We start from the raw sequence: 72,089 nt of genomic DNA, 5'->3' as shown, positions 1-72,089 counted from the left end.
AGATTAATGAACTGAATGTGCATTTAAAAATTAGAAATTCAACAAATAAACCTAAAATAAGACAAAAAAATGGATACATTAAAAGTTAGTAGGGAGATAAACTGGAAACAAAAAAATCATAGGAATGATAAATAAAACTATAAGCTGGTTCTTGGAAAATACTAATCTGATTAAAAAGAGAGCAGAAAATCAAATCAATAAAATAGTAAATGAGAAAGGTGAAATTGCAGCAATACCAGAAGAAATTTAAAAAATAATAATCAGAACATATTCTTCAGTTATATGCTAACAAAACTGAGGCCACAAATGAAATACAGGAATACCCTCAAAACTATAAAATACTCTATCAGAAAACAAGATAGAGATCTTAAATAACACAATCATAGAAAAGGAAATAGAAATAGCTGTAAAGCAACTATCAAAGAAAAAACTCCTAATCTGGATGGATTCACAGAAGTCTATCAAATTTTTAAAAAACAGTTAGTACCCACACTTCATAAATTATTCTCAAAAACTGATAAAGCACCCTAGTAGAATCCTTTTTATGAAAAATACATAATCCTAATACCTAAATCAGGGAAAGATAAAACAAAAAGAAAACTATGGTCAATATCATTAATGAACACCGATTCAGAAATTTTAAACTAAATATTGCTAGACTACAGAAATTTATCCAAGAAATCATTCATTATGACCAAGTGAGATTTATACCAGAGATGCATGGATGGTTCAACATTAAGAAAACAACTGACATGAGTAATCATAATAAAAACTAAAACTTCCAAAACCATGTGATCATCTCAATAGATACAGAAAAGGCCTTTGAAAAAGTATAGCACTATTTTATGCTAAAAACCTTATGAAATATAAGTGTAGAAGGGCCTTATTTTAATACCCTAAAAAGCATCTATCTAGAACCAAAATTAAGTATTATATGCAATGGCAATACACTAGAACTTTTTTCAATAAATATGGGAATTAACCAAAGATACTCACTCTCCCCACAATTATTTGATATAATTCTGGAAATGACAGCAACAGAAATAAGACAAAAGGAAGAAACTAAATCCATGAAGATAGGTAAAGAAAAGATGAAACTATTCCTAGTTGCTAATGCTATGATGATTCACTCGGAGAATCCTAGGGAATCATCAAAGATACTAACTGAGACAACAGGTTCAGAAAAGTTGCAGGCTACAAAATAAATCATCAAAAATAACAAATATTTATTTATAATAATAACTCAACGGCCTCTAAAATTCGTTCCAGCTCAAAATCTGTGATCCTGTGAGCTGTGAATTGAATCTATTTAGTCACTTAGGATGCTACGTAATTCAATTCAAGAAGCCTTCAGTAAATGCTGAGAAGGGCATTCAGTCCACCTCTCCCATTTTACAGGTGAAGAAACTGAGGATTAGGTTAAGTGACTTGCCCAAGTTCACACAGCTTGTACACAGCACAGCCAGAATGAGAATTCAGGATTTGGGACTTGAGACATTCAGTGCTCTTTTCCACCATACTGTGCTGCCTCGATGCAATAAGCTTTTATTAAGAGGCAGCTAGATAACTATTTTCACTTTTTTTCTGTTCTTTTCTTTCTCGTAGTTCTTCCCTTTTGTTCTGATTCTTCTTTCACAACATGACTAATGTGGAAATGTTTAATATGATTGTGTATGTACCATCTATATCAGATTGCTTGCTATCTTGGGGAGGGGAAAGGGGAAGGAAGGGGGGGAGGACTCAAAATGTTATAAAAGTGAATGTTGAAAAGTAAAAGAAAAATTAAAAATTAAAAAAAGGGGCAATTAGGTAGCACAGTTGGATAGGATGTTGGGTTTGGGAGTCAAGAAGAGTTCAAATCTAACTTACTAGCTGTGTGACTCTGGGCAAGTCATTTAACTTCTGAATGCTTTAGTTTCCTCAACTGTAAAATGGGGACAATAATAGTACCTATACCTCCCGAGTTTGTTATGAGGATCAAATGAAATCATATTTATCAATTTCTTAGCACAGTGCCTGGCACATAGCAGGTGCTTTAATAAATCCTGGTTTCCTTCCTCTGATTGACAAAGACAAAAATGTTAAGAAGTCTTTGCACTCAAAGAGTTTGCATTCTATTAGTTTTCCTGCAAATGGATATACAGCTCTCTTGGGAGATGTGGTAAGGAACAGTTGCAGAAGATAAATGCACCAGGTGCTTTGTCTGAAGAACTTAAGTATTGGATCTGCATCTTCACACCAGACTGAGGGTAGGCAAGTATCTCTAAATTCCAGTTTCCTCCTCAGTAAAATGGAGACAACAATACCTATGCTACCTATTTCATAAACAGCATCATGAACAAAGTAACCTGCCAACTGACAGTAGAAAGAAGGCTGGGCTTGGAATCAAAGGAACCTGTTTGAATCTGGACTCTTCCACTTCTTACCTTCATGACCTTGGCAAATTACTTCGCTCTGGGCCTCAGTTTCCTTAGCTGCAAAATGAGGAGGGATTGGACCAGGTGACCTCTAAGGCCCCTTCCAATCTAAAGCTGTGATTCTAACTGATACTACTCCACATAAACTAGCTCTGAAAAGGTCCCCATAGAAAGAAATTCTCAATTCCCATTAAATAATTGGGAATTGGTTCTTATGATACCAAACCAAAGGAAAAAAATCTGATTCTGTTCTTTGGGAGAAATCAGAACAAGAAATTTAAAGACTCCATTTTTCCATTCAAAATGGAGGAAGTGAGGCACTGAGATTCTCCAAGCTATGGCAGAAGGCATACATGTACACTGACAGAGAACATACACTCATCAAGCAGCTGACAGAGGAGGAGCCCAATTAGCCGGTCTACATGGGGATCAAACGCATGACTTTGGCCTTGTTGGCACAGTGCCCTGGCCAGCCAGCCCCAGAGGATGGTTTAACAAAGGACCCAGAGTCAGATTCTATCCTATCCCTGACCAGCTGTTTCCTATCTCATAGGCAAAAAGCTGGTACTATACTTCAAAATTCTGGCCTGACAAACATGTGATCTGTTAAATCAGAGGCTTTGGATGGGCTACTGAATACTAAACCAACAATCAGTATTAATCTTTTTCCGTTGGTGGATACCTAATGTATTTTTTACTGCCGACAGACAAAAACACCCTTTGGCCCCCTGGGGGAAAAATGATCTTCAGGAAGTGTCAGCACAGCTAATGGCAAAGGACCCCCGCCAGAAAACAGCCTCCAAGTGAGCTTGTCAGCATTCCCCACGTTAATAGGAACGCTGGCGTGTTGTGGTTTTCTGTGGAAGTCTGGGCTCAAAAACACACAGGGTAAAGCGCAGCAGAAGACACACTGACAAAACTAAAATTTCCCAAGCTAACTAGAAAGGATTGTGACCACATTTCACTTATTCTGCATCACCAGAGAGGGAACAAGCTGACCCCCAAAAGCTAATTTCCATTTAAATGAGGTTTCCCCTTTTTAATCCCCACACTTTGCTTTGGATGGAAATGTTTCTAAAATATATTACATACTGCTCTATCTTCTTAGGCAGACTTAACTTGCACCTTGACCTTTCTTAACCTTACCATTGACATTTCTGGCCTCAATTTCCTCATGTGTAAAATGGGTGGGTCGGCCTAGATAATCTCTAAGATCTCTTCCAGCTCCGAATCTGATATTATGGTTCAGAGTTAATATTAAGAACACCATATATTGTACATTTCAACAATATAAGTAGTTTTAAGGGCCAATGAAGTATAGAGAAGCATTTGCCCCTACACTAACGTCCAGACTGCAATTTTTAAGAGGCTTTTGTGTAGAGTTATTTGATTTCTCAGACTCTTCCTTCACTGTCCAGTCTCCTCTTAGTCATCTCTAATGAAGCCACAATGGGGCTTTAGTATTCGGTGTCAAAGAGAATGGTCTTTGAACTGAAAAGAATAGAAGGAACACAGCTAATAGGGACTTAAATACACAGGATAAGTAGGTCCCAGAGCACTAAAAGGACTGGTAGATGGGATTTCTGAGCCATCCTTTGGTCTTTGAAGAATTATGGAAAACAGAAGAGGTGCCACAAGACTGAAGAGGAACAAATGTCCCAATTTAAAAAAAAAAACCAAAAACCAGAAGAGAATGGAGTTCTCACACTAAAGGCCAGTGCATGTAACATCCACCATCCTGGTAAAATTCCAGAAGGTATGTCAAAAGGATGGTTGGCAAGCATCTAGAAAAGGAAGGGAGAATGAAGGGAACAATCATTTACTAAGTGCCTTAAGCATGGTGCTAAGCACTTTACAAATATCTTGTTTGACTCTCACAACAACCCTGAAAGGTAGGTGCTATTGTTATCCTCATTTTATAGTGGAGGAAACTGAGGCAGATAGTGGTTAAGTGACTTGCCCAAAGTCATACTGCTAGTAAGTGACTACATGATTTCTGGCCCAGCACTATACCCACTGTACCACCTAGAATACTTTTTTGACAGTTACTAGGCTAGTAGGCAAAAGGAGTTCTGTAGCTATAGTTTGCTTAGATTTTAGCAAAATGTTTGACCCAGTCTCTCATTCTATTGTCTGTTGGAGAAAAGATGTAGGCTAGAGATTTGCACAATTAAGTAGATTCAAAGCTAATCCAATAGCCCAGTTGTTGATGACCACTGAATTAACTGTTCAATGTCAATTTAGGAGGAGGTCTCTTGTGGAGAGCCCAAGGGTCTATGGTTGGCCCTGTGTTGTTTAGCATTCTCATCAATAATTTGGACATAAAGATCGCATGCATGTCAAATCACAGCTGTTGCAGGGATTCCCAGAAGATGGGCATATTAATGCATTATTGGTGGAGCTATGAATGAGTATGACCACCCTGGAAAACAATTTGTAATTATACCCCAACAAGTTACTAAACTATACATTACCCTCTGATCAAGCAATGCTACAACTAGATCTAAACACCAAAGATATGAAATAAAGGGAAGAAGTACCCACGTGTAAAAAATATCTATAGTCACTCTTTTTGGTAAAAAACTGGAAACCAAGGGGGTGCCCATAAATGGCTAAACAAATTATGGTATATCAATGTAATGGAGTACTGTCGTGCTGTAAGAAATATTAAAAGGGGGTCAGCTAGGTGGCATAGTGGATAGAGCACTAGCCCTGCAGTCAGGAGGTTCTGAGTTCAAATTTGGCCTCAGATATTTACTAGTTGTGTGACCCTGAGCAAGTTACTTTAAACCCAATTGCCTCAAAAAAAAATGTTAAAAGGGATGGTTTGGGAAAAACCTGGGAAGGCTTGTATGAATTAATTGTTGCAGACTAAAGTGATCAGAACCAGGAGAACAATTTATCCAGTAACAAAACAATCTCAAGACAAATGACTTCAAAAGACTCAAGAACTCTAATGAATGCAATGACCAATCAGAAAACTGATGATGAAGCCTGCTACCTACCTCCTGACAGAGAGCTGATAGATGCAAGATGGAAAATGAGACATACATTTTTAGACATAGGCAAGGTGAGGATTTGTTTTGATTGACTATGCATTTTTGTTACAATGATTTTATTTTTATTTTTCCATTGGAGAGGAGAGGTGTGAGGGAGAGAAAACAGATACTTTTTCAATTGAAAAATTAAATTAAATTTTTAAAAAACTTTTTAAGGAAAATGAAGTAATGCAGAATTTAAAAGACTGAGTTCAAATTCCAACTTCCCCAACCTTCCCAGCTTACTAGCTATATGATCTTGTGCTAAGTACTTAACCTCTATGAGTCTCAACTATAAAATGAAGAAAACAACTTGAATTATAGTTTGTGAGGAAAGTGGGATATAAATGTGTTGTTGTTGCTGTTGTTGTAATTTCAACGTAATTCTTGTCCACATTCACCCTCTTAAAGAAAAGAAAATGAAAGCATGGTTGCTAGGGCATGAGTCACAAAGATCATCAAAGCAGGGCCTGAAAAACAAGCCAAGAACCTTTTATCTTTTATCCCATGCTTGCAAAGGGGATATCACTGCAGGAGGCCTACTCTAGAAGGCCCTTTCTCCCCTTAAAATTCAAGAGCTAAAGGTTCTTCCTCATTTGGGATTCCAGGTCTACCCCTTACAAGCCCTGACTTATTTTAAAAGGCTTATAGAAACCAGCCACATTAAAAGTATGCCCCATCAGGCAAATTTCCAGTTCCCCACAATATTTCCATAAATTGACTGATCCCCTGCCTTGTCTAAAAATAGTCTCTGGGTAGATTTCCAGACAGAGCTTTGGCCCGTTCAAACCAAACATACCTCCAGAGGCTTACGTAGTTATTTTAAAACTGAAATTTCAAAGAACCATAGACTTTTAAAGCTGAAGGTCCATATGATATAGTACTGGACTTGGAACCAACAGGAAAGACCTTGAAATCAAATTCTGCCGGTGGCTACATGTGACTGTGGGCGAGTCCCTTAACCTTTAATCAATTAATCAGAAAGCATCTACTAAGCAAAGATTAAAGTGGGACAGTCCTAGCCCTCAGGGAGCTTGGATTCTAAGGAGGAGAAGGGGAATGCATAGGTATAATATATAATACAAAGTAAATTTGAAATAATTTCTGAGCAAAGACACCAGCAACTGGGGAGATGAGGACAAGCCTCATGGAGGATCTGTAATAAATCTGGAAAAAAATAGGCTGGAACCAGATTGTGAAGAGTTTTACATGCCAAGCAAGTATCTATATTTGACGCTGGAGGCAGTTTCTCAACTTACTTGAGCAGGGGAGTGATAGGTACAACCTGTGCTTTAGGGATCTCACTTTGGTCGCTCTGGAGGATGGATTAGAAGGTGGGAGAAACTGAAGACCAGGAAATGAATTAGAAGGTTATTGCAAGGCAGCAGTGATGAAGGACTGAACTAGCCATATAAATAGAGAGAAGGAGACAACAGTCAAAAGATGGGGCGGAATCTTTAAGACTTGGCCACTAATTGGAAATGGAAGGTGAGAATGAAAAGCTGAGGGTGATTCCTAGCAAGCTGGGTAATGGGAAGGATAGTAGCAGCCTCAGTAAAAATAGGGAAGATAAAAGAAGGGTTGGGTTGGGGGGGGGACAATAATTAATTCTGTTTCAGACATATTGAGGTTGAGATGCTTATAGAATGTCCAGGTGGAAACATCTAAGAGGCAGTAGCTGGCTGATGTGAGACTAAAGTTCAAGAGAGCATTAGGAATGGATATATCAACATGGTCATCAGCATACAGATGATAATTAAATCCAGGGGAACTAATAAGATCACTTCTCTGAGCTTCAGTTTCCTCATCTGTCAAATGAAGATAATTATACCTGTAGAATTTACCTTACTAGGTTGTTATGAGGATCATAAGATAATTTAAGCAAAGTGTTTTTTAAATCTTAAAGTGCAAAGCACAGCTATGCTGATAGCATCAGGCCCCATGATGTTACAGAATCTGCTCAATGAGATTTAAAATTGCTCAGAAGAGTTTGGCTTAACCATCCAGAGGGGGAAAACCAAGTGAATAAAGAATGCCTATTTTCCAGGCTGTTATATTCAATGAATGGGTAGTCCATAGAATTGTTCCATTAGCATGTACATCTATCTTAGACAGACACTACAGAAGGACAATGAACTAGGTATATAATTAAGTAGAAGGAAGAGGCTAGATTGAATTGCTTTTGGGAAATCTCATAGTCTTTCTAAGCCTTCAATGACCTTTCTGGCAGAAACAAAATCACATCTTTTTGGTAATAATATTCTTCCAGGGATGCTATGTGGCTACAATTATGGAATACCACAGTCTCCAAGGAACCGAAATTGCAAGTCACCCAAAGAGTACTGGAGAGAAGCATACTGGACATAAATAGGCCACAATCTATTACAAATGATGAATGGGTTACAAAACAGCCTATCTTCCAAGAGATTTAAGACTAGAAGAGGAAGTGCGCTGGTATAACAGAGACAGACTGTGTACTGCATTGGTACCCTACATAATTTCAAAAGAATCATGAAAAATGATGCCAGCAGGTTGGTTGGGCCCCCTAGGGATGATTTATGTGAGGACATGGACAAGAATCCATCCGGGTTAAGAAGCATAGGTACCATCTACCCACTGGAGGACATACCCACCTCAGTAAGGTCACAGATCTGATCCACTGAAGCATTAGCACTCTCCCTCCATATGTTCTCCAGTGTCTAAACACTATATAAATGCTGAGTTTTCCCTCCTACCATTGTTACTGTTTAAGTATCCCACATGGGTACTTACTATGTATCATGGAATCATGAAAAGAACACTAGACTAGGAGTACAGAAAAAATGGTTAAGGCTTGGCTCCAGGTTAGGTACTTACTACCTATATAACCATAGTCAAGTCACTTTACCTCTCTACAGTCAGTTTCCTCAGAAAATAAAAGTTGAACTAGAGAATTGATAAGATCCCTTACAGTTCTAAGTCCTATAATCCTTAGATAAGTCATAATGTCTCTAAGTCTCATTGTCTTCATCTGTAAAATGGGAGAAATTCTATAGGGCGTCCCAAAAGTCTTCGCGTGTGTTTACAATATCTGCCTCACAGAGTGGTTGGTTGTGAGGAAAGGATTTTTTAAAGCTTTAAAGCCTATGTAACTATGAGCTGTTATTACTGCAATGTAAATTCAAAATACAAATCAGAATATCAGATCATTTCCCTGTACATTTTCATTGCTGAGTTGGTTTTGTTGTTGTTGTTTTGTGAAGGGTAGACACTGTGAGAGAGAAAAGAAGGCACTCGGTACCTGAAGGAGAATGGGGAGTGGGGACAGCAAACATAAATAAGAGGCATGGAAATACTAGAGGAATGATAAGCCCTGTTTATCTTTAGATTGTAAGCTGCTTGTGAACAGCAGAGACCTGTTTTATTTATAGAATCACAAAATTTCAAAGTTGAAAGGAACCTCAGTTGCTGTCAGTCCAATTCAAACTGGAAAAAGAAATCAACACCATAAAGTGTCCAGATTGAGCTAGAAGATATCCTTGAGGGAGAAAATTCACTTCCTCATCAGTCAGTCCATTGGATGAATTTTTTCTTCTTACCTCAAGCCTAAATTTGCCAATTTCCAATTTCCACTCATTGCTCCAAATTCTGCCCTCAGGGGTCAAAGACAGGAAGACAAATCCCTCTTCCATTTGACAGTCTTTCAAGTAGCTGAAAACAGATGCCATGTTTCCCCATCTCTTTTCCCTCTCCCAATCTTTTCTTTTCTAGGCTAAATATTACCAGTTCCTTCAACCAGTTCTCATATGGCATGACCTAAAGGTCCTTCACCATTCTGTTTCCCTCCTCTTCTAGACACTCTCCAGCTTATCAGCCCTTACAAAAAATGTGGTTCCCAGAACTGGACACAATATTCGAAGTGTGTTCTGATCAGGGCACAGTAGAGAGGGATTACCACTCCTCTTGAGAGCTCTGTTTCTTAACATTGCCCAAAACCAAATTAGCCTCATTGATTGCCAAATCACACTGATGACTCATATTAAGATTCTGGTCTACAAAAAAACCCAAGGATTTTTTTTTGGGGGGGGAGCCCTGATTTCTAACTATGTTTGTCCTATCCTGTATTTGTAAAGTCATTTTTTAATCCATTTATACTTTTTCTCCTATTAGATTTCATTTTATTATATTTGGCCCAAAGTTCTAGCTTATACCTATCTTTTTAGATACTGAGTCTGTCATCCTTGTTACTTATCCCTACCAGTTTTACATCAACTGTAAATTTCATAAGGATGCCTCCTATGAAAATGGATAGTACCAGGCCAACCACAGATTCCTGAAGCACTACACTAGAGACATTCTAAGACATATTCATTCATTAATAACTACTCATTTAGTGCATCAGTTCAACCTGTTCCCAATATATCTAGCTATACTATCATCTAGCTCCCATCTCTCTAGCTTGTACACAAGAATGGCATGAGATATTGATTAAATACTTCGCTAAAGTCTAGGTAAATTCTATCCATAGCGTGCAGTTTGGTAACCCTATCATAAAAGGAAGTAAGTTTAGTTTGCCATGACCTGATCTGGACAAACTTACGCTAACTCTTTGGGATCACCACTTCCTTTTCTAGATATGCATTATCCATTTTTCTAAGGATGCTCTACAATTTTTCTAGGACTCAAAGTCAACTCAGTGACCTAGAGTTTGAAGATTCCATCCCATTTCTTTCTTTCTTTCTTTTCTTTTTTTTTTTTTTTAACAGTCCTTTCAGCCAGTGAAGCTGTAGTTCATTTGGGCCAGATGACTTGAATTCGTCAAGGGCAGCTGGGTGTTCTCTTATTATCTCCTTACTTATCTTGGATATCAACTTCCTACTAGACATTTTTATGTTCTTTTCTAGTCCAAAGGTCATTTGGAAACCAAAGACATATAATACAATTGTTATTCTCATTGGCAAGGAAAATAGAATGAAAATAAGGACTTAGCAGCTCTGCCTCCTCTCCACTTTACTCTGAAGAGTCATCCTATTCCTTCTCTGATTCTCATCTTTTCCTCAATATAATTTTAAAAGTTCTTTTTGTTTTCCTTAGCTTTCTTTGTCAGCCTTACCTTATTTGGAACCTTAGTGCCCTGAATGCTATTCTTACAAGCTACCTCTGCCTACGTGAAGGACCCCACAATTGTTCTGTCATGTCTCTTGCCCAGTCTTGTGATCTTTTCCCCAAACTCCTCATCTAGTTCTCCTTTCTATCCAGGTGGATCTGTTGTAGTTTTGATCACAAAAATCACTTCTCTTTCCCTCTCTGTTGATCTTCACCCAAATGCTCTCCACCATCAAACTCCTTCTCATTCCTGGATTTCCTCACAATTAGATCTTTATACAATGCAATCTTCCCACTACACTTCACACACACACACACACACACACACACACACACACACACACACACACACACACACACACACACACACACCCCTTTAGGGGGCACCTAGGTGACACAGTGGATAAAGCACTGGTCCTGAAGTCAGAAGGACCTGAGTTCAAATCCGTATTTAGACTAAACACTTGACATTTACTAGGTGTGTGACCCTGGGCAAGTCACTTAACCCCAATTGCCAAAAAAAAAAAAAGAAAGTAAAAATATACCCTTTATCTATCACAGAATCACAAGACTTTTGAAAGGGACCTTTTTTGTGAATAAGTTATATCCATCATAGCCATAATCAAGGCAGGAAAGACAAGGGCTCTGCTGCAAGACGAGGATTTTCCTAAGGTTGGGAATGATTTGTTTTGTTTTGTTTTTTTCCCATGGGGCAAGGGGAGAGTTTAAAAGACCACTAACATCATTTGTATTCTCCTACAGGAACAGGTAAAACTAATCCTAGGTATAGGTAGTTGGGAAGGGGTCCAAATTGGTGATAGGATGGTAAGAGTAGACACCTGATTTATCTGGGAAAGGTGTTAAGCAACTGCTGATGGGACTGACCTAGCCAGCAGGTCCAACAACAGTGACTCATCATGGACTGCCTCAAGCATATTCTGACCAAAGAACAGGAGTACCCAAACTGCTAAGTAGTACAGAGAACATCCATCTCCTGTGGCTAGGAGAATACTTCAAAAACAGCTAAGGACAGAAAAAGAAGAAAGCATCCAATATCCCCTCCTTTTCCCCCAACATAAACACACACACACAGAGTTGGGGCTGGACAGAACAGAGGTGAAAGAATGACAGCCTACCCTGAGTGCCAAAAGAGGGCAATACAGGGCCCAGACCCTTCAGGAACATGAACCTGACTACCCTTAGGGCAGGGGAAGTGTTTCTTCTGGTCCAGCCTTTGAGTAAGGTTTACTTGGGGGAGGGTCGGTAGCAAGACACTTCAGGTAGGTTAAGGAAGAAAAGAAGTCAGCCTCTCAATTGGAGTAGGAAGGGAAAACCTTTATTTTCCTTCTCAATTTTACCCTCAACTACTTCTCAAAATTTTCTGTCAGTTGGAGAAGGGGACAGTGAGTTACAGTGAGTTGATCTTGGAACCAGGGTATATTTGAAAGGCCTTGGGAGGCCTCCTTCCCTCTTCAGCTGCTTGACCTGAATGAAGAAACCAGGAGAACAACTTCACTAAACGGGCTAGATAAAGAGTCTGAAGACCTAGTTGGAATAGATGATCCCTAAAACTCCTTCCTGCTCTAGCACACAAGGCTTTGAATGTTTTTTCAGCATCCTCCTCAAAAGCATCTATGTTTGATAAGAAGGTTACCATTTTACCCCTCACTCACTCCCACTCCCAGTACTGAAGCTTTTTAGATACCATGTATTAAGAAACAACTAAAATTAGCTGCTAGTTATGAAGAATAGCTAGTAAATATAGGAAGCTATTCCATGACTAGTTGGAAGGTGGGGGGTAGGGATAAGAGACAGAGATTTCCCCAGTAGTTTTTTGTGATGTCCTTGGAATCTCTGCCCATGAGAGCACGTTTCTTGGGGTCTGTGTTTCCCTTTATGGGGAAGTAAGTGTCTGCTACCCCTCCTCACCTCAGAGATCCTTCTATGTCCATTCCCCTAGGAGCTGTTTTTTTCAGTACTTCCCTTAGGTGCAAAAACTCCTGGATATGATGTAGATACTCATACAAAGTCCAGTCATGGATCTCATCCTACCAATTCTCAGTGACACCTATGAGGTCCAATTTGCCTCCATCCAGCAGGCTATCTAGTTCCTCCTTCTTGTTTGGGCATTTATGAATAAGCATTTGTGGCTACATGTTTTGCCCTGGTTCCATCCTTGAATTTCTTCTCATGAAATTCTGGATGTCTCAAGTGATATTGTTCTTTCAATACTGTCACTACTCTCTGGCATCTTGTTCAATGTAGAGAAGGAAGGAAAGCATGGAAGAAGGAAGGGAGAGTGGGAAGGAAGGGAAGAAGGAAGGAAGACAGAGAGGGAAGGAAAGAGGGAGAGAGGGAAATAGGGGAGAAAGAAGGGAAAGAGGTAAGGATGGAGGGAGGGAGGGAGGGAGGAAGGAAGCATATATAGATGTTGAGTGAGGCCAGAGATATTCTGTGTCCTATACACCTTAACAGGAACTAAAGGTAAAAAAAAAAATCAAATATAATATTCAACCAAAATCACAGACTGTCCGGGTAAGGAATTTAGATCATCTAGTGTAACCTCTGAACTCTACAGAATAGAAAACAGGTTCAGAGAAAAGAAGTGATTTGCCTAGGGTCACACAGCTATTTAGCGGCAGAGCACAGACTAGAACTGAAATTTCCTATTTTCTAGTCTTGGATTTCAACCAATTTTAGCTCTAAGCAAGAAGGACTTGACCAACCATGAGCCAATTACCCGCACTGCTTAGATTAATAACAGCTTATGTTTATGTAGCATATTATGGTTTGCAAATATTTTATGTTTATTATCTCATTTGAGCTAAACTATAAACCTATGGCATAGTAGTGCTGTAGTATCAATATCACTTCATAAATGAGGAAACCCATGATCCCAGAGGTTGGTACCAGCTCAATGGCCAGTTAGTAGTAAAGGCAGGCTATAAACCTACATCTTCCAGTTCAACATTCTTTTCCTTAATCTGTACTACCTCATGATGCCTAGTCATTCTAACCAGGTCACATCTGGTGAGGAACTGAATCTGGGCACAATATATCAACACACATAGCTCACAGTTATTTTCTAGTAACTAGATAATGTCCAACAGAGATCATCAAATTATTAGACTTATATTTGTGTAGACATTTTAATTTTATTACTGATAATCTGGTGGGTGGTATTTAACTCAGCCTTAGAAAAAAGTGCCTAGAAAATCCAGTCTTATGGACAAGCACTATTTTTGGCTTTGTTAGAATTCAGATAACACTGCTGAGATTGGAAAATTGCCCATTATTAGGGTAATAGCCATCATTACAATAATTAATTTGGTGGAGAAAAAATCATTTGTGCCAAGACAAAGACTAATCCACTAACAAAAAAAAATGGATAGTAGCTGATATGGGAGCTACGTACATAGTGAAAGCTGTTAAATAAATGTGAATATAATTTAGACAAGAGAAAGGGATGATTTTTAAAAGAATCTTAAACCATCTTGAAAGTGTTGGTGAACTATCATCAAATCAGCTGTCTCAAAGGCATCAGCTAATAGAAAATCAATGTAACTATTATTTTAATGCCATTCAATCTTTATGATAGCCTCATTTAGGAGGAATATTTCTTCACGCCTACTTTTAGAAAACAAACAAATGTGGATGACTAGAAGGTACTCAGAACCCTCACGGGATGGCCTCTCCAAACTCATCCCTTTGCTCCCTAATACTGTAACTACAGTTAAGTTGGGCTCTTCTCTGTCCCTCCAACATCCTGAACATTCAATGATTAGCATAGTGCCGGACACATAACAGTCACTTAATACATGTTTATTGATGGACTGAACACTAAGCTTTTGCTCAGGAGGTTACGACTGTCACTCACCTCCCCTGTAACCTATCCAAATCCTCCTTCCTTTCCTGCTTCTTGAGCCAAGCTGAAATCCTCCCTCTTCCAGGATGCCTTCCCCAAGACCTGTACCTTACACAGTTATCTGAAGGGCATCATCACTGTACCAACCACCCATATGAGCACTTAACTATAAAGCCTTTTATGCGTCATCATACCTCCCCTCAACACTCATCACTAGACCAGGCCCAAAGCAGTAGTTTAATAAATATTTCTCTTACATTTTTCCAATATTTACTTGTTGAATGAATGAATGAAAGATATTTAAAATGCATATAGTTCAAAGATCAAGTAGTGCCTGAATGAAGAGTTATGGGAAGACATCTTTAATCAACCCCCTGGTGGAAGTTGGAGGTCCACAGGTGTTATATATTGCATATGGTTTCAAACTTTCTCAATATATTGTTGATTTTTATTTCCTCTCTTTAAAAACACATACACACACTATTTGTTATATGGTAAGGCTCTAAGGGAGGGGAAAGGGGGGGATCCATGGGATACTATGTGATGTAAGAATCAGAAAACATCCATTAAAATTATTTTGTAAAAAATGCATATAATTCAACTGGATAGGGTATGGGAAAGCATTTCCAGTTACAAAATTAACAAGAAAAGAGGCAATTTCTCCTACTCCTCCAAAGTATTAGGGTGTGATTCAGATAATAGCTTTCCAACCAGCCCATGGTCCTGTTTCTGTCTCTTGTTTTCAATTTTATTTAAACTTTAAATTTCATTCACAAACTAGCAGGGCTGGCATAAGGCCCTGCAGATGAATAGCTTTTTTACCTTTCTTTGTATCCGCAACACTTAGCACAGTGCCCAGCACAAAATAAACACTTAATTATGCTGGTTGACTGATGGACTTACTGGCTGAGGTAGGGTTTCGTTATGTACCTTAACTGTTCTTTATGTTCTTACCGTTTCACTGCTCTGACTCAAAATACTGCCAAACAAAATACCAAGTCCTTAGTCTGGCAGTGAAGGCTCTCCACAGTTTGGTACCTTTGAATTCAATTCAAATCAACAAGAATTTATTGAGGGCTTGCTATGTGACTAAAGAGTTGGTCTTGGAGCCAGGAAAACTGACCTATGTCACCTGCTGTCTATGTGACCCTGGGCAAATCACTTAATCTCTAGGTGCTGCAGGCAGGCCTCTGAGACTGTAAATTGTAGAGAAGGTGCTGATTTGCATAAAGAGGAAGTTTTCCTATTCATCAGTTTCCTAGATCAATGAAAAGGCAGGCCCAGTGCCTATTCCTACATTTTGAATGCCCTCCTTTCAAACTTTGCTTTTTAAAATCGTACCCATCCTTCAAGGCCCAGCTCAAACTTCATCTCCTACATGAAGGCTTCTCTGATCTCAATAGTCAAAAATGACCTCTTTCTTCCTCAAGTTATTTTGTACCTCTCTCATATGCTTTCTTGGCTATCTTATTTCCCCTCCTATAAGCTCCTTGAGTACAAGGACCATATCTATGTAATTTGTAAAGCTAAAAAATCATGATCATCTAACTATCACCTTTTAACCTACAGAAAAGAAAGTAGCCCATTTTCTTAGGAGGTCAATCAGAAATGATAGCACCAATCTCACCTAACCCAGTTGAATTTTCCTTTTTAATTTTGGTTTAATTCATTCAACAAGTATTTATGCACTTGTTTAACAGCACAGAACCTAGAATACATACAAATAAGTAGTATTATATTATATATAAGTATACATACACATATAAAATTGGTAGAATTAAAATGCAGGTGGAAAAACACAAAAATCTTTACACCTAAGCCTGATAAAAAATCTTGTGTCCCATATAGACAATTTCTATCCCAGGTACTATTGCAATTAGCACCAAGTTACTTTCAGCAACCCTCTATAATCCACAGAAATAGCAAACAGCTTTGCTGCCCTGGGGACAGTTGGAGCACATACCCTCACAAACAGCATCACCGTGGCTCTCTGGACACAGGCCAAGCTTCCTCATTCTCAAGGGTTGACCTCATGTTTTTGAAGAGCCTCAAGACGCCAGAGGTCTGATGAATTGCCACTCACCGGTCAGTTCTGTTGCCAGGAGAGGAAATTGCACTGGCTAGGAGGGGGGGTGGGGAGGGGGGGGTGGCTCCTTGAATAAATCCGGGCCTGATGTAGAGGTGGAAGGATAAAAGTACAAGCTCCTTCATTCACCCACCATTCCAAAGACCTCCATGTGGCTGCTTACAATCCAAATGTCTAAGATTAGTTTTGTAATGCTCCCTTAAAAAAAGAAACTTAGTGAAACCCTACAGCTTCTGAGATAAATGCCGCATCAGGATCTAAACCTTTCTGTCCTTTGTCAGTATGAGACAGACTCTCAGAGTAACTTAAACCATCCTGCTATTTCAGTTTATTTAAGTCCAAACTCCAGGACCGTGGAATAAAAGCCAGGCCAGGGCCAATCTGAGATCTTAATAATAGCTCTAAGCTTAAGTCTTGCACTTAAGTGAAAGTTATGGAGGGCTCCTTATGATGATAGTTATTCATTAAGACAACAATAAATGTTTATTAAATAAAAGTTTGTTGAGTTCATTACTCATTAGGCAGACAGTTTTGGTTTTCAAATGTTAAAAATCACTAATCACAACTAGGTTTCTTAACACAGAATGGGACTGAAAATACAGGGTACATACATACTTACCGTTGGCATTCTTGAATATCCTACTGCCAATCACTCACTTTGTAATGTAATTGCTTAGGCTGCTGGTCTATTACACCAGTTGTCAGGTAACAATCACAGAATCATGGAACACTAGAGCTGGAAACGACTGGAGAGTTCAGCTCCCCAGAATACAGAGGAGGTGGCCTAACTTTCCCAAGATCACATAGCTATTTAGTGATAGACCCTCCTTGGTCGGTTTCCTTACTCTCCGTTCTGGGATCTTTTCCCTACCACACACTACTTCCTTTATTAATGCAACTTGTTTGCTTGTTTGTTCAACTTAGCATGGAAACTTTTCAGTCTGAAAAACCTAGGAAATCACAGTGGAGGGCTTCTGTTAGTTTACTTTCAAGAACCACAGTACCCTATAGGTTGATGGATCAATCCAGTAAATAGGAGATCAGAAATTGGAGCTGGCTTTCAAAAACTGTTTTTTAAAGTTTTTTTTTCCTCAGATATAGTTTCTCTCAGAGAGAAAAGGCACATAGTTCTAACCTTTGAATGCACTCAGGCTACACTATTGGTGAACAGAATGGAATTTTCTAGCTATAAATAACAATCTTCATACCACTTTAGGTGTTAGCATTCTGGTGGAGAGGTCACAGAATTCAGTGCCAGTAAATCTCCGTCTCTGCTCAACTCTGCCACAGGTTTGGCTTATTTTAATTTGGGGGGTGGAAATAATGACAAAGGATGTGGGAATTATTCCTCTTTTAAAAGAATAAGAGAGGGGGCACCTAGGTGGCGAAGTTCATAGGGCTCCGGCCTTGGAGTCAGGAGGACCTGAGTTCAAATCCGGCCTCAGACACTTGACACTTACTAGCTGTGTGACCCTGGGCAAGTCACTTAACCCTGATTGCCTAAGCAAAAAATAAAAGAATAAGACAGTACCTTTTAAATGCAGTTCTGATATAGACTTAAAAATGAAACACTTTGGCAAATAAAGTTCTAATTCTTTCAGGCTATCAATATTTGTGTGTGTGTGTGTGTAGGGAAAGTAAGGAAGATGATAAAAGATGTATGCTGAGCTCAGTTGTCCCAAACACTGTGAAGCATGTCGTGACCCTGTAGGAGAAAGAGCGCTGGTCAAGAGACATAGATTCAAAGTTTAGTTCTGCTTTGGGCCAGCTACTTCCCCTTAATGGGGTTTAGTTTCTGCAAATGAGAGGAACAGACTAATTCATTACAGAATTTGAAGCTAAAATAGACCTTAGCCTAAATCCCTTTGCTTTACGCGATGAGGAAAGGGCGGCTCAAAGAAATGAAAGAAGGGTCAGAAAAAAACCAAGCAGTTCTATGATCCAAAGCAAGGGCTTCTGACTCCATAGAATCTAGGGCTTTTTCCACTCTCCCCAAGCTGGCCAATGGTTGATCACTCAGAGTCCTTTTATACATGTAACGTTTTCATTCTGATTCTAGTCCTGGTCCAGGACACCCCGCAGCCACTTCAGTGCTCCCAGGATAAGCAGAGGCTGGGAGGATTATCTGATGACCACTAGAAAACCGCCTGCAGGGCGCTGATTCCCTGGGCTGAGGGGCTGGCGGAGCCATTTCACTGGGAACCAATCGATAATACTGAGTAATTCCAGAGCCTTCCCGCCCCCCAGCTTCACATTTCGTCAGCACCAAGATACCTGGCAAGTATCTCATTTGCTAAGGAATTACTTTTCTTCTTTCCTTCCGTGTCCGAGTGAAAACGAGGGCTCTTCCTCAACCTCCGATTAAAACGCGTATCCTCATCTCTCCTTCCCCCACCCAACCAAGCTGGCTAAGAATGATCTCAAACTGGCAGGTGTGTGTGTGTGTGTGTGTGTGTGTGTGTGCGTCCGCGCGCGCGAGGAAGTAGGCCCATGCCTAGCCGCGGACGCGTATCATGGCTATCTCTGGCCAGAGCCAGCTCCCCGAGCCAGGAAAGACGCAAGGCCTCTTCACCTGCTCCCAGAGCCCCGAACCCAGCGCTAGGGCGAGGGCGGGATTAGAATCCCCTGCGCCGCCCACCACCTTTTCCCTCCTTCTCCTCCGCACCCCCCCAACCCCTCCTTCTCCCATGCATCTGCGGAGACAGAACAGCCCCTTCCACGGCGTCTACCAATCCGCGTCCGGAGCGGCGGCCCTGGAGTGGGGGGAGTTCTGGCTTCCAGCCAATTAGCACCAGCCCCGGGCTGGGCCTCCCCCCCACCCCCACCCGGGTCCCTAGAATGAAACCATCCCCACAGCTGCCCCAGAGCTGGGCGGCCGCGGCTGCACGTGGGGCGTGGAGGCTGAGCGGCGGGAGGAAAGCCAAGGCGACCCTCCCCCCGCCTCCCTGGGCTCTCGGTCCACCTCCTCACAGCCGCCCTGGAGCCCCAGCAGCAAGAAAGCGAGCGGGAGCAGCCCCAGGGGCGCTGGAGAACTTGTTTGGGGCGGGGGGAACGCGAAGGGGGCGGGGAAGGGACGACGACGACATCGAGGAGGAGGAGGAGGAGGAAGAAGAAGGGGGATGGTGGGTGGGCGATAAAATCTGCCGAAGCGTCCCCACCCCCTTCTCTGGCTCGGCTTGGCCCCCTCTGCCCCGGTCCGGGGCTGAGAAAGCGGGCTGCGTGGGGGAGAAGTGCGCGCAGTCCCCGATGGAGGCTTTCCAGGCTGTGGCCAACAAGCTCCCGCCGCCGCACCATCACCCCCACCAGCGCCAGCACCCCCCGCCCATGGCTTTTTTGCAGAGCGCTCGCTACGTGACTGCTAAGAGCCACCATCCCCACGGAGCCGGGAGCGCCTTCAACTCCTGGAACGACTACCTGGGGCTCGCCACGCTCATCACCAAGGCGGTGGGCGAAGAGAAGGGCTTCGGCGGGGATCCCGCCTCCCCATCCTCATCGTCGTCATCGTCCTGCTGCTCGCCCCATGCCGGGGCTGCCGGAGGGATGGTGGTGGCGACGGCGGCACTGGGGCCGCCCGACGACGAGGACGAGGACGACGAGGAGGCGGCCACGACCCCGTATTTCGGCAGCGCCCTGGATCTGCGGGACCTGGAGCTGTGCGGAGGGCACCCCGCCGACGGCCTGCTGGAGGAGCGCTTCGCCGACTTCAGCCCCTTCTCGGGCGGCGCCGGGCCGGCCGCCGCGACCGCGGTTCTCTTCGATTGCGCCCCGGAGCCCTTGGAGAGGGAGCGGGCTCCGGCGTGGGGAGGGGCCGCCGAGCCCCGGCTCCAGAGCGGGCCGAAGCCGGGGGCGCGGCTGCTGAAGCCCGACCTGCAGGTCTGTGTGTTCTGTAGGAACAACAAGGAGGCCGTGGCTCTCTACACGACCCACATCCTGAAGGGACCCGACGGGCGCGTCTTGTGCCCGGTGCTGCGGAGGTACACGTGCCCCCTGTGCGGGGCCAGCGGGGACAATGCCCATACCATCAAATACTGTCCCCTTTCCAAAATGCAGGCGCACGCCACCAAACAAATCAAAAATGCCAGGAACGTCTTGGGCAAGAAGATCCGCTGAAGGATTTTGTGTTTGGATTTTTTTGTTGTCCTCTTCGCCCACCTCTTCCTGTTGGCTTCTGAGGAAGGAAACTGGAGAAAGTGGAATGAACAGTTTGCGATTTAAACTTGGATGGCTTGTTTTTGTTTTAAGTCTGGGCGTATTCCTTTTTTATGTATATGTGTATATACATACATATTTATATACACATATATGGGGCGCCGATTGAGAATAGAATGTAAAAAGAAAAATGGTTTATGTATAACTTAAAGTCTCTAGTTTGTACACACCTAGAGCTCAGTTGTGTCTGGGTGCTGAATTCCTGATTCAATTATATCACAGCTTAGATGCACTGTACTTGTTTACTGTATACAATTATCTAATTTTAGATGGACATATCAGTATGAAATATTCTGTTTAATCTTGGATGTTTTACTTTTATGAATCAAATTATGGAGGCACTTTAAGTCACATTATTTTTTAAAAGCCTCTAAACTGGGCTAAAGGAATTGTAGGTTTTATGGTGTGTCCACAAAATGAAGACTACTTCATGGTGTTTACTAGGGAGTACTTTGTTCTCCCAGAGGGACTGAGATAACCTGTCCGTGGCAAATAATGTTTCTTGACATTCCTCTTTCTCAGTTACCTTAATTCCAGCTAAAGAAAGAATCTGACAGAAGCAATGTTTTATGATGGGAAGTGATGGTTTACTTTCTAATATTAATTTGAGTATTGACTTGAGATTGCTTATTTATATTGTAGCTGGAGAGGTAAAGTACACAAACTGAATTGCACTTAAGCTAAAGACAGTTTATTGTTCTATATCAGATCGTCTATTGCCAAATTAGAAACTAGCTTTTTTTCCTCTTCCCCTAGAAACTGTGCCAAGTTGCATATCATATTGTGTATACACTTGGAAATGGTGCTGTTTAAAACTTGGTTGTGTGTTTATACAGTAATAGTATATGAATTTATTATTCTTGCTCAGACTTTTCTTCCCTGGACTCTCATTTCTTGTAACTTTTTTTTATTTTTTTTTGCATCTCTCTAAATTATGGGGCCTGCCTATGAAACTTGGGAAGGGAGGAGGTAAACAGCTAGCTTTGTTGGTGGCAGTTATATATGGCCCTGCATCTTTCCCTATTCAACAGCGAAGACACTGTCCAGTTTTCTCTCAGACATTTTAACAGAGGAAACCTTTGTCTTAAGACAGTCCTGGAAACATTTAAGGCTTACAGAAGAAGTTACTAGAAGCAATAAGTGCAGACCCTGCGCAGGATTCAACTTATCTATCCTCTTTCCGACTCTTGGGGCTTTTCTTATATTAGCACTTTTTAAAATAACCTTATTTAATGTAGCGCTGACTGTAGCATCAGTCTTGGATGAGAGACAGGCCTACCTCACACCTGATGAATGTTATCTTTCTTTAAAAGGGAGGGGCAGGTAGTATAATACAGTTGTCTACCTCAGAAAAGTCAATTCTTCATCCGTTACAAGTATGGCTTTTTAGGCTGGATCATTTCAAATCAGTTCACTTTTTCCCCAATCTATGATTTTCTTGCCTTTGAACGTTTAGAGCTACACTTAGTGGTGCTTCTGTGTAAGTTCTTACATAACAGTATCAAAGACAAGGGGCTTGAGCAAAAAATAGGGAAGTGAGCTAATGTGAAGGATAGAAAAGTGTTACCGTGTCAACACTATCAATTATTTAATCCAAAGGAAACGAGCACTCTCAGGCTTCTGGTGAGGAACAGGGTATAGAGTAGTTGTTTGTTTCATCATTTTAATCAGTGGGTATATAGAGTGCACCTGCATTCACTGGCACTAACTTAAAACAGGCGGTAGTGAAGTTGGTTAGATGTAATGATGTCAGTTTCATTACTGGAATGATTTAGACAATACAGGCTAGTTCCCTTAACTTGTCAAATCTTTGTACTGGAATAGTCTATGCTGTTGGGTGTTACTTTTACACAGGAAGTCAAAAATAATTTGGCCAGTACAAGTCTCTTCTATAAATAACACCCCCCCCCACACACACACACACACATACTCTCTCTCGTACACTCACTCTCTCCCCCCCTTTAAAAAGAAAAGGATTCTTAAAGCAACTAAGTTTTTGAGCCTGAGTTGCTTATTTTTCAAAAATCTGCTTTCACGCTAACCTGAGCTCTGAATGCAGTAGTTGTAACAATGGTTTCTAAAATCCATGGGTTTAAAAAAAAAGTAAATGTTCAGATGAAAAGTAAAAAAATTTCCTCGTTTTAAACTTTTACTAGGAAAGAATTCAGCTTTGTTAGCATTGTTTTGTTAAGAATTCTTGTCAGACCCTAAGTGAGACTCCACTTCCCCCCACCAACGTCCAGCTTTAACTTAAAAGCCTGATGTTTAACCAAAGCTGGTAATGACCCAAAGTCTAATAACACTCTTAGGGCTCAATTCTAAATGCTTGAAAATTTCACAGTAGCACTGGAAAACAGCAATCTATACATTTAAGAGTGGTCAGCTTAATAGTGATTGTTAATTAAGGCCATGCTTCTCTTTGAGGTACTAATACTACCTGTTTAAAAGGATGCTGATAACTTCTTACAATAACGTTCTTATTTAAGTCTTATTTTTTCATAACAAACAAGTGCAGTGTTTTTCCTAATGTAATTGGAGGCAGGAACAAAGTTACTAGTTGAATAAATTATTTGAGTATTAAATAAACATAAGTGGTTAAAAAACCTTATGTATTAATTCAATCAACTCAATTTAGCAGCTTAGAAAACTGAGGCCCATATAGTGTCTCTTTTCCAAACATCATTTGGCTAATGGTAGGTGTAGGACTAGGGCTCTGGTCTCCAGACTCCCACCAAGTTTACACTATTGCCCAGCTGCCTCATTGTTTTAATGTTTACAAGTAAACAGTTGTAGGCTAGGTACTCCAAGCACAGAAAAGTAAGTCTAAATGTACAGTTAGCAAATTAACTCAGACCAAATGAATTAGGTGTGACTTAAATTTGCAACTACTTTTTAAAGACAAAACAATGGAATTTTTGCTTCTGCTATTACTCTATTGAAGGTCAATCAATTCAGATTGGAAGGGAGATTAGTGTGGGTATGTTGACTAATTCTTTATAAAAAATCCTCATTTCAAAAATTGCAGCTATGGTACTTGAGGTGAAGTGGTATGTATAGTGCATGGTATAGGAGCAGAAGTTAACGCTGAACTTGCATAGAGACTTCATTAGGGTTAGCATGAAATCACTAATATTATTAAGTGACCATAAGTAAGTCATACCCTCTCAGAGCCTCATTTTCCCCACCTGTAGATGGGGATACCGGCAGTACCTAATTAGTTGGCAAGCTTCCAATGATAGTGTATTAGGAAAAATGTACTTTTTAATCAAAGTACCAACCTTAAAAAGATCCTGTCACATCCAGAACCATTGTGAAAGCTTCAAGGCTTCAGAAGAAATTGTGGGGTTCCAAAAGAATAAGAAAAGCTATGAAAGGTAGAAACAACTTAAGGGAATTGACCCTACAGGTAACCAAAGGTAAGGTGCTCCTCAAAACATCGTTTTATTAGGATGGAAAACATCCTTCTCTTTAAAAAATGAAATACTGTGGGAAGTTAAGTGATTACTAGTCTTTCACAGATGAATTAGGCTAAAAGTAATCTAACTGAATCATCGTGAGGGAATGAGACCTTCGATTGAAAAGGGGAGATAGATACGTTATGGACCACTTTGAGATAAGGTTGGTTTTCTCTTTTGACACACTGCACCATTAAAGGAAGGAAGGAATTTTCTTTTTCCTCAGACTCAGAACTGAGTAAGACTAAGCTGGGTACTGTTTTGGTTGCATGGCTGTTCAAGAATGGTTTTGTAAGGCAGCCCCGAGAACTTCACAATTTGTAATTATTTTTATGTGAAATGACTTCAAAATTCTTAAAAAATCAACACAACCTATTCATGAAGTTAGGGACTATGTAGTCACATGGTTTTTCAAGCTAATTTAACTCAAAGCATATAAACAAAGTTTAAAAAGTTCTTAAAACAATTAAAGGATAAAGTTTCAGTGGTACTAATCTAGATACAAAGTAATAGATGAGTATATGTCATGTAGCTTTCAATACAGAAACTGAGAGCATTTGGTAAAGATTCTACACATTAAATAATTAGATATGAGGGCAACCAATTATCTAAGTGGTTTTTTTCCCCCCACTGACTAAAAATCTGACTACTGCTTTCACTTTCCTCTTTCTAAGGTGGTAATACTCCCTCTTCTGGTCTTAAGTGTATATAACAACTCTTCAAAAAAAAATTGTTCACATCACTAAGGTGGAAATCCAACATGATCATTAATAGGGATGATTTTAGTTTTCCCTGAAAACACATGAGGCAAAAATAAACCTGTAGCTGGCATTATATGGTATAGGAAGGACAAATGATATGTTATAAAACTGAAAGCTAAGCAACTTCCCATGTAATTAAAAGAGAAAGAGATGACAAGTTTCATTAGTTATTCTTTGTAATTTTGGCTCATTTTCTAGAATGCTAAAATTTGAAATACTGAAAAATAACAAGTGATATTAAACTGAAAAGACAAAGAGAAAATCCTTGAAACCAAAACAGGAAAACGGGGCTTGAGGCAGCATAAATCAGTCACAAGATCTACTACTTTTTTGGGGTAAAGTACAATGACAGAGATTAAAATCAAGACAAGCAAATTCTGTAAGTATTTTATTTATCATTGAAGAAAAAACACAGCAAGTACTGTGTTGGCTTCAATAAGACCAAAGAGTTAATAATTAACATGGCTACTACACTTCAAAATTGAAGTCAACACAGTCGTTACTACAAAGTACTTGCTGAAAGAATCTATCCTTGAAGACAAAGGAAATTAGGAAAAGAATTTAAACAATTCCTCCAAAACCACACATTTATAAATATTGTCATATTTAAAATGCTTGAAAGGCATGAATTCTCCATTAATGGAAAAGCAGTTTGCTATTGGCAACAGAAAAAACTCAGCACTAGATTCACCCAATGCTTTCCATTTAAAAGCTGTATTTTTCTGGTTTCACACATCAGCAGTACTCATATTTCATTAGAACAATGACTTCAAATTGTTCCAAATCCACCAGCATTCAAGTAAAACCTACAGACAATTCCACTGTATCCAATGTTCATAATGTTTACTGCACTTAATGTGAACCTAAAACCTTTTTCTAAATTCAGATAATAAATACCTCAAAAAGCCTTTTCCCAAAATACCTAAAGAGGTATGTTTCAACAACAGCTCTAGTGAGAAAATGAAAATTGCTTCAGCTGTTTTTTCGAATACCACTGCTTTAAAGATACTCAAATACATTTTTCTATGACAGAACCTTAACTCATTCCAAAATAAGACTAGATATTTCAAAATTGAAAAGAAAAGAGATCAGTTTTATACTCAGATATATGTGCTACTCAATACCTGAAGGATTCACATTTTAAATTTTGTGGGTTTTAAAAAATTTTTCTTGTAAACAAATGATCAGTGAAATAATGCAACACTTTAAATTTCAGAAAATGGCATTCAGTTTTCCAACTTCCTGCTGCAGATACAATGCATGATCAATCTATATAGGATTAATACAAGTTCATGCTTTTCATGTTATGGTGAAACAACATTAGTTAAAGAAATCCAATTCAGAATGGTTTAAGCACAAATATAATAATCCTTGAATGTGACCAAACCTATGATAAAACACCAATTTAGACTGTGTTTCTCTTGAGATTTAACGTCGTACAGTGGTCCATCCATCTTCGTCAGTCTCATTTTTGGTTCGACGAAGAGATTCTCGGGATTCTCGATCTTTTTCTGTTCTCCATGAGCCTCCCCTCTCCTTTTCACCTTCTCTTTCTCGGTCTCTTGAAACAGCAGGAGGAGGAATTCTGCGAGGAGTCTCACGCTCTTCAGCCCGCTCATCTTTCCTTTCCTCAGTGCGTCTCCAGGAGCTTGCTGAAGTACACAAGAAAAATGGTTAGCAACAGAACTGTTTCCTTGGCACTCAGGACTCTAAAACAGGAAAACTTCAAATTATTCAGAACACAAATACCCACCCCCACCTCCCCTTTTTAACTAGTGAAGAGAATAGTATGTTTGCTATCTAGTCCCATACAAAAGAAATAATGAGGTTGTACTTAAAAACAAAAAAAGCCACACACAAAAATCTACACCAACCCCCCCCCAAGAGACCCTTAAGTATACAAACAAGGAAGGTGAACCTTTATGACAAGGGACCATTCGTCCCTGAAGGACTGGAAGGTATTTATCACTACATTCCCAAAGCCTCTGAACCAGTTTCTAACCACTGAAACTACTGACATAATACTTGTTATTTGCCTGATCATACAAACTGGCAAGCAATGAGTATTTTATCACCCTCAGATAAGAGGGTTTAATGAGAAATGTGAACTCCATTTTTGCTTATCAGCCTAAATGTCTTTGTTGTGAGAACTATGTTGGTAAATTGCTTCTCAGCACATTTGTATTAAATAAGCTGAATTGCCTTTCTCCTAAACACATGCTTTTTGCTAGTTATATTCAAGTTTATATTCACTGTAATCTATGAATATTTGAACAACCATGACATGTTTATAACATTGAACAAACAGCTATTAACTTGGTATTTGTGTAAAAACCCAACCAAGTAACTGCTAATCAAAACCCCAAATTTCCTTACAGTTGAGGTACTTGACTGTTTTTGTGTCACAGACCTTCCTTGATCTGGTGCCACCTACAGACCTGATTTCAGAACGTAAACCATTGAAGGAAATGCTCAATCAGTTAGAGAGGAGTGTAAATACACACAATGATATTCCCCCCATCCCAGTTCACAGACCCGACATTACAGTCCTTACTTTCTTCTCGGTCACACTCCTCAGGGGCCCTCTTCGTTCTCTCTCATCTCGCCGATCTCTTAAGTCTCTTCCTCCTCGGTCATCTCTGTCACGACCACGACGGTCATCTCTATCCCATTCATCACGGCGATTTGAATCTCTCCAACTTGAGGCCTCCTCAGCTGGTCTTCTCCATCCAGCCTCATCTCTGTTGAGATTTAAAAATTAAAATTTAACCAATTTGTTTATGGACTTCTTTGGAGAACATATTAATAAGAACATATACAAAAGGCCAATTTCCCCCCACATTTAAAATAAGTGACATCACTCTTAAATTTCAGTCACCGAACTGGCAAAAGTATATAAAAAATAGCAATATAAAAACCATACCCAGAAACAGAAAAAATAAGACATCAAGTTTCCATCTTTTTGTACAAATTATTAACAAAAACTTAGCACTACCACTTAGCACTCTAAAAAAGTCCTCCCATCTCCTCAAATGTAACAGGATTTTAAATAGAGCAATCTACCCCCCCTTCAAAACAGTATAGACAGTCAAACCTAGATCGCCTGAAACGATCTTCACGATCCCCATCTCTCTCTCTTTCTCTTTCATGTTCTTTATCATTTTCTTCACGATCTTGATCTCTATCCCTTTCTTTGTCTCTATCCCATTCACGGTCTTCTGATGGCCTAGATTCTCGAGGTGGAGCCCAGCTTTCCTCTCTTGCTTTCTCTCTCTCCCTCCAGCCACCTATAAAAAAAAAAAAGAAAAAAGAAATGTATTTCTAATAGTTTATTCTACAAGTGGCATGTAATTGTTAATTCTCATAATTGCTAATTGATCAGTACCCCAAATACTAAATTCAGAATGCTTAGCTGTGACAAAAACAAAATAAAAAAGCTCCCTAAATCATGGACTTATCTGTTGGCTATTTTTAAATTTTTATTCACATTATCAGAATTACCACTATTCGGAAAATTTAAGCTCTTTTCATGATACTTCATACTGTTTCATTTTGTTTAACAGACACGATCCTCTACCCCGTGTTGTTTTGGTTTTTTTGGGGGGGTGTACTTCTAAGTTAAAAACTTTTGGCGAAAAGAGATGAAAACAGAATACCACCCCATGCATAATCCAGTCAAGCAGCTCACATCTTTTCCAACATTTCCGTAATTTTTCAACTAAGAGATTTCTTCAACATACTCCTGGCCCTAATTCATAATGGATTTTCCTCCCCTCAAAATTAGGGATTCTAACTCCTTATCTAGAGCTCCCTTGTCTTTTGATTGCACACTTATAAAATTTAATTCAACAAACGTAACAATTCACTTGGGAGTTATTAGGATCAACATTTAGTATCTTAGTCAAAATTCAAATCTTACTGTTAGAAGCAATTGGTTTTTAACTTCCTGAGTTTTAAAACTTTGTTTTATTTATAATCTTACAGATTAGAAATTAATGGTTTCGGGGTAGCTAGGTGGTACAGTGGATAGAGCTCTGGCCTTGGAGTCAGGAGGACCTGAGTTCAAATCCAGCCTCAGATACAAGACACTTACTAGCTCTGTGACCCTGGGTAAGTCACTTAACCCCGATTGCCTCACCAAAAAGCAAAAAAAAAAAAAAAAGGTAAATGGTTTCGAATCATGGGATTCTCCCACTACTTGTGTGGGCAAGTCACTTACTTACCAAGTCCCTGGGCTTCAATAACTAATTTGTAAAAAGAGGGATTTAAATTAGATGGCTTCTTATGCTCTCTTTCAGCTCTAAATCTATGATTCTCTCAAATTATTTCACAGGCTAGTTTTCTCTCTTGTTATAAATACCTTGAAGATAGAAGGTATCTAGCAAGCATCGTGCTTCACGTAAAGCATACACCCAATAGCTATGGGTATATAAAAGTTGGGATAAGGAATAAAAAAAAATGACCATCCTGTTTAAATCATTATTTGCAATAGAAATAATGAATAATAAAGTAATGAATGGAATAATTAAATCGAGATAACCCCCCATATCTTTTATACACTATAAAATAACTTCCTCCCCCACACCCAATAGATGAGAAGCAACCAGACCAAGGTATTTAAGAGACCTGCATTTTACCTGGTTTGCCAACTGGTCTCCAAAGACCAGGTCTTGAATCATCACCACGCCTGGGAATTCGGTCATCTTCACTACGTCTAGAAAGTCTATCATCATCCAAATTACGCCAAGTTCCCCTTTCATCATCTCCACGCCTGGAAATTCTATCATCATCTGTGTTTCTCCGAGGTCCTCTATCATCGTCTAAGCCACGCCTTGGACCCCTATCATCATCCATGCCACGCCTAGGACCCCTATCATCATCCATGCCACGTCTAGGACCCCTATCATCATCTGTGTTGCGCCAAGATGATTTTTCCTCATCAACACCACGCCTAGGTCCTCTATCATCATCCATTCCACGCCTAGGACCTCTGTCCTCATCAGATGTTCGCCAATTTCCTCTATCGTCATCTAGTCCTCGCCTAGGTGGTCTATCATCATCTGTAGAGCGCCATGTTCCCCTCTCTTCATCTAGACCCCGCCTGGGAGGTCGATCATCATCTGCATTGCGCCAAAGTCGGTCATCATCAGTCCCACGACGAGGGAATCTGTCTTCATCAGCACCACGTCTAAGGGGCCTATCATCATCCATGCCACGCCGGGGAATTCGGTCTTCTTCTGTTCTTAAAGAGTCTCTTTCTTCATCATCTCCTGCACGTCTTGGTCGGTCCTCATCTCTTCGAACAGACCTCTCCTCATCACGACCTTCTCCCCGCCGCCATTCCCTGTGAGATTACAAGTTAAAATTCTTAAGAATTAATCAAAATATTGGATCAAAGACATATGCACAAGATCATTCTAGAAAGTTACACTTCACTTATTTCTGAATAAATATCTTTCCAAATGCCTCAATCCAAGTTTCAATTTGGAATGATAATGTGGTAGTAAAATGCTAGTGAATTAAGCATTTTATTTATAAAATAAGATGAAGACAGCAAATTTAAATTACAAGGGGCCTGGGCCTCTGATCAAGTAGCAGCTAGATGGCTCTGTGGATAGAGCCCTGGGCCTGTAGTCAGGAAGACCTGATTTCAACTCAGGCATCAAAAACTTACTAGCTGTGTGACCCTGGGCAAGTCACTTAACCCTGTTTACCTCAGTTCCTCACCTATAAAATGAGCTGGAGAAGGAAATGGTAAACTACTCCAATATCTTTGCCAAGCAAAGCCCAAATGGGTCATGGACACTCAGACAGGAATGAAACAACTGAACAAAAAAATCTGATCAATAACTTGGTTTGCTTTGTATAAAATTTGTACATCAGCATCTTTTTTTTAAAACTATTAAGACGGTATCTTTAAAAAAATGGAACTACTAATTCTACCAAGTTTACAATACCTATGTTACTATTCATTCATTACAGGGGGGGAAACCCTCAGAATTATCAAGATGTCAGAAATAACTAGAAAGGTGATAGTAAGCATTTAAGCATACTACCAAATTGGATAAGAGATCACTATACCCATACTTCTCCATTTGGCCTCTTAAAAATTCATGTCGTTATTTTCAAATACTGTTAAAAAAAAAAAGACTAGCTAATAGTCAATTCAATTTCCCTCAATTTTACTTACTTTTCTGGTGGACGTCTCCATTCTGATTCTACTTCAGGACCTCTTCTCCAAGTACTCTCAGAGTCCCTATCACCCCAACGAGTATCCTATACCAACCAAAATAAAATATCAGGAACAAGTTGTTTTTTTTTAAATCACTATTTATTCATGTTAAGAACAATTATATTTAGCAAAAGTATTCTTTAAATAGCCTAAAATTAAATGAGAATATTATAACATTACAGGTTTTTAAAATCAAGTTTTCTTTATAAAGTCTTTTCGAAACATAAAGAAAAAATACCTTTAAATATTTTATATATCCTTTTACACTTTCACCCTACTTTCGGGGTACAGAATTTCAGTCAATCTAATTATTAAGCACCCACTCTGTCCCAGGCACTACGTGAAGCACTGGGAAATATAATGAAAGGCAAAAAACAGTCCCTGCCTTCAAGGAGGTAACATTCTAAAGGTAAAGACAACATGCAAGTAATTATGTACAAACAAGATATATAGAGAATATACTGCAGGTAGTCTTGAGCAGAAGACACCAAGATTAAGGAAGATTGGGAAAGGCTTCTTGTAGGAGGTGGGAATTAAGGTAAGACAATAGGGAAACTAGAATGTAGAACTGAAGAGGGAAATCATTCCAAGTATAGGGGATATCCAGCAAAAATACAAGGAGAGTGTAATGTGGGACGAAAAGCAAGAAGGCCAGTCACTGGATCCCAGAGTACATGGAGAGGAATAAGGTATGTTGGAGGGGTACAGCTTATGAATTTTTTTTCTTTCTAGGTTAATTTTTGTTGGTATCTTTTGTTTCTTATGACACTGATTTTTTCCCCAGTATCTTTTTCCTTCCCAGGGAATCATCCAATATGACATTATTTTTTAAAATTTACTTTTTTATTACAGTTTAAGTTCCAAACTGTTTCCATCCATCCCCATCCTGAACTAGAGGTCACCATTTGATGCAGATATAACTAAATATGTGTGTATACACACACACATTCACAAAGAGAAAGAGCTGAAAAGGTCCAAAATACACAATATACAACACCTGTGGACCTGCCACCTCCACAAAGGGGTAGGTTGCTATAAAGCGCCTTAAGAGCCAAATAGAGCATTTGAAGGCCACAGGAAATCATTGGGGTATATCAAATGAGGGGTCATATGGTCAATTTAGGAAGATCACTTTGGCAGGCGAGTGGAAAGAAGGAGACCCACCATGCTGTCCTCACATGAGGAAAGGGATAAGGGCTGTACCAGGGTATGAGAGACAAAGAAGTGTAGACAACAGATATGTGTGGTGAGTGGGAGTGATGAGTTAAGCATGGCATATGGATTTTGAACCTGGGTGACTAGGAGGATGGTAGTACCCTCAACAGAAAGTTAGGGAGAAGGGAGGATTGGAGGGAAAGATGATGAGATCAGTTTTAGACATGTTTGAGTAGTCTAAAAATGTCTATAAAAAGCAGTTGGAGATATGACTCTGGAGGTCAGTAGTGAGGTTACAGTTGATCAAACAGTTGTGAGAGTCATCTGCAAAGAGTTAATTGAAACCACAGAAGCTGATGAGATGAACAAATCAAAGAGAAAGAAGACAGCCCAGGACCAAGCCTTGAGCACCCCCAGTTACAAAATGAAGACTCAGCAAAGGAAACCAAAAAGGAGCACAAGAGAGCATTGTCATAAAAACTTAGAAGAGAATAAAAGGATAAAAATGGCCCACAGTGTCAAAGGCTGCAGAGAGATTAACAAGAATGAGGATTAAGAAAAGGCCACTGGATATGGCAAGTAAGAGATAACTTGGACAGCAGTTTCAATTGAATGATGAAGTTGGTTGGAAGCCAGACTGCAGTTAAGAAGACAGAGGAAAAGTGGCAGAAACACAGCATTCTCAGGAAGTTTAGCCACAAAAGGGAGGAGACAAAGAACAATGGCTAGTGGGGACAGACAGAGCAAGCAAAGGTTTGAGGATAGAGGAGACAGGAAAATGTGTAGGCAGCAGAATAAACCATTAAAGATTAGTGTGAGAGAGGATGGGGATAATAGAGGGGACAATCTGCTGGAGAAGACAGGATGTGGAATTTGATCATTTGTGCATGTAGAAAGGGGTTGCTTTGCAAGGAAGGGGCCATAGATTAAACTGATTACTTTCACAAACTCTAGGAAAACCTTTCTATTGTGAATGACTTCTACAGACTGATGCGGTTAAATGAGCTGAAGGCTTATTTTTAACCCAAGACAAATACAGGTATAAATTAAATGTTATCAGCAATTGACAGCCACGACTGTGTTTTTCATCTACAGTAACATCCATCAAATTTAATATAGTTCTCTTTTAGGGAATACCTGACTTGTGATGAATTAAGAGGTCAAACCAACAAACATTTTGATAAAATGTAAGGAAACTCTGGTCATCAAGAACATTGAGATGGGGGGGATATGAATATTTTCATGCTAACCTTTCTAGAAAGTGAATCATCAGATATCCTTCTCTCTTCTTCTCTACGACGTTCTCTTTCTTCAATTTCCATCTCTCTCTGGCGTTTTTTCCTTTCGACTTCTTCTAGTTTCTTGACATGCTCTTGATATTCTCGTTGTTCTTCTTCACGTTTTTCACGCTCAGCACGCTCCCTCTCTTCACGCTCTACAACAATTTGTGAAATTAAAACTTGTTGGAAATCGTACCCCTTCTTCCATCACATTTTTCCTCTGGCTTTCTAATTAATTCTGACACAATCTCTGCTGCATATTTCTATTACAAATTGCCCCAAGAATTCCAAAGGGCAATGGATGCCACAAAATTCTCATAAGGAACACACATCTTTAAAACTAGTATAAAAAAGGGTGATAGGGTGAGGGGAGAAGCTGTATGTCCCTCCTTATGCTATTCCTTTATGTATTGAGTATGCAGAATACTCAAGTGACAGTCTCTAAAATAATACAGAGAACAATCTGAATACCCTCACAATAAAATATCTTCTCCACATGAAGGAATCCTAGACATTATTTGACCCAATATAGGCCATTATTTTATTAATGACAGAACTGAGTCTCAGAGATATTTGCCCACAGTCAGTTTGCCAGTAAGCGACAGTAACAAGAAAAAGCGTTGCATTTCCAGCTGAATGCTTTCCCCCAAGTCACTGACCTAGCTCACCCCCACTCTCCCACCTTTAAGCATCTGCTCCTCAGCCAGCCGCTGCTCCTCCTCCTCCTTTTCCCGGTAGTAAGTCACACGGCGCTCCTCCTTGCGCTGTTTCTTCCTTTCTTCCAAGCGACTGCGCCTTTCTTCAGCAAGTCTTTCTTCAAATTGTTTAAGTTTTTCCTGCAATACATGAAAAAAATGAAAACCTTTTGCTAGAAGAGCCTGAAACAATAGGATGGTACTCCAGACTGGCATTAGACATTTGCTGTGTAGAGCTATATTATTATATTAAGCAACATTTTAACCTTTCTTCTTTTGCTCACACATCTATTTGTAAATAGAAACATACATGTGTATAAATGCTGAGCTCTATTATTAAACAGCAATTGTTGGCAATACTATCCACACCCTACAGCTTAAGTCCCTGTCCCTCCAAAGTCATTGGATAGCAGGAATGTAGATAGTGATGAACCCATCATTTCATAAACTCAAACATTACCAGAGAAGGGAAGAGGTTGTATGCTGAAACGATACTTTGAGTGACGCTATCCTAAAGAGTTCAACTGGAAAAGATTCTCTAATCATGCCCAGGTCCTCAAAATACTTGTTTGTGGGCAACACCATGCTGCTAATTCCATCAAGGTGAAGATTACTACCAGGACCCCTTAATGACATCCATGGCCACCAAAGAGATCAACCTAACAATCCACATGTAGGATGAAAAATGCATATTGCTCAAATAATGAATTAGTTAGATGGAAAATCTTCTGCTAATCCATTAATACATACTGCACAAGCACTGAGGCTGGGTCTGAGAACTGGAAAATGAGGCAAGCTACATTTGGAAAACATACATGGCAGTTATCAATGATGCCAAGCTACTTCCTGACACAAAAAGCCATTTTCTGCCACCAATGTTTTGGTAATGACTTTAGGTGACCCAAAGGATAACAATGAATCATGGCGGGCTGAAATCAACTGCTGCACATTAATAACAATAACTTGATTCACAAAAAGTGGCATGAAGTAGAGAATCTAGGAAATGACTAATCTGAAAACAAAGTAGGTTGATTATTTAACAATAAAGATGGTAAGTAAAGAGCAAGAAGTGTTGAACTGGTACTCACAAAATGTTTAAGAAACCCAGAGGATAGCCCCCAATGACAAGATGTTCTCTGGGAGATTTATAGGATAGGTATAAGTAATGGGTAAGATAAGAAGATATGGAATAGCACATATTTGGCAACTGCACCAGTGTGGGAAGTACACATGTAAATGAAATCATGAATCTACTGATAGAGTGCAGAAGCCCTCATAAGGACTGCTCAATGAAAGAACCATTAAGATAGCTACCTCATAAACAGACTGTCGTGCTGCCTTGAGTCTCTCTACAAATAAATCTCTATCTTCTAGCATTCTTGACATTCGATTCTTATGTTCAAGGGCTTTTTCACGTTCCAGTTGCATAGTAGTAATCTGTAAAATACATATCCAGACAGTTTCCAAAAAATACAATCTAATTTTAACATTAAAACATAAATGCATGCTAAGTTGATTCTCTAAAAACAAGTAGGTTCCATAGACCTTACTATATCCTTAGTGACTTAACTAAATATTTAACTACTTAATCAATATAATCAATAACAACTTAATCAATATAAATTTAGTAGGGCCGTAAAGGCCATAATTTTACTCTTGACCCATTAGAACTTGTTAGAGAGCACGCTGCTGTAATCTAGCAGGATTACTGGGCATTTTTCTCAATTACAAGGTTTGTACGATAATGCCAAACTGCAAAGTAAGATGGCAACCTCCATGGTGGTTCTAGTTAACTAATTTTTGCAGTACCAGAGAATCAAGGACCTTCTATTTTTCAATCCTCCTGATCCCCAAAATTTTATTAGGGCAAGATCATTTTACATTAAGTCTACATTGCCACACTCCACTTTGTAGAAAATATAAGTAAACAGACAAAGCCTGAAGACTTCACCTTTGAAATAGTTTGTGGTGTTTTGGGTTGTTTTTTTTTTAAGGCAATTGGGGTTAAGAGACTTGCCCAGGGTCACACAGCTAGTAAGTGTCAAGTGGTTTGTCTGAGGCCAAATTTGAACTCAGGTCTTCCTAATTTCAGGTCCAGTGCTCTATCCACCGTGCCACCTACTGCCCCTAAGACTTCACCTTTGAGAAGATCAGAGGGCTTAATGAATTATACCTGAACAAAACCCATGAAAGGTCATTTCTATGTGGCAAACTGGCCATTAAAAATTCTGAAGTATAATGAATTTTCCTCCTTAAAATGCTCAATAACACCAAGATAAACAAGTAAAATAAAAGGTCAAAAGTGATTCACAGAACACAGAAGAAACAAAGTATAATAGTATATGAAGTATAATAGAATATGAAGATTCACATATTTGCTAAGTATCAAAGAGAGGCTCAATTTAGAGCAAGAGTTCTTAACCTGGAACCATAAACTTGTTTTTGTTGTTGTTTTCAAAATATTTTCTGAGTTGCATTTACTTCAAAAGCATTATTCTGAAAGAGAGTCCAGGCCCATGGGCTTCACTGTACTGCCACAAAAAGAAGCCCATAAAGGCTTCTAACCCATAAAGGGCAGCTAGGTGGTACAATGGATAGAGCTCCTCCAGCCTTGGAGTCAGGAGGACCTAAGTCCAAATTCAGCCTCAGACACTTGTTGCTTACTAGCTGTGTGACCCTGGGCAAAGTCACTTAACTCCATCTGCCTCATCAAAAAAGCAAAAGAAGAAGTCTATGACACAAGAAAGGCTAAGATCCCCAGGCTTTAGATAAACAGGTAACGTGACCTAGGGGCCAAGACAGCAAAGGCAGATGTGGCCTGTGTTTTCAAGTTCCAACATTTAGGATCTCAACCTAGAACAGAAAGAGTGACCAAGATCTTCAAATGTAAATGTTTCTATAGGAGTATTTTTGGAGCATTTCTGTAGTACAGTCTAAAGAATTATAAAGACATGCAATTGTCCTGGAGTTGTATCAGAGTTTTGCAACCTTGGCCCTTAAACTATGTAAGAGCAGAAGATACAGCAATGGTATAAAAAGCTTACTCTTTCTTCTTCCTGCTGTTCCCAAAGGTCCATATCTTTGACTCTCTGTTCTTCATAGGCACTCTTTATAAGAGGTATTTCTTCTAATCGCTTTGCTCTTTCAAAGTAGTCAATCTAAATAAAACAAAAATTGCTGTAGAACATATGAAATAAATACTTCAAAGTTGCATGTTCATGTTAACCCCACCCTCTTCTTTTGCCACCTTCTTCTCCTGGTTTTTCAGGCGTTCCTGAAGTTCTTTCTTTTCTTTCTCTAGTTGTTCAACCTGCTTGGCCATAATAAAATCTGGATCCAATTCTTCAAGGTCCTAATAAAAACGAACACACATGAACTATTCAATTATCTAAGAAATGTGTACATAAATCAATTCTATTGGTTCCAAAGGTGTGTTTCAGCAATGGGTTTCACATTTTAGCTTTTTACAACAAACATATTTAGGTAATTTTATTTCTATTTCTTTAAAAGCAGGAAAGCATTTTTTTAATGGAAAAAGAAAAATCTGGAAAAAATATTTAGCTACCGATTTTGCTATCAAAAGAACTGGATCAGCCCAAGAACTACAAATTTGATTTACAAGACACATACCTCAATATCAATATCTTTGAAAGCTTTGGCACCAAGTTCAGTTTTCTTAATTTGCTCAAGTCGCTCACGGACAGTTTTCTTTTTGATTTGTTCATGCTCCTGTAAGATGCGCTCTTTCTCCCTCTCCTTGGCTTCCTGGCGGAGTCGCTCTTCTTCAGCTTTCCGGACTTTCTGCAGCTCTGCTTCCCGCTGCTCCAACTCTTCTTTCTCACGCTGAATATTCAGACTCTCAAGACGCTCCTTCCTCTCCTCAATCGTCTGCCGGCGAGCCAAGATGCGCTGATGCTCTTTTCTTGAATTTTTAAGATAAGCATTGACAGCCAACTGATGCTGTTCTTCCTTTTCTTGCTATTGTAAAAGAAAAAAAGAACTGCAAAGTGATATAATTAATAATAAAAATCTGTATGGTTCTTTAAGGCTTGCAAAGAGCTTTCCATATATTACTGCATTTGATCCTGACAACAACCTGATAAAACAGATGCTATTATCCCCATCTCACAGTGGAAAAGTGAGTTGTCCAGGGCCACACTGTTTAGTGTTTTGAGGCAGAATCTAAACTCAGGTTTTCTTTTTTAGTTTTCAACATTCACTTCCATAAGATTTTGTGTTCTACATTTTCTCTGCATCTTAAACTCAGGTCTTCTTAACTTCAAGTTCAACATTCCAGTCACTGCAACATCTCTCCCCAGATTGATAGGACTGAGTTCAAATCCGGCCTCAGACACATAAGACTCACTCTGGGCAAGTCACTTAACCTCAACTGCCTCACCAAAAAAATTATACATATATATATAAAAAGCTAGCTCATGCATAACTTTCTGTGAGGAACTTCTAAGATGGTTGCCTTACAAGGAGACAGAACTCTCGGTTCCCACATATCTACTCTGGCAAAAATGTTAAGTAGATATGAGAATAATGGTCAAGAAATCTAATAAGAAATTAGAACGTATGATTTCTTCCACCCCTGAAATTTTAAAGAGGTCTACCAGAAGACTAAGGGCTACTAGCCAAGCCATGACCTGTGCAGGGTAGCACCCTATCATGATCAGAAACACCTAGAGCATTCAAGACCCTGGAAGCAACAAGAGTGGAAAGCTCTCCTAAAAAAGCTCCAGTATATGGACCCCGAAAGTCCTGGGGAATTGCAGCACAGTAGGCGGTGACCAGAGTAATATGGTTGCATCAAACCCAGAATTCTCAGGTCCCTTAACACTCTAATCTGAAACACCAGAAAGTACCCTAAATTTCAAAAACCCAGGGATGGGGGCAGGGGATTAAAAACCTTAGGAGTACTTATTAGCTGTGTGACCCTGAGCAAGTCACTTAACCCTGATTGCCTCACCCAAAAAAAAAAAAAACACCTTGGGAGTAAGAGGTCAACACAGGAGATGTAGGAAGAAGCTAAGCAGGTCTGACTACTCCACCTGAAAGGGGGTACACCAGTCCTGGATCTGGCACAAAGCCCCAGTTCGAGAAACAAAGCTGGAAAGATAAGTAAGTCAGAGAAAAAACATTAATAAAGTCAAAGACACCAATTAACATTAACACAGCAGTGAGATCCCTCACAAAGAGAGTAACTTCATTATAGCTGCAAAGACTCAAAGCAAAAATAGATTTTCCACAAGGACTACAAGAATATCTACCTAGAAGATATAAAGTAAGAGATTTTTTAAAAAATGAAACAGAAGGTCCAGAGGAAAGATCTGGAAGAATACCTCAGAAAATCAAATGGTAAACATTACCCAAGTAATATCCAAGTAACCTGCTCCTGAAAACTAGAATAGTCTAAATAGAAATTAGTGACTTCATCAGTTAATAAAAAATATTAGAACAAATTCAAAAGATTAGACTCCATAAAAATCATGATTAAATAAAAAAGCCTGGACACTATTATTTCAAGAAATTCTAAGGAAAACTGACAAGATCGATTAGAACCAAAGAGCAACTCTAGCAATTACTCCCTGAAAAAAACCTGCAAAGTCCCAAGGAATATCTTAGCCAATCCAGCTCTTTCATGTCAAAGAAAAATGCTGCAATACTGCAAAGTTTAAATACCAAGAAAGTCAGAATCATATCAGACTTAGCATCGTTTACTAAAAGAGAGAGAGAGAGAAGACAAAGAGAGAGAGAAGGATCACACCATACAAAAACTTAAGTCTTAGACCAAGAACAGATTACCCTACAAAGGTGAGTATAATCCCACAAGGGGAAAACAGACCTTTAATAATAAAGAATATGTTAATTAACATTAATATTAAATGACTAATAATAAAGGAATAAAGGAATTTCTAGCATTTCTGATGAAAAGACACAAGGGCCAAGTAAACACTTTGAAATACTTTGGACAAATTCAAAAAAAATCTAGAAATTTGAAGGAGTTGTGACACAATGCTAATCTTGAACTGGGAGAGAAGAAACATGTCTTTCAGAACCTGTCTTCAAATAGTTTTGATGAAGTTAAATAAGAAAAGTAAAGGACCTAAAGGATGGAGTGGATATTCTGAGGTTTTAAAGAGGACAAAGAGAGAAAGGAATACACTAGTATAGAAAGGAGAAAGAAGGGATGGAACATACTATTTCTCCTAACTGATGTATAAAAGAAGAGGCTATAAAAACAAAGGGGAAAGGCGTGGAGTAACAGCTATCAGATGTACCTCATCCAAGTAGTTTGCTAAAATTTAAGTTAATAATCCTATTCTTTACTGATACATATAGTTCATCTTCTCCTAGAAAGTTTAAAGATACATACCAAAACATGAGCAGGCTTAATAACTTCCAATGCCTTGGCAAGCACAGAAGACATAGCAGTCAGCTGATTCCTTATCTGCTCAGATGGCATACTCTGAAGGTGAGGACCAATTGGTGCATCTTCTCGAGTAGAATAATTCAAATCAGATCCAAAACTTAATGTTCTTGAAGTATGATCAATACGAACCTTTACAAATTATAAATAACAAATGGTTAAAAGAAAAAGTTTTTAAAAATCAACTAGCATTTAAACCTATAAACTATAAGGCCTAAATATCAACCTAGGTTGACCAGATATGACAAATTTGAAATGTTAACCCAGAAAGGAATTCTAAAATATCAACAGAAATAAACAGAGGGCTTTTGCTATACATAGTTAACTAGAACATGAGATTTTTAAGAGTAGGAACTGTTTCATTTCTTATATTTGTGTCTTTGGCACCTAAGCACAGTGCCTGGCACACGGACCCTTAAAAATCCTCGGCTGACAGAAGGGTAAAATGAACAGAAGGTTTGGTTCACAAGGTAAAGAATTCATATTTTAAGTTTAAAAATCATGATTTAAGTTACATGAAACAACTTATAATTCCTTTACAGCATTGCTACTATCCTAAGAGTATAAAATATTCCTAAAGACTAACTTTCTTCCCCTTTCCCTATAGACTTTTTTGAATAGCACTCACTTGCAAATCACAGTGTCTGGCTGCATCTACAATAGCACGTTCCAGCTGGAAAGCATCAACAAAAGGAACCAGAGAAGTCAGGCGAGAAAACTCAATGCTCTGATATATTTGTGCCACCTGCATAAGAACACAGGATTATTTTTTTTTTCCTTTCTGACTCTACAAAACATTAACATAAAAAACTTTTATGGTTGTATTTTTACCTGGTTTATAAAAACTGGGTTAAGTAATGTTATTTAGGGTTTTTCCCTTAGTTCTAGGTATTGTATTTGTTTGAAGGAGACTGGCAGCATCACCATAACGAGTTATGCTGCTAATTAACCTTCCACAAATTGTATAGCACGTCAGAAATAACACTGCTCCCTTCAACAATGAAAGCAGGCCAATGAAACATGCACAAGGATACAATGAGTGCTAACAAACTCATTTACACACTGCTTTGAGGTTTACAAACCATTTGATACCCACAAAAACTCCATGAGGAAGGTAGCTCCAAGTATACTATGTGCTTCACAGGTGACCAAACAGCATGAGAGGAGTTAAACGATTGACTAACATCTTTTAAGTGTTAATGCCACTACTCAAACCTAGGTCCCCAGGTTCCAAGGATCATGCTGCCTTTAACGACCAAATCATGGAAGCCCAAAAACAAATGACAAGGGAAAAAGAAGGTAAGGAAGGCAAGGCCATCAACACTGCCCCAAAAACATGTTTAATATCAAGGTAACTTGGACTTTTTACCTTGTTGGTCTAATATAAAATACTCATTTTGCATTAATACCTGCTGCAGAAGTCGGAGAATAGTGTTGTTTTGCAATTGTGGGACATACTGTTGCAATTCAGGTTCTTTTTCAGCTTGATCTCTCACCCAATTTAGAACCTACAAAAACATTAAGCAAAAAATTCAGTAATATTATCCTTAAATGATACAGAAAATACAATCATTATTGAACCACAGTAAAACCATGGAAAACACTTCAGAAAACTTTGTTTTATGAATGATAAAAGTTATGACAAGAATACCAATTTGCTCTTCTGAAGGAACAATGGCTATTAATTATGTTAATTTACTTCCAAAATTTATTTAGCATATGAGAAGTATCTTTTCTTTAAAAAAAAAAAGAAAGAAAATCAATGAAATTTGCACAAAGTTCATTGAAACACAATTTTAAAATGGCATATACTTTTTGGAAAGGAGTTTCTATTCTTCCCAGACAGTTAATTCTAGCCCAAACTCCAGAAAATAAGAGGCTCAAGCCAGCTATTTCTTTACTCCCATAAGGTAACCAAAAATTTCCACAACATGAACACTTACCTTTGTAACCCGATCACACAGCTTTAGTGGGTTGAATTCCACCTCTAGCCAATTATAAAGATCTTTTACTTCTGGAACAACATATTGTAATACGTTGAATCTAACCTAAAGTAAACAGCAAAAAAATATATATAAAATTTTACAGTTTACTAGTAACACATAAAGGTAATTGATTTTATACTGGCTATAAATCACAATCAGATTCACAGGACTGCAAAGCTAAAAAGGATTTAGACCTCTATGGCTATAATTCACTATATAGAATAGTTGTAATCTTGAAAAGTTGACTATATGGGCGAATACTCATAATTTGTTATCTTAACATTAACTTCCACTTTAAAATTGGAGATTTTCTTACAGAAAATAAATTTTCTACTAATGATCAATCATTTAAATTAACTACAAATTAAGACAACTGGAAAAATTCAAGCAATTATTTTTGCAATAATAATCTTCTGGCCTATATTTGCTTGTTGATTCCTAACCTAGCTGGTCTAAGCAAAAAGAAACAGACTTCAAACAAGCTAAAAACAATTTTTTACCAGTTAAAATTTCTTCAAAAAATTTTAGTCTTCCTTCCCAAGTCACAAGTGTTAGTGACTCTGCTAAAATGTATCATCACCCTTTTATGTCAGTTATTCATTTATTAATGAATTCCAGTATTAGGCTAACCTAATTCCTTTCCTCACCTTAAGCTTTTATCACTACAATACCTTCCCTGAGTCAGCTCCTCCCACCCTGAACCACTGTATACTTAGCACAATAACATCCACACAGCAGCCAAGTTATAATGCTCTTCTAAAAATCCAAACATCTCTCTTCCCCATTCAAAATTGTCACCACATACAGAATTCTAAACTCCTTAAGCAATGTTCTCCTTAATTTATTCCCACCCAATGCTTTTCAATATGCCACAGGTCAGAGTAGTCTACACATGGTCCAACACAGGCCTTGATTGGTCCCTAACTTCAAACCAATTTCCTCTGCCTGAAATGTCTTTCCTGTTTCTCTGTCCCCTACAAGTTCTGGAGACAACGCAAACCCGCAATTAAGTACTATCTGTCTCTTGACATATTTATTGCATCTGTCTATGATGATCATTTAATAAATCTTAGATTCCTCCTAAGCTCCTTGACAACAAAGAATCAGGTTCAAGTCTTATTCTTCCCAGTGCTTTTTGCATTACAGTGCACATAAAAGGTACCAGTCTTCAATCATACTGAGTGTATCCTGATAAAACTAAATCACCTATGAGCTATAATTAATATTTCTAAACTTTCTGTGTAAAGCAAGTGAAAACAACAAGTTAGGCTTTTTAATATAAAACTGAAGTGATGAAGAAATTGATGGTGTTATGAACAGATAAATTTGTAAAGAGGAAGAAAAACAAGAAGCATGATGAAAGAAAAAAAATCACTACTGCTTTATTAAAGCAGGGGCAGTGGCAGAGAGATTAAGGCTCAAAGTGGGACACATGTTAAAGGTCAATGTTCCTTTTTGGATCTCTAAAAACAAAGTCTTCAACTGCTGAATAAAATCATGTTGGAGGGTAAGTGGGAAGGTATGTTTATCACCCATGCTCAATGAAGCTCTTGAAAATGGTTCTCTAGGAAAAAAATTTCCTCAATAGGTACCTATCAGGCTGTCAGTATGAATCCTTCTCAGGGGTGCTGTAAGGTAAGTCACTCCCCGGGGGGGTGGGGCATCTCCAGTCGTCCAGATGTATATCCAGCCACTGGACCCAGATGGCTGTGGAGAAACTGAGGCTGGTGACCTCCCTCATTTAAATTCACCTCCAATTCACTTCTAAGTCATGGCATTATCTTCCCGATATCATGGTCCTCTTCGAGAATGAAGAACAACTACCTGTGAGTAATCCCAGCTGCCCCACTGGGGACCCAACTGGCCAGTTTCAGTTGGACAACTCAGCTCCTTCCTTCCTTCTGCCTTTCCTTTCTTTCCTTCCCCCCTCTCCCTCTGTCCACATGGGGCACCATGCTCTTACCTTTTGGGTACTCTGCTAAAAGGAATATAAATTTTGATGGCTGAAACCTAGCAAGATATCCTGGGGTTTACTGGCTAGATTTCTTTCTTAAAGACCAAGCCTTAAACCCAATTCACTCTGGCTGTCATTACTTGGCCAACAATAGGTCCCAACCCAAGCACCACTTAGTGGTCAGTGTTTGGGCCCAGATGGCTCAGAGTGAACATAATAATTGTTTCTGTTTTAGCCAGAGACCCTGGAGGTCTTCCCCTCCCAGACCGATTTTTTTTTTAATTAGGTAAAGGGGGACATTCCTTGGCTCATGTCCTAACTAGACTTTATCACTGAAGGTACATTGCCTCAGTCAAAGTGAGCCCTCCGAAAGACCTTAGCATAATAAAAAAGGCCAAGATCTCCCACTACATCAGGGGCCACTCCAGTAATCTGGATCTGGATCTTGCCACTGGACCCAGATGGCTCCAGAGGAGAAAGTAAGACTGGTGACCTTGCACAATCCTCCCCCTCACTTAAATCCAATTCACTTGCAAATCATGGCATCATCTTCCTGATGTCATGGTCCTCTTTGGTACCGAAGGACAAACAACAACAATTCCCAACACTGAGACTGGTCCAATCAGTTGCTAACTCAATTTTCTTCCCTGCATTGTTCCTTTCTTCATGTGATGCCTCCGTGGCTTCTTAGAAAAGTGTCATTCCCAAGCTACAGTATGTTGGTTCCAGACAATGGTTATCTCTTAAGTAGAAGATAGTAATGTTTGGGAGTGTTAATAATTTCTCTCAGATAAGCAAGAGCACAATTTCAAAAGAAGACTTTGCCAGGAAGGACTATAGCCAATTATATAATTACGCTTACCTAGACATCTCTTTTCCCTATTACTTCTCACAATGCTCACTTTCACTTCACATTTTTTCTTCTACTAAACTGCCTAACCTTGACTACCCAAAATGTCAGCATTTCCATAAGATCCACTAACTATTGTCATTTTTGCTGACAATGTCCATCAAGTTCCATAGGCTTTACTTTAGCTTCACAAATGACCAGAATTCTTTCAAAATCAAGATAGTAGAGAAGATGGTTATAAAGAAATACTTAGGTGTAGCTAGGTGGTGCAGTGGATAGAGCACTGGCCCTGGAGTCAGGAGGACCTAAGTTCAAATCCAGCCTCAGATGCATAACACTAGCTGTGTGACTCTGGGCAAGGCACTTAATCCCAACTGCCTCATCAAAGATAGATAAATAAATAAATGAATGAATTATTTAAATAAATATTTATAGCAGCTCTTTTTGTGGTGGCTAGAACTGGAAATTAAGGGGATGCCCATCAGTTGGGGAACGGCTGAACATGTTGTAGTACATGATTGTAATGAATTATTGTGCTGTAAGAAATGACAAGCAAAATGATTTTCAGACAACTCTAGAAAGACTTAACATGAACTGACACACAGTAAAGGCAGCAGAACCAAGAGAACATTGTACCCATTAACAGCAACATTGTGTGATGATCAACTAAATGACCTAGCTCTTCTCAGCAATACAATGATCCAAGACAATCTCAAAGGACTCATGATGAAAAATGCTATCCAACTCTGGAGAAAGAACTGATGGTGTCTGAATAGAAACCAAAGCATACTATTTTTTTTTCTTTTTTGGTTCAAGTTTTCTCCTACAAAATGAATAATATGGAAATTAATTTTACATGACTGCACATGTATAGCCTATATCAGATTGCTTACTGTCTTAGGCAAGGGGGAACTGCAGGGAGGGAGGGATAGAATTGGAGCTCAAAACTTTAAAAAATGCTAAATTGTTTTTACATGTAATTGTGGGAAAATATATTTTTAAAATAGACATTTTATAATGTTTAATATGGATGTATATGTAGAACCTACATCAGATTGCAGGCTGTCTTGGGGTGGGGGAGAGGAGGCAGGAGAAAACTGGGAACTCAAAATCTTATGGAAGTAATGTTGAAAAATAAAAATAAATTAATATTTTTAAAAAACAGACATTTTAAAAGGATGACATAAAGGTTAAATAATAACAGAAAAGAAATTTAGAGTTTTTTGTAAAGCACCTAATGTTTATGGTTACATTTTTCTTCAAATACTATGTGTTTGAAGGGGACTGGCAGCAGTACTATTCCAAGTCATGCTGCTAATTAACCTTCTATAAATTATATAGCACATCAGAAATAACACTGCTCACAACACAATGAAAGCAGGTCAATGAAATGTGCACAAGTGCATACCTGTTGAAAATAAAATTACAACTTCAAAGTCTACCAAAAAAACATTTAACTCACCTTAAAAACATAATATTCAATTCAGACAATGTCGGACTTCTTTTTACATCTATTTCCCCATGGTTAGAATGCTCTCCCTCCTCACCTTTTCCTCTAACTTTAAAACTCAATTCCAACTCCACCTTCTGCAGAAAGTCTTTTCCCAATACCATTCCTCTCTCCCCACACACAATTACCTTGTTACTGTCTTCCCTATGATCACATTACATTTTCACTGTATACATATATATATACTGTATATATACACTGTACATATAGACATATAGATATATAGTATGCACACTGTGTCTCCCTTCTTAGAATGTGAGCTCTTTGAGAGCTAGAACCATATATTTTGCCTTTCTTTGTGATCTCAGTGCTTAGCACAGTGCCTGGCACATAGTAAGCACTTGATAATTGCTTGCTGATGGCTTAAATTACATTTACTATGTAAATATCTTAAGTTTATTACAAAAGATAACGATGTTTCCTATTTCAAAACTACAGTATCATACTTACTTATACCACATTTAGTTACTAAAGGATTAAAATTCACTATTATGAGTGTATTGGAAGAAATTCCTCACACAACTCTTTAGCCCTGTTAGATATGTGCACTTCCCTTGCCATTTTCAAGTACCAAAATTTATTACGAAGTATTACATATTAAATCTTACAATGTAATTTCTCTATAGTCACAAAATTAAAAAAGGATTTTTGTCCTACAACAATTATACCAAAGCATTTTGAAATTTTTCTAGTTAACAAAAGGAATCATTTTCCCTTTGTAATTTTAGCAGGATTCTGAATGGACCCACCCTTTAAAATAAAAAAGAAAACTGATGGTAGTTATAGGGTGCAAACTGCTTAAATTTATACCTACCATATCATTAATAAGAACAATGCGTGTTGGTGGAGCTTGGAGACCTAACAGTGTTGCAAGGCGACGTTGCTTTTCGACTATGATACCATCCATATCCAGAAGTCGAGCAATATCAGTACGCTCTGGAGTGATAGGAATGGAGAGTGTGGCTAAAAGAACTCTAGTTGACATTCTGTTGAGAACAAAGTTACAAAGGAACCCTTTATACCTCTATATTCACATAGCAATTCCTATTACTAATCTGACAATCTATTCAAGTTGCATTCAATGTTTTCATTATGACAAATTTAAAAGTAGTTGCACCCTATACAGTGAACATATGCGGGGAAAGACACTTTTCTGGTAAATGATTCTTCTGTAGTTAACAAAAAGGAAATACCAAACTTCAAATTTTTGTCTTAGAACAGAAATTTAGACCACTTACTACAGAAAATCAGAAATCTGTGATGCTAGCACATCACATAATCAAGAATTGAAAACTCATACAAGAACATGTGGAATGTATTATTAGTCTGCTTGTAATTATCCACAGGGAATTCTTCATGCATCATGACATATAACAGAAAAGGAAGGCGATGTGGTTAATCAATTAATTCCACTGTCAGTTACTGAGGCTTAGTTCAAACACAAGAAAAAACATCGTAGTCACTTAATAGCTACAGACAATATATAAAAGACAAAAGAATCACACGATAAATTTTTCCCAAGAGAAAATGCTCATTTCAAGATAAACTTTTTTTAAATACAGCAAGCAATAACTTTAGCCATCATTATATTGTTTTATTATCCATAACTGAGTGTTAAGACAATTGATGGATTACAAATGTTTCAAAAGCAGTATTTTATAACTAATATAAAAGAAGCTACTAATAGAGATTTAGAAATAAAGTTAATATAAGGAAGTATGCTGGGGAAATCATGCTAACCAATAATTGAAAAACTCAGAGGCAAGTTAAAGCATAGAATTTAGTTTAAGTTTCTAAGAGTGGGTTTTAATATTTTCTTTAAATTTAATTTTAAAAAGTAGTCAAAGGAAAAGATATGGTAACCAACATTATTGACAGAGCCTCCAAACAGGAGCATCAGTTCCTAAAGTACTGTCTAGTCCAATGGTGAAGAACCTTTGGCCCTGAGGCCACGTGTGGCCCCTAGGTCCTCAAGTGCAGCCCTTTGACGGAATCCAGACTTCGAAGAACAAATCCCAAGGGTAGTCCCTCCATCTACCTCTCGCTGACATTTTTAGTTTCTCAATACTGGATATAAATGTGACTTGTGAACCATAGCAACAATTTACTCAGATTCATCTTTACTTAAAATAGACTACTCCATATTAGTTTGTATGATTAAATTTAATCTTGGAAGCACAATCAATAAAAACTTCATGTGCAAACAATTAAAATTTCTATTCTTTTACACAACAGTAAATCCTCCATGGTTCAGTCAGTCTGACAAAATGGACCCTCATTTACTGTTGCTGGGAACCAGATGTTGTTTAAAAAGGTATAGAGTACTGGAAAACTAAGGTAAAATTGTAGACAACTACTTCCTGTCTGGGAACCCTATAGGAAAAATGCATAACCAGCGGACATAAGTTTTGAGACAACAGAAAACACACACACACACACACACACACACACACACACACACACACCCCACCCCCATCCAAGTGAAAGCAAAAGAATAATGAGACTGCTGCCACTTCTGTATCATGGGCTGGGCTTGAGACCTCGGGTGCTGAGGGAAGAGACTTTAGCCCCACTCCACCACCTGCCCCCATGTTGGGCCCATCTGTCTGTCTTCATTTGTCCCCTGTCCTTTCCTGTTTGTGTTGGTGTCTGGCCCCTATGTATCTACCCCCAGCATGCTCTTCCTCTAAGCTCCAGTCAGGTTCCCACGTGGCTAACCCAAACTTCCTCTGGCCCCATACTCTTGATTAAGTCCCTGGCCCCCATGTGTCCCTGAACTGTGTGCCAGCCTCCTCCCTCCATGGGCACACATACTCTTTCCTGTCTCCCTCCCTTCCCCAAGCCCACAGGCAAATTTGTATTATGTAAAAATCTCTTTACATAGAGGTCTACAGAACAATCCACTTACACAACACAAGAACTATCTATTTCAAGCCTGGAAGGAAGACTAAAAGGGAAAATACAGTCAAATACGTAAGAGTCTAGGACAGGTAAAGCCTGCCTCCAACTAAAGGTATACCCAATCTTAACATGTAGGGACTCAGCCTTGGTAAATCTGGGAGAGAGAGAACAGGATACACATTACAGAATCTAAAAGAGTGGGCAAAATCTAGGATATATAACATTAAGGCCCACCATCAGAATTCTTTATAGACAAAGTCGAACAAGAAATAGAACGGGTGGGGGCAGCTAGGCAGCGCAATGGAGAGCACCAGCTCTGAAGTCAGGAAGACTTGAGGTCAAATCCAGCCTCAGACACCCGACATTAGCTGTGTGACCCTGGATAGGTCACCGATTGTCTCGTAAAAAAAGGGGGGGGGAATAGAAGGGGCTTGCCTTTGCTTTACAGACTTGTCTATTATAAATTTAAACATCTGATTTCACTTTGCTTTCAGGTCCCTAATAAAGATACTTTAAAAAAATTCAACCTTCGTCTCAGTTGATTTATATGGGAAATGACTAGGCCACTCAGCCCTAAGAAACTAAGGGGAACATAGTAATCCCTTAGAAATTATATATGTAGTGAAAGCAGTAGAAACAGACCACTACCCTCAGAGAGAATCAGGAAAATCTCTGGTAGAGAACACAGGGCTCAGTTGTAAGAGCAGGTCTCCTTTCTAAAGAAATTCTTAAGTTTCTCTTGTCAAATTCAAAATAATTCAAAGAACATTCTTTGAAAGGTAAAAACACTCAGATGAAAGGCTCTGTGTTTATGCTTAATTAGGGCTCAATTCATCATGAATAATGCATTCTCTTAATCTTAAAACATGAAAATCTAAACAAATTAAGAGGGAAATTAAAATCTCACTTTACCTCTGCATCTCTTCTTGGGTAAGATTTTTTCTCATTTCTCTAGACAGATGGTAAAGTCGATGGAGGGTAGATGCATGAAAAAGAGCATTCCCAGATTTCCAGAACACAGTTGAAACTTTGTTATAGTAATTTGCCATCAACTGAGGTTTAGGTGGCTTTTTAGATAATGAAAATAAACCATGAATATCTTCTACTGCTTTGAATGCTTCCTAAAAATCAAGAAAAACCTCAAATTCAACATGGATAAAATACAACACACAATTCAATAACTGAAAAATACAATTATATAGGCCACAAGTTATATATTTGAGATGTACCACTTGTTTTCATATGGGGCTCACTCACATGCAAAGCTAGTAAGCATTAGAATTCCCTCTATGTGATGTTCATCACATATGCTTAAGTCAAATGGAATATATCATCAATAAATTGCCCAGTAAGAGTTACTCATTATAAATGAATAAAATAAGATCTATACAGATTCAGTTATTACAATGAAGACTTTTAAATCAAATGAAGAGTTTTTAATCAAAAGCATACCTGCCACAGTTCCATACTAATAGCACTGTCCAACTGAACAAGTCTTGTTTCCAGATGCATAGACTGGCTCTCAGGATTATTAAGATTGATTGCTGTACTTTGGTTGTGGTGGCGCTGGATCTGTGACAAGTGCATCCTTAAATTGTCACACAGCTTACGGAACTCAGCCTTACGAGTATATTGCAGGCAGAATTTGAAAGCTATGGATAAAAATTTTTAATTTATTAATGTTTCCCCAAATCAGAAAGTTTTGCAGGATGAGTTTTATCAACATGAGGATGCTTAATTATATCTAAGATACATATCAAGTTATCATAACTGTCTTGGCACCAAAGCCATCATCATCATCATGCTTTGATGTGTCCCAAACCTCTATAACACCTTGATTAATCAAATTCCAAAACAATACTTTTCTGAAAAGATATCCATAATTAAAGGTAAACTGTCAAGGTTCCTAGTTTTGAAGTCTTTGAAAAATAAAAAATAAAGTGTTCTATACTCAGTATGTTATATAATTCAATAACAGGGAATAATTATCAGAGAATAGCCAATATCAAACACTGTAATTTCATTTTTATAAAAACTAATTACATTTTAGGAACTTCTACTAGTATTTAATTGAGCACATGGAAATATGAATTTCTTGTTCCTTTTTAAGGTATTTTAATTCCAAAGTTATTTAAATACACAGTAATATGACAGTGCCAAGGTTTTTAAATTATAATTTAGTCTATCAAGTACCTTTAAAAAACACAAAAATTTTGTATAAAGGCTAAAATTAATGTAAGCAAGTAAAATGACAGCACTTCTCATCTCAATGGAAGACAGTATCAATAATCTTAAGGAAAAATATATGGTTCAGTGTGGTTTGAGCCAAAGTTACAACTTAGCTCTAACAGCCTATCATACGAGTCAATAACTGAAAAACACAATTCACAATTATATAAGCAACTACATATATATTTGGGATGTACGTGTTTTCCTGTGTAGCTCACTCACAAGCAAAGCTTATTAATAGGCATTAGGCTATCATAAATGCTTAAGTCAAAGCAAAACAAGGACTTAATGAAATTCATTATCAATAAAATGCCAAGTAAGATTTATTAATTAAATAAGATTTACACAAGTTCATTTACTATGAAGAACAGTTTTTAGTTAGCAGTCCTAGTTTTTAGTTTTAACAAATACTTATTAACAGACAGAAGAAGCAGTATATTATGATACAGGGGCATAATAAACATTATTCCCAACAGCTGCCATACTAAAAGGTTAGTAAGGAAGTAACAACCTATTTATCCAAAGGTAAGATTTCCAACAAGTCTAGTCACATACTAGTGAACCCAAATGCCCAAGTGGGAAATGCTTCTGAGTGGAAAACAGCTGCCCAAATCCTATGCACTTTACTCTGTAGAAAAGTTAGAGCCACCTTTTGACATCTAGTCAAGCATGGGTAAAAGGAAGTGTATTATAGCTACATAAAACAGTGATAAACAATTAAAAGGGACAACAAGCAAATAACCCTACAACATCTCACAAAGTTTGAGACTGTCATTGCACAGCACACATACAATCCTTATAATGATTCCAGCAAGGCTATGTGGAATTTAATAAAATTTTAAGAAGTATATAGTATTTTTAGAAGGATTTCCATTATAAAATGTTTAAAATAAAATTTTGCCACTTAAGGAGATAAGATACAGCTATCAAGAAAATTCACCATGCTAGATAAGTGAAATATTTTAGCACCTTTTCAGGACTACTTTAATCATTTTCTCAACATTTATCAAAAATTTTCTTAAATACCCTAGTTCTTACGTACATTTTCAGTCATAAAGTTAGTTAAACACAGCTCAATCCAATCTTTACACTTCAATAAATTTATACCAGTCATTTTTCATTATGGCTTAAAAGAGCAACAAATAAATACAACTAATTAGGCTACTTTCAATACAAGGAGTTTAATGATTTGAAATTTTTAAAAATCTGTAATATAATTTAAAATAAAAATTTCAACTCACTTCATACAGATTCTATGTTTTTGTTTTACCTTGCTGGGCGATGTCATGGTAGAGACGCTCTACTCTAGAATTATTTCGAAGAAGGTCCAAACACTGTCGATATGATTCCCACAGAAATTTAACCCAGGGAGTTAAAAGCAATCTGTCAGTACGATCCTGAGTATCTTCACCACTTACAGCACTTAGGAGAACACTACAAGTGGGAAGAAATAGAGTGTAAACAATTTTTCACATCACCACCTCAATCAAAAAACTAAAATCACCAATGACTGTCATTAAATTGCATAAAATCAATATAGATAGCTAAGCTTTGGTTAATTCTAAAAAATGTTTATTCCTAATCTTAACCAATACAGTAGTACAACGATCAGAATATTTTCTAATCACTGGCAATACAAATTAAATGAGCAGCTCACATGCACTTGAAAGATGAAATAAATTGTATTTTCAGTTTTTATTACCTTCGTGTATGTCTCCTATTTTTTTAATTCATGGGAGAAATAAATGTCTATAACTAAAATCTTACCATACTGGTCACATTATAGTTTAGAATCACTGAATCTCAGAATTGTAAGGTACCACAAAGGTACCCTCAACCTGGACCTAAAAAAAAAAAAACCCTCTACAACATCCCTCACAAATTCAACCTCCATTTGAAGAACTCCAGAAATTGGGAACCTGAGGAAACCCTTTCCTTCTGGGGCAGCTCTAATTATTAGTAATTTCCCCCTTCTATCAAGGCCAAAATCCACTTCTTTTTAATTCCCTAAATCTGCCCCCTAGGGCAAAGGAGAAGCTTTACTACCCTTCCAAACAAAGGTTCAAATATTTAAAAGACAGCTATCACATCCACCCAAGACTTCTCCCTTAGGCTAAATATCTCCACACAGTTCTTTCAACCAAACCTCAAATGGGCAAGATACCAATTACCTTTCTCAGACCACAATCCAGCTTGTCCATAAAGTTTCTAAGAGGCTCCCAGAACTGAACACAATACAGTTAACCCTTCCATATCATGGCTGTTAAGGGGCGTATGCACCCTATGATCTAGAAAACTTGCATAAAAAATTTTGGTCCTCCCTTTGCACCAGAAGTATAAATTTTTTCTTTTTCTTTTATGGGGTGTTTATAGTACCAACATATATTTTGTGCATTTCTGGTTTTCTAAATGTTTTCTGTGTCATCTACTGGCCTTCACATGTCTTCTGCAGCTTCTACAAGACTCCCAAAATTCCCATTTAATTTCTTGTGCCGATCTGTGATATATGAAAGCTGCAATAAGAAAAGTGGCAATATGGAAGCACTAACTGTACTCTCAATACAGTCTGATCAGGGAAGTATATGGCAGCACTGTCAGCTGCTTTGTTTTTGACAATAAACCTCTTTTAATGATGCCTAAGATGGCCCTTAACTATTGACTGCAATATCATACTAAATGCACAGTGACCTTTCAATCTACTAAAAAACCCCAAATCTTTTCCCAGGTACATAAACTGACATCCTTAGATCTCTCCTCAATCCTACGTTTCTGGGGCAGCTAGGTGGCGCAGTGGATAGAGCACTGGCCCTGAAGTCAGGAGGACCAGTGTTCAAATCTGGCCTCAGACCAAACACTTAACACTTACTAGCTGCGTGACTCTGGGCAAGTCAATTAACCCCAACTGCCTTTTAAAAAAAAATCCTACATTTGTGCCAGTTATTTTTTTAACCCAAGTCTTTACATTTGCCCATATTAAATTTTTTCTTATTAGCTCTAGCCCAACATCCTAGCCTGTCGTGATCTTTGTTGGATTTTTCTTTTTTGGATTTTATCATCCATATCAACTCTGATAAGTAACATGCAAATTGATAATCGTCCCTTCTTTGCCTTCATCAAAGCCTACAGATATATCACTAGAGCTTTCTACTAGCAAATTCCCTTGAAATGGATCTACTGATCACATTTTGGGTGCAGTGAGAAGGCCTCAATCTTCCTTTTTCAGAAAGTCTGAAATTGGGAGATGGGGAGAATTGTATATACAGATACTTAATTTACACAAATGTACATACCAAAAAACGGCACTAATTATGTGACAAACAGCTTTTATGCCTGCCACATTTTTTTCCTAGCCTAATGACAGAGAAATAAGAGGCAAGGGTAGCTAAAATGGCACAGGAACTAGTCTTATCTACAAAGGCTTATTTTACATTTGTAATGTTCAAAGTCTTCAATACTCTCAGATATTGAGCACTATACATAAAAGTTTTGTTTTGAACAAAACTTCATAAAGAAACTTTGCCTCTGTTAAGTGTGTACTATGCAAATGGGGGACAAGGCGAGGAAGGATGGCTGGTGGTTGTCACCTGATTTAATATCAGTTAATTGCACTCACCTCTCAGGAGTCTGAATATTATCCAAATCTTCTATATCTAAGACCATTTGTTGCGATTCTTCCTTAGCAGCTTCGGTTTTTTCTTCAGCCAGCTTCAAGTAAGCCCTAACTACATCCTCTAAGGATTTGATGTTCACCTACAGGTATGCATAACCAGAACATATGAAACTAGTTTCATTCAAAAACCCATGACACTTCTGAAATGCAAATTCTAAAAAATATAAAGCACAGGTTTATTTTGAATGACAGCAACTGCAAATTTTAAGAAAAAGCAAGCTCCTGCAAATCACTAAATGCATATAAGTTTTATGAATAAGTAGTACAAGTACCTGTCTTTCACAAGTCTTACCTGCTGACAAATATTTTTATACTGATATAATCCTTCCTTAGCCAGGTGGCTCTTGCGGAGGTCCACACACAGTTCCAGGTATTTCAGCATAATAGGCTCGTGTATTTTTTGCCATGTCCGATGTTTTTTACTTTTCATAACATCATAGAGAACATCAAGGGCAGGCTGCTTCTTGCCAACTTCAAGAAACTCTGAAAGTTAATCCAGAGGATCAGAATTAGTTACATAAACACCAAATTCCAAAGTTTATTTTTTAAAAATTATTGATTCTTTTTATTTTTACATCAGTTATTTTTAGATATCACCACACATTCAGAGCTCCCACCCCCTATGAACCCTCCGTAGTCAGGATGTCAAACAGGGTGACAATGAATGAGTCTGGCAGCATATACAACCGTCCATATCTGTACCCACTCCCATCCTCCTCTGCAGGGAGGCTAAGCATTCATTTTTAAAAACCACTTCTGACTGCTGCCAGTCAGAAAGTGACTTTTAAGTGGCAGATTATAGTAGATAAGAAAGCTGGTCCAGGCATCAAGAAAGAACTAGCTAGAAACCCTGGCCCTCATTACTTACCTAGGTAACCAGGGGTGAGTAACCATTTAGTCAATTTTCTCTAAGGGAAAATGGGGATAGTAAACTCTGCAACACTGTGAGGTTCAAGTGAGATCACGTATTTAAAAGTATAATACAAAAGTTAAAATGCTATGTAAATGTCAGGTATTATTTAACTATTCAAATAGTTCAGACATATAATTATGAATTTAGGACAAAGCTCTAGCCTCTATATATAATCAATATCTTTTTAAAAAAACACTCTTAGAAGACAAAAACCTCCAGTAAATTTTAAAATCAGGGAAAAGTGGGTATTATCCCATCCCTTTCCCATCACTGAAAATAAAATTAATTTAAACTAAGTGTATAACTTGGCTTGCTCATAAAAATGTAAGAGGCAGCATAGTAGGAGAATACGACTTGTATCTAGGCGTTAGGAAGCCTGGATTTTAGTCTTCCACCCCACCTCCATTATTTATGGTTTTATCAAGGGTAACAATATATAACATCTCTTCCTAATTTTATCATAACAAGTTTATTATCAAAAACTCTGAAGTTTTGTTAACGGTAGGAGACAAAAGTAAAGGCAGACTACAACAGACTGCACGGTGTCTTGGGATGGGGGAAAGGAGAGGAATGAGGGAGAGATAATTTGGAACTCAAAATCTTACGGAAGTAAATGTTGAATACTAAAAATAAATATTTTAAAAAATGAAATAAAAGTTTAAAAAGTAAAGGCAGAGGTAATGGCAGAAAGCATATGGCTGATGTCAAATGAATAGTGGAAAACAGGGGGCCCTCAACAAATGGCCTATTTTTTCAGTGAAATATGAGGCAAAGTTCCTAGCTAAGAGGACGGGAAGAGGGGAGTCATGGGAATTTTGAGACAGGAAAGTTTGGAAAAAGCTACTGGTGAATGGGGTAGTGAATTACGGAAGTATAATGAAAGGACTGCCTTGTTACAGTTAAGAGTCTGACTGAGATTATGTAACAAATCTGTAGTGGATCCAATCAGTCCAGTTTTATTATTTTCTCCAGCTTCATCTGGCAGCACGAATAAGCTTAGCAGGCTGAAATGGGTGATAGGATAAGGGGACAAGGGGACTCAAGAGAAGTGGACAGTGAAAAGTTGAACTGGCTGTTGGGTGTTCAATAAATTGTTGAATTGAAGAATAAACTTACTCCAAAGTCATAGTAGCAATGCTGCTATGTAATTTAACCCTAACTTTGTCAAGTATGTCTCAAAAGTGAGCACCCTTGAAATGGTGTGGATGGAATTTGTCTTGTTTTTAGCAATGATAGCCTCTACAAGCACAACTTTGCCTTTTCTATTTCATCTTCTCTGACTGCATCCTCTATCTTACTCATACTCTCATTTATCTTCAATTTCTCCCTATCTTCTGGTTGCTGCCCTACTGCCTATACACATGCCCATATCTCTCTTACACTCAAAAAACCCTCAGTTGCTCCATCCATTCTTGCTACCGTGCCATATCTCTGGTTCACCTAAGGATTAAGATAGGAAAGAGAAGTAAATATAATCAATCCATGGGTGATCGCTTGGAAAAGAATTAAAACGGTCAAGGGACTTAAGGTCATGGTTAAGGGCAAAGAACAGGATTAGTGGTTGCAGGACAGTGAGAGGCAGAATGTCAATAGACTGGGATCAGATAAGGAAATTTCAGAGTTCATAAACATGGAAGTAGTACATTTGTGAGTGATGGCAAGGGTATAACCATTTCTGTATTTAGGTGACATGGGCTGGAGGGGCAGATCATAGAACAGTTGAGGAACTGAGAGGTTAGGATTTTTGAGATGCATCAATACATACGAGGGAAGAAGGTGATAAGAAAACAAAGACTGTGAGCCAGGCACCAATCTCATTAAAGAAAGGAGAGTGCCCCGGAAGTCACACAACTACCACCAAAATCTGGGTAGACTGATTGGGTGGTAGATATGGACTGAATGAACTCAAAAGAGGAATGAGTGGTAGTGAAACAAGGTGACAATTTTTTTCAAAGTACTTGGCTTAAAAAGGGAAGAGGATAATGAAAGCTAGCACTTATATAGTGCTTTAAAGTTTACAGTTCCCTATTCCAAAGAGCTACAAAACTGCATATCCTTTGACCCAGCAATACCACTTCTAAGGCTGTATCCCAAAGAAATCATAAAAATCGGAAAAGAACCTACATGTACAAAAATATTCATAGCAGCTCTTTTTGTGGTGGCAAAAAATTGGAAATTGAGGGGATGCCCATCAGTTGGGGAATGGCTGAACAAATAATGGTATACGAATGTAATGGAATACTATTGTGCTATAAGAAATGATGAGCAAGTGGACTTCAGAAAAACCTGGACTTATATGAACTGATGCCAAGTGCAATGAGCAGAACCAGGAGAACACTGTACACAGTTAACAGCCACACTGTATGATGAGTGACTCTGATAGACACAGCAATGCAAGGAACTAAGACAACTCCAAAAGTCTCATGATAGAAAACACTATCCACATCCAGAGAAAGAACTCTGGAGTCTGAATGAAGACAGAAGCACACTACTGCTCTCCTCTTTTGTTGTTCTGTTTCTTCTTTCTCATGGTTCATCTCATTAGTTCTAATTCTTCTTTACATCATGACTAATGTGAAAATGTTTACCATGAATGCATAAGTAGAGCCTATATCAGATTACACACTGTCTTGGGGGAGAGGAGAGGGAGAAAATTTAAAACTCAAAAGCTTATGGAAGTGAATGTTGAAAACTAAAAATACATTAATTTTAAAAAAAAAAAAGTTTACAGTTTCTTACACACATTATTGCATTTGTTAATAACAGTTCTGTGAAGTAGGCAGGAATTCTCCCCATCTTACAGCTGAGTCTGAGAGAGGTTAAATGCTAAGCTGACTGACCATAAAAGAGATATAAGACAAGTCTGAAGGAATGAAAGGGTCTAGTGAAGGTTTTTTTAAAAGGATAGGGGATAATCTCCTGGCAGCCTCAGGGCCAAGATGGTGTCTGTGCAGTCACCATCATCTCTGCCCAAACCAGTGCCACCCAGAGGAACGTCAGGGAGAGGCATCCAAGCGTGATGGGGCCCCCCCCTTCATTATCGAGGCTGCTGTCCACAGAAACGCCACCATTCTGGACTACTGCAGGACATCCATGTCTGTCCTCTCCAGGGCAAACGTCAACAACTCTCCTGGGCTTGACTGGCTTCTACAGCTTAATCTTCTATTTCCTGGCATCCTCTCTGCTCCTAGTACTTAAGGCCGGAAGACAATGGAACAAGTATTTCAAATCTAGGCGACCACTCTTTACTGGGGGCCTTGTTGGGGGGCTCTTCACCTACATCCTCTTCTGGACTTTCCTCTACGGCATGGTGTATGTCTACTGAGGGAAAAGGGATTGGCGTGCGCAGAAAGACTCTTGCTGGGGTTAACAAGATGTAGTCTGATAGTCTTCCAAGGGAATTGACTGTGCTGTTAATATTATTAGTAATTTATGTCAGAAGAGAGATCTCTGGTGACAGTCCACAGATTAAATCAAATGTGAAATGTTAAAAAAAAAAGATAGGGGATACTTGGAATATGTTTAAAAGCTGCAAGGAAGGAATCAGTGGATAGGGAGAGGCTGAAGATTTGTCAAAGGGGATGATCAAAGATGTAATGTGCTAGAGAAGATGAGAGGAGAGATGGGATCAATTTCACACAGCAGAGTGTGTGTGGGGGGGGGTGACAAGAAGGATTACCTACATCATTTTGGGGAGAATGAGAAAAAATGTCAAGAGGTTTTGAGTTTACAAGAATGGAGAAGAGGAAGCTCACATTGCATGGCCTCAATTTTTTTCAGCAAAGACGAAAGTTTCTCAACTTAAAGAGAGAGGTGGGGGATGGTGGAGGTGAGAAAGGAAGAAAAGGTTTGGAATAGCTTCCGTAGGGAATGAGACAGAAAATCAGTTAGGGATGAATAAAAGGGGACTGACTGCCTTGCTCCAGTGAGAGTCCAGTTGAGACTGGGTAACACGAATGTAATATACTCAGTCAAAATCATTGTTAGATGAGGCAGCTAGGTGGTGCAGTAGATAGAGCACCGGCCCTGAAGTCAGGAGTACCTGAGTTCAAATATGGTCTCAGACCAAAACATTTGGCACTTACTAGCTGTGTGACCCTGGACAAGTCACTTAACCCCAATTGCCTTAAAAAAAAAATCATTGTTAGATGTCCTGCAGCTTCATTCACTAGTGAGGCATAGAGGTGGATGGCAGGGCTAATCCAAAGCTGGCATTTGGCAAGAGAAAAGTAGCAACAGAACAAGGAAGTGAAAAGATTTTAAATATAAAATTGCAACGGCTAAATGGTTAGAAAGGGAAGAAAGTGAGAGCCAGGATAATGGCTTGGGAAAGTACAAAGGAGAAGAACTGGTGGTCTCAGGGCAAAGAAGATGAAGGAAAGGTACAGCATAGGGGAGAGAAAGGAGGTTATAGTCAGATAGGGGAATGTCAATTTCTAAACAGGGAAATAGAACACCTACAGGTAACATGTGGCTGTCAAATTGATACAGTCCTAAAGCACAAAGTGAAGGTCTGACCATTTCATACCTTTAATTCAATAAACTCCAGGATTTCCAAAAAACTGCCTATCAGTTCCAGGATCAAATACAAAATCCAGTTTGTCATTCAAATTCCTTCATGACCTGCCCCCTACTCAAGCATCCAATAATCTCTTAATTGTCAATGTGATGGTCTTTTTAGCCCTATCTCAAAACCTGCTCTATTTGAAACTTGCTCACCCTCTTCTAGATACTCCTTGATGAGTTTTCTCCTTCTCACTTTCTCCTGGTTTGGGTTCTTCCTGTCTTTTTCAGTCTCCTTTGTTGGCTGCTCATCACTCATGATATCATGCCCCCTTAATTTCAGGTACTCCCAAGGTTCTATCCAAGGCCCTCTTCTCCCTCTACACTCTCTTGGTAAATTCATCAACTCTCCTGGACTTTGGGCTTAACTATCATGTCTACGAAGATGACTCGACCTCTCCATATCCAGCTCCGGTCTCTCTCCTGAGCTTGCCTTGTATTTAACTACTCTATATACATCTTGATTAGCTTTATAGTTATGAGGTGCCTTTCACGTCCTTCCCCCCCCCAACAGAATATAAATTAACTGTAGGTAAAATTGTTTCAATCTTTATACTTGTATCCCCACTGCCTAACAAGGTGCCTGGCACATAGTGAACACTTAATACTTGTTTACTGATGAGAAACTTAGATACAATAAATGACTTTGCCCAGAATTATATGGTTAACAAATGTCAGAACCGGGATTTGAATTGAGGTCTCCTGATTACAAAATCAAGGTTCATTCCACTATACTACCTCTAAAAGTATATGGCAGGTCCTTGTACCCTGGGAAACTTAAAATTTATCTGCTCAACATGACTTTGGTTCCACTCTTCTCCACTCTTCTTACTTTACTTCTTTCCCCAAATTCCTTTATTCTTCATGTCTAATTCTTTCTTTTGGAAAACTATGAAAGCACAGAATTCCATCTTGGGGAAAAACTGAAATCACAAGAGCCTAGACAGTAAGAAGTTCTAATGAAGTGGAGAGAATTACGCTCTTTTACCCCAAACATTACAATGTAATACTGTACAGGAAGACAATCAAATCTTGGTTTCACAAGCTGACAACCTATAGTACTGTATCAATAGTGGCATACCTTCCTCCTTCAACATTTCAGAGAATTAAACATATCAAAAAAATATTCTGTCTTTATAAGGGAAATGGCCTACTTTTAATTTAGAAGATTCGCATTTAAACAGATTTTTGATAACTCATGCAAAATTTCTCCCATTCCAAACTCTCAACTAAATCCAAATCACTTAGACAAAAACAAACAAAAAAAAACCCTGAACCAATTTGATACTTTACATAGTAGCTTTTTATCTGAACACAGCAGAACTATCTTTTTTTCTCAACACAGTACTCATTTAAGTCCCATTAACAACAGTCCAGTTATACTGCCACGTCTACCGCTACCTTGAGTTAAATGGTTTATTTCCTTAAGGGAACTGGTACCCATTAAATTCAACTGTATTCAAAATTAAAAGAATATCACAGCTGAAAGGGACCTTAGACAAAAATCATTTCCCAATCCTAGTCTATCATGAGCAATATTTGCAAAATACCATTTTACCTGTAATTTTAACCACAAAGAGATCAAAGTGACGGACTGTGAACATCACTTATATTAGTCCCATTACCTAATAATAGTTTCATAGAAGTCACCTAAAACTAAAGACTGCCATGCATGAATATAGTAACCTTTAATATTCAGTGAACTAAGATTTGCTAAACATTGTTCATACAAATGTATATACACATGTACCCCAGATAATTCACTTTTCAAAAGGATAATTTCCTTTCAAAAGAAAACAGAAACCTGGTTTCTTTTTTAAAATTAAGGCTTAGACTTAATTGGAAAAAAATTGGGAAAACCTGAATCAACCCAAGAGACTGTCCCATGAGAACCTATTTTTTTAACCCTCTCAGGAAATCTTGTTCAGGGGACAGCTAGGTGGCGCAGTGGATACAGCACTGGCCCTGAAGTCAGGAGGACCTGAGTTCAAATCTGCACTCAGACCAAACACTTGACACTTACTAGCTGTGTGACCCTGGGCAAGTCACTTAACCCCAATTGCCTAAAAAGAAAAAAAAGAAAAAAAAATCTTGTTCAGAAAACACACAAGCATATAATTGCTTAGGTTTTTTCAACTTTCATATCTCTCACCATACTTTTAAATTCAAAGAGCAATAAAGCAAGTCAAGCTCTCTTAAAAAGCACCCTTTTTAATGAGACAAAATTTCCAGGTAAATAGGGCAACAGAAAGATTAGTAATAAGATAAAAGCAAAGATAAGAAATTTATCTTGTCAAGGTGTTTTCTTTCAGTGACTGATCAATTAAAGCATCCAATGCATCAACCTGGAAATCAATTCAATTTTAATCAATTTATGAAGACTTTCATTATTGTTAAGTTACGGAAATGTTTGCTATTGTTAAATTGAAAAAGAAAGAAAATCTCCTTAATTTAGACTTTAAACAATTATAATAACAACTGCTTGACTTTAATTAACACAGGTGACTTTGTTCCCCCTAAGCTTCCAATCACAAGTATCCTGATTAGGCAAGGAAAGACTACAAATTACCAACTGTCATTTGGGATTGATTAAGTCAACACAAGTATATGTAGTAAGTGCTTGGTAATACTTCAGGGAATATAAGATAAGCAAGGCACAGTACTTGCCCTCAAAGAGACTGAAATCTAATTGGGATGAGAAAAAAGACAAATTTTACAACAGGATGGGATGTTAGAAGGCATCTTGTCCAATCTCTTCATTTCAGAGAAGAGGAAACTGAGGTCCAAGATGTTAAATGACTTACCTAAAGTCTGTAAATAATGGAGTCAAGGCTAGAAGCCCAAATAGTAAAAGGCAGGATATCATGAGTGAGGCATTCAACAGCAAAATACTCCACAATTTCGGCACACTAATGACAAGATGTCTGAAAAACACCGGCCTCTGCAAACATGTACATTTTAAAATTATTTTATTTATGCCTTTAAATCTATTTTAATTAAAATATTTTAATATACATTTTCAACTACCTTTATTGGGATAATGGTTGACTACTGTACTCTCTAGTGAAACAACATAGTCATCAGAGCATTGAAACTATGTATCTAACTTCTTGAGGTTTAAGTCTGGGCTTTTAAGTGTCATTTTTACAGGCTCTTTTGTGGATCAGACTGAGTTACAGTGTTGCTCAAATTGTGGGTTTGCCACAACCACTTAATTTTTTTAAAGTCACTACCGTAAAACATAATTTAAAAGGCTTTTACAACTGCATGAAAAAACTTGTTTGGTGCTTTACACTGAAGAGATGATCAAAAAGGTGCAATTACAAGTGCGTTAATGATTTTTGTTAGATTATCTGATTCTAGATTTACATTATAATAAACATTCCAAATTCAAAATAAAGAAGAGATAAACATTGGAAATTTTAGGAAACATTAAGATACTGTCAATGGATTGTTAATTTAGGTATCAAAATGTTGAAAAAAGTTAATACTTCATTATACAAATTAATTCATTTAAATGAAACTGCAGGATATATTCAATAAATTAACTAATTTCCTATGTACATACAGTAATGACACTACTCTGGTCTACATTTGACAAGGTGTCCACATCACTTAATCAAAATGTCAAGGGCACAGCAGTAACAGTACTTTATAACTGACTATTTCCTATCAAAATCTAGTTTGGAAGCTCACTGGCAATAAAACACAGGCTGAGTTATTCCTTTAACTCAATGATCCTTAATATACATAGAGCTGCCTCAGATAACTTGTCACCATTGCATATTTCTTCAAATGGAGCCACAAGACTAGTTTTTAAATGCCCCCTCTTAATATTCTTATTCAAAATTTCTTAATTTTGCCATTAGTTAATGTTTAAGAGTTAATTTTGTGGCATTCACATTGAAGGACTGTAAAGTATAATTTCACAAAGTAGTTTGGTCAAATAAAAAAATGTCAAAGACCACCCATGTGGTCTACTTAATATTATTACTTAATAGTGAGAATATTATAATAACCATTTATATATATATCCAACAAAACTGATATCAGTAAAAACCCTAAGAAAACCAAACATTTGGCATTTAGATCACATAAATCATGAATGTATCGCTTGATAGATATCCCTTGTCATGAAAGCACATGTACATATTTATAAAAATACTAAAAAATCTGTAAGGCTCTGTAAATGACAAATATTTTATAGCATCCATGGAAGTATGAATTTCACACAACAGTATTTTGCATAACTGAGACTGCTCCAGGTTAATTTTGTTAGAAAATTAACTTTTTTAGAGGTAACCAAATTTATCTCATAGAATCATAAGCTTAAGGACAGAAAGGGGTCTTAGAATTCATCTAGTCAATCACCTCATTTTACAATTAAGAAAACCTCTATTCTACATTACAAATTAAAAACATTCTTTCATCAAGGTTGTTTTTGCATCATCACAAAAATGAAAGCATGTTAAGTCTTCTAATCAGCAATTTATTAATTGTTGATAAGAGTATGATGTTAATAAAGTCAGTTTTGAGTTCAATTCCTTAATAAACTTGTTCCAGGTACTGACTACACTTCTAAGCACTCCCCTACAAAATTCTGCTAGGCCTTCAAAGTCCTTTATAACCCTCCTACCTTTCCAGTCTTCTTAAATCTTAACTCCTCCTGCCACATAATTGTGAATCAAGACACTCCACATCTCTCAGCTCCAGGAATTTTCTCTGGCTGTCCCCTACACCTGCTGCTCTCTCATCTCAGCCTACTGGCTTCCTTTAAGTTCCAATACAAATCCAATATACTACAGGAAGCCTTTCCCAATCCCTCCTTTTACTCTAGTGCCTTCCTTTTTCTAGTTATTTCTATTTATCCCGTATATATTTTGTACATATTTCTTTGCTTATGAGCTTCCATTAGATTTTGAGTTCCTTGAGGCAGGAACTGCCTTTTCCTTCTTTCTGCATTCCCAATCACAGTGCCCAGCACATAGGACCTTAATAAATGGTTACTGACTACTCCCCAACTACCTGCAGTCAGAAAAACTGGACCATCACAAAGGTCACAGGAAACAACTCAAAAGTAAGTGATCAAAGGTCAATAACATCAATTTCAGTTTATAAAGGGTGTGAAAATCTTTAAAGAAGCTGGATAGATTTAATTATGCCAGATTCCTTAAAAAAAAACTTACAAAAAATTATAGAAAATCTCCATTAGTTAACTAAATTTGACAACAGGTCCAGTATAATCATGAACATGGATTGGACCCAAGGCTTTGTATATCAAATATTTTTAAATTAACAGGTTTGTTTTTTTCTTTTTTAAATACACATACAGTACCAGACATACTCTGAACGACTGGAAGGCACAGACAGGAAGACCCAGTGCTAGAGGCTACAGGTGAAAAGACCACACATAGAAGGACAAAGAATAGAAAAATATGACACAAAGTAGAACGATATTGGTATAGAAAAATACAAAATATGTATAACAAAACTAAAGAAGAGTTTTCTGAAGGAAAAGTTTACACGGAAGAGGTGATACCTCAAGGACAGGCCCTGAAGATAAAGAAGCATTTCAAGGTGGACATATGGAAGGACACATTCCAGATGTGGGGTACAGTCTGTACAAATGCAGAGGGAGATGACGAGAAAGATGACAGTTTGTGATGAGAAATGAAATACACCTAAAAAGCCAAGGTGAAACTAGGTTATGAAGGGGCTTCCAATGCAGACTGAAAGATTTTTAAGCAAAAGAGTGATCTGTGTGCAGCAGGATTATTTTGACAGCTTAATAAAGGATCTGTGTCCTGCACCCTCCCCCAATCCTTGTCATCAATTTGGAGGACACATACAAATTCTGCAAGTCTCCCACGGAAGGAAAGACACATATGGGTGGCAGGAATCCAGGAAAGCAGCATAATAAAGGGGGAGCTGTGCCCTCAAAGTCAGGAAGCCTGGGTTCTAGAATCAGCTCTCCCACTAATTAATTGTGTGGGGTAAGGGGAGTTACTCACCTCTCTGAATCGGTTTCCTCCTCGGTAAAATAAGAGGCTTGAACTAGATAACTACTAGAGGTCCTTCCAACTATTAACACTCCACTGACTTTCAGTAAAAGAAAAGCCAGGCCACAGATGTGGTGAGTGCTTATAAATAACTAGAAAATAAAAAGAATAGGGCGAGTATCCTCCATACGGAAAAAGTGCGGCGGTCTGCAAAGTAGGAACGGCCTGAAACCAAACTGGACTCCAACACCAGGAAAGGGGATTCCTGTGAAGGAGGAAGGTCCCCAAAGACTGCGGGGTCTCCATGAGGCTGGAGGAGAAATAAGCTGTCAGCGCCGGGGCCCCCACGGGAGGTGGAGCCTCGGTCCCCGCGTGCATTGTCCCCGGGAGCCATGTTTCTTCCTGCCCGGCTTTCCCAGATGGCGCCCCGCGAAGAAGGAAGCCCGGCGATAGGGGAGGGCGACTGCCCGGAAGGAAGGGACGCCCCGCGGCACGGCGCGGAAGAAAAGTGCCGGCCCAGGTGGCAGCGCTCCCTCGGCGTGGGACGGGACGGGCGGTTGGGGGAGGGGCGAGGCCTGCGGGCAGGGCCGAGGAAGCGGCGGCCCGCGCTGGGAGACGCGGGCGGGGAGGCCCCAGCGGGGGAGAGAGAAGGACGACAAGGTCGGGCGGCCGCGAGAGCACAGACGCGGCGGTTCACCGGCCTTCAACCGCCCAGGCTCCCGGGAGCCGCAGGGCCCCGCCAGGCGCGGAGACGATGCGTGGGGGGCCGGCGTGGACCGGCCTCCGGCGGCGGCAGGGCCCACAACCGCTCGGCTGCCGGAGCGCGGCGGGACGTCCCTGCCCACCCCGGGACAGCCCCTCACCCTGCCCTGGGCTCACTCACCGTTGGCCCGTTTGAGGGCGTTTTCCGGCCTCTGGAAATAGGCCGGCATCTTGGCGGCGAGGTCAGCTCACGCGGCGTTCGGCGGCGGCAACGAGGTGCTCCTTGTGCCGGACCTGGATGGGGAACGCGTCCGCGACCTCTTCACCGGCTCCGCGGGTGGAGGATCGGGAGAGGGGGGTGGCGGAGAGAAGGGGAGAAGAGTCGGCGAGCAACACGCGCTTCGCCAGCGCCCCAGCCTGCCAGAGACGGAAAGGGATAGCCCACGTGACCCCCGCCGGGCGCCACCGCCTCCCAGGCCCCGGATGTGCCGGCGCGCCCGCAGTGTTGGACGCCGGGCCCCATCCACACGCCGCGCCGCGCTGACGTGATGGCGTCACGCGCTTCTGCTTACGTGGCCGAGGGCCTCAGACGGCTTCACGTGGGACTGGGAAAGCATGGGTTGACCTTATCGGGGTCTGCCTTCAGGAGCGCGGGCTTTCGTTTTCGTGACACTTTAAAAGGTCGTAGGCCGTCATTCGCAAAGAAACTTGTTTTAAACAATCCCAAGTGTTAGATTAAACGGATGGAGGTGGTGCTCCAGCTAAGACTGCAACATATGTGTGCCTGTATTAAACTACACGTTGCATTATAGTCGTTGGTGTTCTAAAAGAATGTGAGCTTCCTTCAGGGCCTTGTCAAGTCTTTTTCGTTTTATCCTTGTACGCAGACACCTTGCTGTCATGGTTTGGTTCGAGGTGCACCCGTGGGGGGGGGGGGTTCTGTTAACCCTAATCTAAAAAGTCGAGTGCTTTTTCCAAAGAGAAGACTCCCCAAAGAGTAAATAATTTAGCCCAGTACCCAAGTGTTTGAAATAGAGTGAGGAATGGACAGAAAAGTAGTTTCATGTACAACTCTCTCCTGTTCCACATTGTATATGGAAATATTTATTTTATTTGGTAATTGCTAAGGTCAGAATAAAAAAAATTTTGTAATTTTTTTTAAAAATTACAATTTTTTTTTAAACAGCCATTAGGCTAAGTGTTGGATGACTGTTGTTTCTAACCTGGCTCTGCCCTTTACACTTAATGTGTTCTTGGCCTCTGGCTTCCTCAACAACAAGGGAGGGTGATAATATTGGCACTTACTAAATAAGGAAATTATGAATGACGAGTGAAATAATGAAATATGAAAATACTTTTTTGAAAGTACTTCAATAGAAATCAAAGGTGATATTAGGTGACTATCTCACTAAAGTCCTCTTTCAGTGTTACTTTGTGGTAGAGATGTGACTGTGGGGCAATGGAAAAAAAAAGTCTGAAAGATCCTACCCAGATGGAAAGGCATTGAATTTGAATCCAGGAACAGACTACATTTATGTGATTGGAAGCCTAGTCAGCTCAATTTGAAGAGGCCCATCCCCAGACTCATGGTAGAATGATTAGTTTTTCAGTCACAGGAAATCTCCAAGACCATCTACTCATTCACAGAATTTGCAATTGTTGATTCTATCTCTGCATCTTTTATATCCATCCCCTTCTTTCTATTTACACAGCTGTCACCCTATCTCCCTGTTGGAAATAACTTCCCAATTGGTCTCCTGCTTCTAGTCTGACCTCTCTGTCCTTCATAAAGCTGCTAGGTAATTTTCCTAAAGCACAGGTATGATTGTACCATTGCTTTCCTCAAGAATCTTCAGTGGCTCCCTTCTAACTTGAGAAGTTACAGAGGTATAACTCCCTAGCAACCCAAACCAGATTAAAATGGAACTGGGAAATGTTTAACAAAAATAAATAAAAATACAACCGAGATAATAGTTAATTTGTGGTTTTCTAAGTCAGTATGCCACCAGGGATCCACTTCTATTTGAGTTTGACAACATTGCTCTAGGATAAAATATTGCTGCTGTTAAGTGCTGTCCAACTCTTCATGACCCTATTTGGGGTTTTCTTGGCAAAGATGAAATAGTTTGCCATTTCTTTTCTAGTGGATTAAGGCAAACAGAGGTTAAGTGACTTGCCCAGGTTCACTCAGCTAATAAGTGTCTGAGGCCAAATTTGAACTCAGGAAGAGAAATCTTCCTGACTCTAGGCCCAGCACTCTATCCACTAAGTCATTCACCTAGCTGCCTAGGATAAAATGCAGACTCTGATTTCACTTGAAAGACTGTCACTGTATGTCTCTAGCTTAATTTTCCAGACCTACTTCACATTACTTCCCCTCAGGGACTCTGCTGCACTCCAACAGTGTGCCTGTTGGTTCCCACAACTTAGTGTTTCCTCTCCCACCTCTAAACCTTTTCACTGCTATCCTCCATCTGGAATTAATCAATCAGCATTTATTAGCACCTATATAGAGCAAAGACAGAGCTAAGCGCTGGCGATACAGAAACAAAAAGGAATTATTTTGTTTCTTTTCATGTACCTCTTAAGATTCTTAGCTTCCTTCTGGGTTTGACTGCTACACATTCTCCTACCCAGAAGGCTTTCCTGATCCTCCCAGTTCTTAGCGCTCTCTCTCCTCAAATTCCCTGGTTTGTTATTACTTAACTGTTTACATATTACATCCCATAGAAGTCTGTAAGGTGCTTGTAAGGGTCCATTTTTTGGTTGTTGTTTTTCTGTCCAATGAATAGCATAGTAATGGCTTTCATATACTTAATAAATGCTAATTGAATCGAATTAAATTTGAATGTCCTGGTAAACGCTTAGCATGTGCCTTTAGACAGGCACATGAGATACTCGCTAGATGTTTGTTGCATTGAACAAAATACAAAGTAATTGAAACTTACAAGTGCACAGCAGAGAACAAAAGAAAACTTAGGAGGAAGCGAAGAAAAAATGGACAGCTCTCAACAAAACACGTAGTATTTATCATACATGCTTTCTTGAAATGAAAATTGATTGCTATATGTTTTGAATCCTCTCTTATGTTTTGCTGTGCACGTGACTTTTTTTCCCCTTTTCTTTGTATTTAAGTTTCAATATTTAAGTTTATGATATGTTTCTTTTTCTTTTCTCTATTCTGTATCTGAGTTTTCTATACCTGGTGCTTGAGTCTAAAATTTTAAAAATCTAAGAAAAAAGAAACTTACAAGAGAAATAAGATACAATGAAACCTTACCAATTCAAATTGAGAAATAATATTAATCTCACTCAGCAAACTATGATCTATGTTCAGTGAATAATAATAGCTGGCTTTTATAAAGGATTTAAGATTTGCAAAGTACTTTACAAACACTATCTCATTTGATCCTCACAATAACTCTAGGAAGTAGTTATTATTATACTCATTTTATAGATGAGGAAACTGAGGCAGACAGTGATTAGATGACTTACTCAGTTTCACCTAGCTGGTATGTATTTGAGGCAGGATTTAAATTCAAGTTTTCTTGAAAAAAAAAACAAGTTTTCCTGATTCCAGCTCTAGCTCTCTATCCATCATGTCACTAGCTGCTACAAATGAATCTGGTATGCTGGAGTTGGAGAGAGAAAAAAAAAAAGCAACCACAGCTCATATGTAGTTTACAAAGTGTTTTCCTAAAAGCAGTTCCTCTGTGAAGTAAGTTGTATAGGTATTAACTTCCTTTTAAGTAGGAGGCAACTAAGGCTCAGAGAGATTATATGGGTTGTTAAATATCATACAGCACATTATAGTCAGGCCTCACCTTTTCACCAACTGTCCACCATGCCTAAAATGCACACCCTTTGCACCTCCACCTCTTAGAATCCCTAGTTTCCTTCAAAGTTCAAATTAAGTACTCTACCTTATGAAAAAGGCTTCAGTTAGTGTCTGCTCTCTCTCTCAAATTATTTCCTAGGCACTTATTAGTTTGCCTGACATATACTGCAGTATGATGTACATTTTTTGAGAAGAGGTACTATTTTCCTTTCTTGTCCTTTTATACTTGTGCCTTGGACATAGCAGACTTAAATGCTTATTGAA

At 38.8% G+C, this 72,089-nt stretch overlaps 2 protein-coding genes, 2 non-coding genes and 1 pseudogene across 4 annotated transcripts; 2 read left to right on the top strand and 3 right to left on the bottom strand.

Moving 5' to 3' along the window:
• Positions 1-18,700: 18,700 nt before the first annotated feature.
• On the top strand, positions 18,701-21,569 carry NANOS1 (nanos C2HC-type zinc finger 1). The gene has a single exon (XM_020988201.2). It carries the CDS (start codon positions 19,330-19,332, stop codon positions 20,599-20,601), a length of 1,272 nt encoding a protein of 423 aa, XP_020843860.1. The 5' UTR covers positions 18,701-19,329; the 3' UTR covers positions 20,602-21,569.
• A 3,722-nt stretch (positions 21,570-25,291) lies between these two features.
• On the bottom strand, positions 25,292-68,446 carry EIF3A (eukaryotic translation initiation factor 3 subunit A). Its single transcript, XM_020988199.2, is given in 23 exon segments — positions 25,292-26,568; positions 27,471-27,483; positions 27,486-27,657; positions 28,011-28,203; positions 29,554-30,260; positions 31,107-31,192; positions 33,554-33,738; positions 34,266-34,419; positions 35,593-35,715; positions 37,323-37,436; positions 37,526-37,630; positions 37,909-38,256; positions 40,658-40,843; positions 41,340-41,456; positions 42,121-42,219; positions 42,655-42,759; positions 47,825-47,996; positions 50,824-51,032; positions 51,364-51,563; positions 53,411-53,574; positions 55,754-55,890; positions 56,103-56,293; positions 68,169-68,446. Coding segments are annotated over 23 exon segments (4,053 nt in total). The 5' UTR covers positions 68,218-68,446; the 3' UTR covers positions 25,292-26,344.
• On the bottom strand, positions 41,607-41,737 carry LOC144456429 (small nucleolar RNA SNORA19). The gene has a single exon (XR_013485522.1). It is a non-coding gene; the product is annotated as a small nucleolar RNA SNORA19 (small nucleolar RNA).
• LOC144456428 (small nucleolar RNA SNORA19) lies at positions 46,769-46,898 on the bottom strand. Its single transcript, XR_013485521.1, has one exon. It is a non-coding gene; the product is annotated as a small nucleolar RNA SNORA19 (small nucleolar RNA).
• On the top strand, positions 59,595-60,048 carry LOC110209590 (ER membrane protein complex subunit 6-like; annotated as a pseudogene).
• Positions 68,447-72,089: the final 3,643 nt, after the last annotated feature.

The sequence above is a fragment of the Phascolarctos cinereus genome, unplaced genomic scaffold, assembly GCF_003287225.1.
Source record: "Phascolarctos cinereus isolate Bilbo 61053 unplaced genomic scaffold, phaCin_HiC Scaffold_3;HRSCAF=262, whole genome shotgun sequence".
NCBI classification, from domain to species: domain Eukaryota; kingdom Metazoa; phylum Chordata; class Mammalia; order Diprotodontia; family Phascolarctidae; genus Phascolarctos; species Phascolarctos cinereus.
Note: the sequence above shows the minus strand (reverse complement) of the source record. Positions and strands in the feature narration are given on the sequence as shown.

What these genes read in the sequence shown, in the direction of transcription:
- NANOS1 (XM_020988201.2), top strand. Translation starts at nt 19,330, where the DNA reads ATGAAACCATCCCCACAGCTGCCCCAGAGCTGGGCGGCCGCGGCTGCA.